The sequence below is a fragment of the Argiope bruennichi genome, chromosome 1 (genome assembly GCF_947563725.1).
Source record: "Argiope bruennichi chromosome 1, qqArgBrue1.1, whole genome shotgun sequence".
Taxonomy (NCBI): Eukaryota; Metazoa; Arthropoda; class Arachnida; order Araneae; family Araneidae; genus Argiope; species Argiope bruennichi.
The window spans coordinates 82,522,330-82,594,418 of NC_079151.1; the positions used below are offsets into that span (position 1 = coordinate 82,522,330).

At 28.6% G+C, this 72,089-nt stretch overlaps 3 protein-coding genes across 3 annotated transcripts in view; 1 reads left to right on the forward strand and 2 right to left on the reverse strand.

Annotated features, from left to right (window-relative positions):
- Window positions 1-9,362: 9,362 nt before the first annotated feature.
- On the reverse strand, window positions 9,363-21,139 carry LOC129973152 (protein ABHD11-like). The gene is made up of 4 exons (XM_056087487.1): window positions 21,035-21,139; window positions 17,683-17,856; window positions 12,647-12,855; window positions 9,363-9,498 (listed from the first exon to the last, which is right to left on the reverse strand). The coding sequence occupies exons 1-4, from the start codon at window positions 21,137-21,139 to the stop codon at window positions 9,363-9,365; spliced, it is 624 nt and encodes a 207-aa protein (XP_055943462.1).
- Window positions 21,140-36,294: 15,155 nt separating this feature from the next.
- Window positions 36,295-49,786, reverse strand: LOC129966492 (protein ABHD11-like). Its single transcript, XM_056080922.1, has 6 exons — window positions 49,660-49,786; window positions 47,109-47,265; window positions 44,802-44,975; window positions 42,342-42,533; window positions 40,613-40,824; window positions 36,295-36,575 (listed from the first exon to the last, which is right to left on the reverse strand). Exons 1-6 carry the CDS (start codon window positions 49,674-49,676, stop codon window positions 36,440-36,442), a joined length of 888 nt encoding a protein of 295 aa, XP_055936897.1. The 5' UTR covers window positions 49,677-49,786; the 3' UTR covers window positions 36,295-36,439.
- Window positions 49,787-67,269: 17,483 nt separating this feature from the next.
- LOC129973198 (uncharacterized) overlaps window positions 67,270-72,089 on the forward strand; it is a 6,670-nt gene continuing 1,850 nt past the window's right edge. The window contains exons 1-5 of the mRNA XM_056087488.1: window positions 67,270-67,371; window positions 67,509-67,565; window positions 70,515-70,601; window positions 70,691-70,709; window positions 70,822-70,943. Of these exons, the coding sequence (XP_055943463.1) occupies window positions 67,270-67,371; window positions 67,509-67,565; window positions 70,515-70,601; window positions 70,691-70,709; window positions 70,822-70,943 (387 nt within the window). The remainder of the gene's footprint in view (window positions 67,372-67,508; window positions 67,566-70,514; window positions 70,602-70,690; window positions 70,710-70,821; window positions 70,944-72,089) is intronic.

Sequence of the window (72,089 nt, forward strand, 5' to 3'; positions counted from 1 at the left end):
AATTATTTTTTTCTCATATTAATGTAGGAAAATATTGGCTAATGAACTTGAGAAAGCTGTTCCCATTGGAATGCCCTTCACTGGTTTATAAAAATTAATTCCATTGAAAACGTAATTTTCAGTAATATTAACTTTGCATAATTAGAAATTACATAATTACCCAGTTATATTTTTGTAATAATATCGCCATTTATATATTCGTCATAAATAAAAGTAAAGACATTTATTAATTTTAGTGTATAAATTGTCAAAATCATATGTATTATGTTTATTACTGTTGTTATCTTTTATAAAATACAAAACTTCTTTGTTATTATTAATTATAAAGTTATCTCCATCTTTAATTTTATTCAGGATAATTTTTAAGTATTTAAAGAAATGGTTTCCCGCATATTAATTATAACAACCAGTGCTACAAATCACTGTTATATATATATATATATATATATATATATATATATATATATATATATATATATATAATATTAGAATTGCTCACTTAAATTTATAAAATTTTTATTTCAAAATAAAAGCAAAAGATAGATTTTTAAAAGCAGATGTTTTCCAAATATACTAATAAAATGAAAAGAAACGCTGTAGTTCAAAAATTTTTCCACTTATGCGAGCTCCCAAAGCGCAGCCTAAAAGTAGTTCCAACGAGAGACAGCATTTACGCTTAAAAAGCTTTTTCGAGATGATTGATGATAGTCATAAAGCGTTATCAATTTAATATGTAGAATGCTTCGATATCTTTGATACAACATACCGCAAAGTGTAAATGGCAACCTATCTTTTGAAGTATGATCGATTGTGGAAGAAATTGTGGTGTAAATTTTCCACTCTAAAAGCAATAAATCAGTCTTTCTATTATTGATTACGTCATTATCTCCTGGAATTGAAGATTTTATAAAAGTTAATCAATAAAAAGTTATTTAACGTAAAGAATTATCATTTAATAAATGGATCGATTTGAAAATGTTTGAGTTTGAATCACCGTATTTTTAAGCAGTTTTAAGAATTAAACATGTTTTTTTAGAAAGGAAGCCGAATCATGCTAGTAATTCTGAAATCCTTTAGCAGTGTGCGCGTAATGATTTTTATAAATGCACATCGATATGGAAAGAAAACCTTATGATATTGGAAAGAAAACAATCGAAAAATTTAATAATTGTCAATGAGAAGCCAGGTATAAAAAAATTTTTTGGATTGAAAGAATCCGATAATTTTTTTTTATAAACAGGTGACTAGAATATTTATTTTAAATATTGTAGTTTATGTAGTACAATATTACCCATCTTTTATACTCCCGTTTTTAATATCTTCCTTTCGTCTACTCTAGTTTAAAACCCATTCAAACTTCTTATGTACATGTTACATTCATGGAAATTCTGTTTCCCAATTCTTACACTTAATTAGGTGATTCAGTGTTAAAGTAAATCTTACTAAAATGCCTTCGCATCCAAACAGAAACATCTCTATTAGTACAAAATTCATAGGATGTTATTAGGGTACCCATTTACAACAGCATACAATAAAACTGCAAAGAAGTCATACAATATTTTGTGCTAATAAGATTTCATGTAGCGCCATCTCTTGACAGAGATGTAAATGAATTTGATAATCTTTATATACATCGACGTTTTGGAGGTTTATTGTAGTACATTGGCCACCAGCCGGAACTTCCAGTTGCATTCTAGGAAGAGTTATGGCTTGTGATGAGTGAATTGAAAGACAAAGGACACGAATAACCAATTAAAAACAGAAATCTGCTTCCGGTTGGTTATTTCGGTAGAACACAGTAATTATATTATTCGTGTGGAATTCATTTTTGTTTATATGAAAAATATATTGCTTCTTATTAAAATTTAAATTGTTCAGGCAGAGAAAAAATTGTTCATGGCATGTGGATTGTATTCATATTTTATACCCATACTATGAAAGACGGCCAAAGTTAAAGAATATAAAACATTTTAACTCTCATTCTAAACAATGAATAAACAAGATTCCAAAGACAGATTAGATTCTATTAGATTGACTGTCCATTTCAAATTTCAGCGCATGATTTTCAAACATCTGAACGTATACTTTTCAATTAGTAAATTTAATGATATTCATTAAATGTATTGAAGAGCTCATGTGGAGACGATTTAAATAATAATGTTGTGTACATTTGTAAATTCAAACGCTTTTATATATAAATATGGTAAATTATTTTTTCCCAATAATATTTTGTTGAAACTCAACAAAATTTATTTTGGATATTCCAAATACAGTATGGTTATAAAATACATGAATTAGAAATTATATATGTTCTATGTATCTATAAATGGTTTTTTTCCGCAGCTATCAAGGCTCAATTCTAATTAATGTTATAAATAACTTTTTTTTTAAATTCTTAATTAATGTTTTGATAACTTTTTTCTTATTTAATTTTCGTTTCTTAATTTTTTTTCTTCAATCTTTTTTTCTTAATTCCGTAGAATACAAGTACTTTTGAGCAAAGACAGCTCAAATATTGATATTTATTCGATTATTCATTGATTAAAAGTGCAAAATTTCGAACATAAATTTAAAATTAAAAAAAAATCCAAAATATTTTTTTCAGTTCTTCATTCTTATTACATTAGCATGTTTCTAATATTGCTTCCCTGGAATATATTCTAAAGGGAGACCAGAAAATATCCCTGGTTTTGGGACAGAATTATCTAATAATTGGAGACTTGGCGGTGAATTCGATGACTTCGGCGATAAAACTTAAGTTCTAGAATAAAAAAGAATTTTTGCGATCTCTATTAGGAGTTAAAATCCGGATCCGTTAAAAGAATTCGATATTTCAACTCGGAGATTAAAATAACCAGAGAGAGACAAACCGTCGAAGCCAGCCTGTCATTCTCTTTTCGAGGATTAATCATGGAGTTATGTTAAAAAATTTGTAGAATGCTATAAAAGGTTCCTATCTAGCGATTTATTTTAAAACGCGTGTTGGAAGTACTGTACTTTATATGAATTTTAATTGCGCTTTTCTTAAATACGTTCCATGTTTTCTAGAATATTTCTTGACTAAAACTTTGTTTCTCCTTATTAGTTTGTTGGATTTTTTACTTTATACCCGTCGAATGGATTTTCCTTAACGATACCCTTAAAAAGTTACCTTAATAATTTATTTTATTTTGATTACTTTTGACAAAAAAAAATGTATAACAATCAATGAGGAATCGTGAATTTAATTTGGTCTTTTAACAATTCATCAAGAATTTTTATCTCTTTACTTTCATATATTTAGAGAATAAAAATAGAAAATTTAATGGATTTGAAGCCAAAATTTTACAGCACATTTTTATTTTAAACCTCCTTATGTCAGAAGAAAAGGATAATCTGTCTGTCTGAGAATACGATATATTCGTGTTGTGAACACAATAATTCAAATAAGGGTGAACCAACCGAATTAAATTGGTATATTTGGTCTGTCAATAAAAGTGTTGATTCGATCAGATTTTACATTCAATGCACTAATTATATACTAACTGCGATACTAAATTTATAAACTACACAAAATTTATAAAAAAAAAATTGCCAAAAAATGCCAAAGATTTGTTGAAATCTGTTTGAATGGGAAGTATGTCGTTCCGCATATATATCCATAGAATAACTCAAAAATGCAAAGAACCATATAAAAGAAATTTGTTATATAGATTTAGCATTAGAATTTAAGTATTGAACTTTGCTCTAAATCTATCTGAGGTGCGAACATTTATTGATCTCAATATGCGGAAATGATAATCAACATTAATAATAAAGGGCAAAATTTATATAAAAAAATTATCGCAATCATATACTTAAATTTATGATTGAACTCTCAGTTTTCTTTTCGTTTATATGTCATCCTTCTTTGCTTTCTACTTTTCATAATGAGCAAATGCAGAGATTGAAGTTAATGCTTCATTTATACTTCTCGTTTTGAGTATTGAAATCTACTTGATTTGATTTTTAATAAAAGGGAAGAAGAAGAAGGCAAAAAATATATATATAATACCTGTTACCTGTTTTATTGTTATTTCATACTCCGTTTCCTTTTTTTTTTTTTTTTTTTTTTTTTACACATTTGAATACAGGAAATCTGAAGAAGAAATAAAAGGAGTACGCTATTTGTATAAACTAGCTGTCATTTCTTTATAAAACTAAGTTATTTATTGTATAAGAAGTTTTAAAAAATTTTGTTTAAAGAATTTTAAATAAAATAAGTTGAGAAAACACCAACATAATAAAAAATTCATTATGTGAGTTTGAATTTTGAAATAAAATGAGTATACTCACCCTTTATACAAACTTCCTATCGATTTTGTCACTCTTTTTCTTAAAGTTATTTGACTTATTGTACGAAAAACTTTAAAAATGTCATTGTAAATTCTTCCTGAATTTTCGAAAAAGATTGGGAAAACATCAACAAAATAAAAAATAAATAAATCAGAATTTGAATCAGAATTTTGAAACATTTAAAGTGTGCTGGATATTTGCATCATTTCCCAATTTGAAAAGAAGGCTGCTATTTACTTAGTTTTGAATTTTTAAAAAAAGTTTGTTGTTGCGCTTTCTGCGTTTACCTTTTCCAGACCGCAATCTACATACCAACTTAACCATAAGGTAAAAAATCTAAAGTTTTTTGAAAATTGGGAAAAGTGAGGTTTTATTTGCTGAAAAGCAGTATAAATTAAAAACCGTCTAATTCAGAAGAAAATTAAATAATTTGTTCAAGATCTTTCAGAATAGAAGAATACTATCTATTTTCTCATCTAACAATAAGTTGTATTCAGTCTTTAAATATTGAGAATATACTAATAAATATCAAGAATTTTTCAAATTTTTTTCACATTACAAAACATTAAAATAACTGCAAAATATTTTAAATAAATCATATTTCTTATACTGTAGTGGAAGTTGAAGAGCAACTGCACGGTCTAAGAAATTATTTCATAATATTTGAACAAAAGAATATCGAATTTTTATTTATAAAATTTTGCATCAGAAAAATTTGGAATTGGAAAAAAAAACTTTCAGTAATGCTAATAGTATTAAAATGTAAATTATGCATATATTTATTTAAAAAATCCATTCATTTGCACAGATTAAACGTTAAAAAAATTCCATCCCTTTTATAAAACCTTTATTCTAAATCATTGAAAATATTGAAAAAAAAGCATTCAATATATTTACTTAAAATGAATTTTTTAACTTAATTTTCTCTTAAACAATCACGATTAGATGATTCTTATACTGTTGATCTAAATGCTTTTCAATAAATTGTTGAAGATGCCAAAATGAACTGCTAAATGGCTGAATTGAGTGTTACTCAGTTGCTAATTAACATTTACAAAGGCGCTACTCTTTGTCGTTTCAGCAATTATAAATTCCAGTATAAAAATGATCAATGAAAAGCAGAAAAACAACTCCCTTTTGTAGCAGAGGCTCTAAATGTATAATGCTGAATATAACATTCAGCACTCATTTTAAAAGTTTGATTCGTATTAACAGTAGCAGGAAAAATGTTTTTAGTATGTCTTCAGGTGCTCCACTTAAGCTAATTTTCTTTTATTCAAATGAAATAAACATCAATTTAAATATCAGGTCTAATAGTCTTTTGACATTGCGCTCATATCTATTACTAATAAAAAAAAGTATGTGGATTTATTTGTTTATGAATTTATTGAAATATACCCCCGATTCACTACGTTATCGAGTGCTTACCGACTCTCCCGTGGCACTTGAGAAAGCCAGAAATAAGTCTCAAGGAAGAATGGTACAGGAGAGTTTCATCAAATATCCTTTCACACGGCAAAATCCACTCCATAGTAAATCATATACATAAATACCAAGACCTCATCAACACCACACAATAGCTAAAAGCAAAATGCCACTTTGTCAAAATCAGCCAAAGTTATTCCCTCAAAAGTGCAAAACTCTACAGTTTCATGTTCTCACGAAGAAAATCAAAATCACGTGACCAGACGGGCGCTACAGATTTCTAACTCTACAATGTTTGTTTATTGGCTTATACATATGTCATATAGATGTTCGCAATGTAATTTATCAATATTTTCATTTTTTCTTTTTCAATTAGTAATCTTATTCCTCTAAATTCAACAAATTTGTCACCATTAATTTTTAGGTATTCTCGTTGCCTCCATTTAGTTATTACTTCGTCAAAATCTTAAATACAGTCGTGTAGGATTTGACATGAATGGGGTTCTCTGTGGAGATGAAATCCCTGAATGGTTTGTTGTTTCTTTGTTTCTTTTTCTTTCCCTTCCATCTTGTTGGTTTATAAATCAACTTGTTAGATAACTTAGTGTTATAGGCACCGGCTGGCACGGGATGGTGTTATGTTACGTAAAATATAACTTTCAGATTACAACACTTGGCACAAACATACTTCGGATGGTAAAAAAGTGCTACACAGAACTAATATTTAATTTTTTTACTATAATTTAATAAGACTTAAATGATATTTTAATGCGTTTTTGGTTATAATTTCAAAAAATATTATTACAAAAAATAATTTTAAAACTAAAAAAAATGTCTTTTGGATAGTATTTGTTTAATTGCATACTATATTTTGACCAATATTGATAATTTTTAAATGTATATTAGTAGACTTAATTAGCATTTAATTAATTTTTAACATATCGTATACTTAGTTAGCATTTAATATTCTATAAATATCCAATATATTTAGACTTTGAGACTTTAATTATTCAATTTAAATGCACCTCGTATTTGTAAATAATGTTAAAAATACATTGAAGGATATGACACTTATTAATGCACACATCTCTACTCAATTCAAAATTGTAGTAATTATTACTACCACTGATTTAGTTTCATTTTTTTATTGGACATTTATAAAAACCCCGTGCACCACAAAGTATCACACGGGGCTTACAGAAGTAAGTATATAACACATAACAAAAAGAAAAAGAAGAAAATTTAACAGTTATGAAGGATTACAGATGTCAACAATAAATTTACAGAAATTTTGAAAAGCACTTCTAGTGGAAATAAGTTGGTGAAACTCTGTTGGCCAATTTATATTCATATGCTTGAGAGCCAGTCTTAGAATCTGCCTTTCTTTGACAAACTTGGAACCTAGAAGGAGCACATGTTCAACATTTTCCTCGCCACCAATATTATACTCCCAGGAAGATGACGGAAACAAATTAAATTTGTACAAATAAGTTTTAAAGTTACCATGACCAGTTAGAAATTGGGTTATTTTGTAATTAGTATAAAAATGATGGCATGATAGTCTCTTATTAATGAATGGAAAAAATCTTAATGGATGGATCTTATTTGTTAAACTCCCTTTATTTGAAAGGAGATAATCTTGATTCCAAGACTCCACCATTTTTTTCTCTCGTAATCTTCTTGTAAAAGGATTTAGGAATATTAACGTCAATGTTGATTTTGCGCTTAGTGGCAGCTTTTGCAAGCCAATCGGCCCGCTCATTTCCATAAATGCCCGTGTGTCCACGAACAAATGCAAAAACTTTTGAGATATTTTTATCTTTCAGGCTTTTAATTTGCTTTTGGATTTCAACGATTATGTTGTTAGACCAAGAAATACACTTCAGAGAATCCAAGGATGATAGAGAATCGGTACAAATAAGATAGTCTGAGATTACACTATTTTGTTCAGCGATCCATTTGATGGCGAAGTTTAAGCATAAGAGTTCAGCTACAATAAATCATAAGGGGGCAAAGTTGTGGAAAATTCTGCGATTTTGTAAGCGTTTATGTCAAGTATTCAGTTCAATATATCTGCATTCATACTCAATAATGATAAAATTCATTGATTCCAAACAAACAAACAAAAAAACTGGCGAAAATCTATTACTCTAAAAATGTAATCACATGATGTTTTTAAAAATAATTTCCCACATTTTGTCATTGAATTACAGTTTATTACTTAAATTTTCTAATCGATGTGTTTATAGTGATTAATTTTTCAAATTCTTTCATCTCTATTTTTAAAAAATGTGAATACAACTTTTTTTAAGGAAATGCTAGAATCTCCCAGAAACATTTTACCCTGAGATTATTACTGAAATATACATACTTTTTGAATATCAATAATATTTATTGACTTTGTACCATCCCAAAGATTAAGTAATGCGTTTTGTTTTAAAAGCAATATTATACGGAAAATTTAAGAAATTATCATTTAAAAATAGAAATTTATTAAATGAGCTATAATATTTTTGTCAATTTCAATTCTAATTAAAGTTTTAACAACAATATGTTAAAACTTTATGTTCAAATATTCTTCTCTATGAAAATTATTAAAAATCCTCATTATAGAGCATTATCTAAAAGCAGACAAGAGAATAGGCAAGAAAAACTTTATTTTAGGATGGAATCATATTCTTCATATGAAAATATAAAATCTTGATTTCCCAACATTACCTGAATTCAAAAACATGCAAACAATATATATTAACATAAAATAATAATGAGCTAACATATTGTATGTAAATAGAAATCATTTTTAAAAAAATTATTCAAAATACTAAATAAATAATACTGTTTCATTTACAGTGACCAAATTTAGCACGTAGTTAATGATGATAACATTCACGTAGTTAATGATCATATTGGCACACGGTTATCTATTCCTTTATCGCGTAGTTAATGATGGCAATAGATGATCGCAAAGACAGGGTTACTTAAAATTTTATTTGGAATAGAAATTTTAAGTTTTTCCTTTATAATTTCGGTATATATCATTTCATTAAAACTATTTCTGTTATACTTAAAATTCAAAAATATGCTCCTTATATAAATTCTATTATCAAATGCCTTTGTTCTACAATTTTAATAATTAAAAAAATATTTTTATGAACATTTTACAACAAGAAAGTTCATTACTTCCGTTTCTGGTTTTATATTCATGCGATTTTCAACGGTATTAAATTTTATTTTTCTGTGCACATTTTTGTTGCTATTTAATTAAACTTTGAAAAAAAAGCAGGTATGAATTAATATTAAACATTATGAAGCTGTGAGGTTTCGATCTTGAGGAACAAATCACTTTAAAGTTTTCTCCAATTATTTTAAAACATATTATAACAAAAAAAAGATTTTTTTTCATAAATATTTTTATTTTGTAACATGAAATGATTGCTATTTAGAGAAATGACTCTTTTTAGGTTTGAAATAAATTATATTTTCTAAGTATGATTCTGGTAAACATTTCTAATTAATATGAAATCTGTAATAGTTTCCATGAATAGTTTAAATGTCATATATAAATTATGCTACATACAGACATATCTATTTTAAACAAATTAGCAAAATAATTATATATATAATTATGGAACTAGGAACTTTGTGATTATATCTACATATTTTTCTGGTTTTTCCAGATGACAACTGTGATAAACACCTTCTGCCAAAACAAACCGGATCTTTGGAATATGCTTCAGAATCACCTCCTTTTGTTTCAACCTAGTCAAAAGGTAAAAACAATTATTTTATTAAATATTTTATATTATTGATATATGGATAATATTCCTTTCACTGTTCCGTCCTAAATTCCACAAATAGATTTCAATATACAAGCAAACTCTTTCAGAATTTGCAAATTATTTTTGATGAAATTAACCTAAATCCATATGAAACCTAGTTTCAGCACTTGATTACTGCAGTCCTTAAATATGATAATTTTAATGCTATTGAGAAAAAATATATACTTTTTTTTTTCAATTCTGAAATTTTTTCTGAACTTGAATTTACTTTTGGATTTTCTCAGGAGACTGTCTCAAGCCATTTATTTTTTCATCAAAGTATCTCCAATGCTTCTCTTGGTTTTAAGTAAACCTTTAGTTAAGGTCATTTGCAATAATATACCTGAATCAATATTTTAACAATGCTACTCTAACAATCATTATTATTCCTATACCTCATTTAAATGATAAGAATACTCTCAGAAAAAACAGAGAACTTATAAATTTTAATTCAAAATCCCTTAATTCGAATCCCTTTTCGTCAATATTATATCTGAAAATACTTTTTTTCAAATTAATAACTAAAACCTTTGAATTTATAAAAGGAAGTGTTTGTATGTTAGTTTAGGGGATTTGGTATGATCTAGGATAGAACCTGGGACCTTGTGGTTCGCTGGTTGTTAACTGGCTTATATGCTATTCACCACAGACTCTCCCTCCAGTGAGTCGGAGGTGAGACGAACGATATGACTGTTGAGTGGTGATGTATCTTAGCTGTTGTCTAATGGGCCTGTACCCAGTTGAGTAGCACCAAGCGTTATGGCGAGCGTGTGTGGTTGCTGATGCTGTTGCTGCGTCAAGTGAGTCTAACGACTTTGGGCTGTTGCGGCCTTTTTGTGTTGCTGCGTCAAGTGAATCTGATGACTTTTGGGTTGCTGCGTCAAGTGAATCTGACGATTTTGGTTGTGGGTAGATGGCGCCACAACAGCTGTTACGAAGGTTGAAGGTTCATCGTCCGAGGTCACCAATTTAGGGGATTTGGTATGAGCGAGGATAGATCCTAGGACCTTGTGGTTCCCAGTCCAGTAATATAACCATTATGCAAAAGCAATTGCCCGTGCATCGTAGTTGTTAACTGGCTTATATGCTATTCACCACATTACGAAGGATTGTTAGTTAGTTATAAATGGTGTTTGAGAGTGAATATTTGCATAGTCCACACAATACTTTCGCACTTAGAACCATGAAATTTAGCACATAGGTAGTTATGATGTTGATTTGATGCACCTCGATGTCTGCATCCATTTTGATAATCTTTTTATTTAAAACATTATTATCACAAAACTAATCATTCTGAACTTTTTACATTAATTGCTTCAATTTTTATATCAACCTGAAATATTCATTACCTTAACAACAGTAAACTAAAATATTATTTTTGAAAAATTATTGGTTATATATATATGACTTGTCGCCGCTCTTTAGCTAAAGCAACCGTAACTCTTGTTGTTTTTTCTCTAAAAATACAATGCATATATCTACATCGTGATTCTGCTTTATAGATTAATAAGCTTTGACAGCAATTAGCTGATATTGATTAAAATTTATAAATAACATAAGAATTAAACTAATATAGTTATATCTTAAATCTCAAAAATAATTCTTAAAAGGCAAATTTACAAATACCAGCATATCTTGCACCAAAAAAGTCAATATGTTTTCAAAATTCGTCAAAAGATAATATGTTGCGAATTAGAATGAATAAAACAGTATCTTTCTCAAGCAAAAATTCCATCCATCAAACAAAGCCAGTATTTTAGCAGATTGGATCAAATTTGAACTGCATAGTAGCTATGCATACTGCATCTTCAAAATAGACAAAATCACTCTCCAGTGGCTCGAAAAATTGAAAAGAAGAACTCCGTTTTACAGGTAGAGTTTCTAACTACTAAAGAATCATAGTTCTTACTAAAGAGTTGCTGACAGATATTACAACAATATTAAGATATGGAGCAACAACGAGTCCGATTTGAAAAATGATAAATCCAAACATGTTACTGAGCGAAATCTCAGCTCAGCCAGGATGGATTGAAATTAACTAGGTCTTCAAAGATTACGAAGATTTTCTTTTAGTCACGCAGCTCACATATACGGATCCTTATTGAAATGTCTATCTCTAAGATACTTCATTATAAATATATTCAAAATATCTAATCTTCAGCGTTTGTGGAAACTATGGAACGATATTCAAATTGCAAGCATCATCTACTAGATTATACCAAAAGTTTCCATTAACTCAGCATCATGGAACAGGAAAAGATTTCATTTTTTCACCCAGTCTGTCATACTTCAAGCAATACCATGTCAAATATTTGAACTTCTGTGGTGAATGAGAAGTGGGTGATTCATTTTAAAACGCCTCCACTTGTCTATTCAATTCACATCAACAAATCCAGTCAAGATCGCGAGTTAATCTAGTGGAAAAGCCTGATGAAACCAAAATATCTAAGATCAATCAGGATATTAGAATAAATTCTACAGGATAATGAAGATTTCTGTATAGGCACAGAATAAGTTCGTTATTTTCGCAAAAATTCAATTCCCCTACATCAGGATTATTGACATCATCATTGTCCAGTCCATTCTCCAATCAAATTAAATTTTGAATCAGAAGCATTAATTCATTGTTCTTTACAAACGCATTACGTGTTGTATAATCTGAATTATGATGTAATATAGAATCTATAATATTTTTAACAAAATATCTCCGTGCATACTCAAACAACTGAGAAGGGGACCAAAAAGTACTTTCTTCTGAAGAATACTGCAGTAAAAACATAAATTATTAAAGATTGATTTCTACCAATATCCAAACTATATCTTAAAAATCTTTGAAAAAACAGACAAATATTTAATTCTTTTCGATAATTTTGATGAGAGACATGGACATTTTTCACATCCTAATTACACTGAATTATTGATTTGATTTCATTATCACTAATATTTTTTAATATGGAGTAGCATGCATCTAAATGATTACTGCTTCAGAATGAGTTCCGAAACTTAACATTGAATTCTGACAACAAGAAATTTGATTAAAAAAAATGCAGATACTTGCATAAAGTATATAATAACAACTAAAAACTTACACTACAAATGAAGAAAATTCTGCTGCAATAAATAATGTCTCTCCAGGATAAATTGTATCTTCCTTTAAAGGTATTTGAAAACTCTGAATATTGGCAGATATTTTAATAACAACATCTACGTTGATTTCCCAGACAAATTTGCCAGATTTATTCTTGTAGAATGGTAAAAGTGGTATCATTGGTCTGGAGAGGGCTTTTTCATTAGGTTTCTAGAAAAAAGTTGAAGAAACAGATCTTATTAAGTTATATTAAAAATCTAAAATTCTAATTAGAAATATTTCCATATATTTTAAAATATTTTTTTAGTTTAAAAATGAAAAACATGTATTTTAATTTGCGCATGAAAGTTTATTTATACTTCAGGAATGTTTTTCATTTAATTTTATTCATTTCAATATAATTCCCTAATATATTTTTCGAAATAGCATATAGTCATTTTTTTAATTGGAGAGCAGGTAATTATAACATAGCCAACAATAACTAACTGATTTCAGGAAGCCACGACTAAAGAATTTGAATCGGGGAAGAAGATAATGGAAATCAGAACTGAGGCAATTGGGAAAAAAATAGATATTATGAAGTCCACTACCACTCCATTTTTTTTTAATCAGCTGAGATTACATATGCCATAAACAGATAGAATTCATCATGTTATTTTCCTCAAATAGTAGAGGAATTTTTTGAAATATTTTATGTCTTTGATGTGTCTGAAAACATTTATTCAATAATTTACTATTGATGTTGAAAATATTTCGGTATCGAAGAGATATCGATAAGAAGTTTTTGCTACGATAATCCTTGATGGAGAAGGTCATTTTCTGAAATCTTCGTTTTCGAGTAATCCATTTTTGGCAATAAAAATATAATTTTTGTTACGAAACTTATTCTTAAAGTTAAATTATTTTATAGTCAAATTTATTTTTAACTACGGCTTAAAGAGTTATGCTCAACTTGTAGTCATGCAAATGAGCTAAAACTACAATGCACTTTTTCCTCGCCATAAATATTTGTTTATAAATTTTTTATCATAATTCTCAATATTTTTCTTGAAGTATACAGCGTTTTCAAATAAAATATTTTCATACAACCTGCTATCAGATTTCGGCATTTTCTCATTTGTTACTTACTCTTGAATACTTATAGAATATAATCTGTTTTGTTCACGATGTCTTACGATGTCTGATAATTTTTTTCGAAATTCCAATGATATATATATGCATCGCAAAAACAAAATCCAGAACCGATTGTATAATTCACAAAAAAAAAGAATAAATACTATTCTAAATATTTATTATTTAAAATATAGACGGGATTAGGATAAGAATGAGTACTATCTCAAGATTTTGTAATAAGCTGAAATAGCGGAACTAATAGAGTAGATGTACTTCTACAGTTGAGGAAAGCAAATAAATGAAGTATTAATACTTTTAAAAAATTAGAATTCTTTAGCATGCAAATTATAAAAAGAAGCAATATCTTTGGGCGACAACATTCCTTCTTCAAATTCATCCCAGTGACTATAAACGACTAATAAAAATGAAAAACTACAACCCCAATAGGCCCCAGCTTTAGGTTTTACTGAATTATCAACTCGAGCTACCACTATTCCGTTAAGTAACACACACAGGACTATAATGAAACCACCTCCTCGGACGGAAACTGGAATTATAATTTAACTCTATTTCCTACAACATCAACCAGTTTCAACTACTAGCCATTCTTAAAGCGGGGAAATTTTCCACCATTAAATGCAAATGAAGATAATAAATAGAAGAACAATAAAGAATAAGCAAAAAAGCATAATTTCACAAGATGGGAACCACAGGAGAAATAATTATTTAAATAAAAAAAATAATATACTGTTTTTTTAAATCTTATTAAAGGGTATAAAATAATTTATTCTAACCTCATACAACTTGCCCTGAAAATTTTGAGAATTCGCAGTCGTATGATTTGGGTTTTGTGTCCATGTGCTTCATTCTGGTCTCCACTTTCATACTACCAAATTCTTATAAAAATCGGTTAATCTTTTCAGAGCTCTTTTGTTATTTCTAACTATTTGATATATCTTATGTTATTGTATTTCTCGTATTTAATATAATTTCATACATATATTAAATTTACCACTGTTAAATTTTAACCATTCAAAATTTACTTTCTTGGTTTCATTCCAGATTTTTTTTTTTTTTCGTTTCAGAAATATTGCGAATTTTATGTATAGAACTTCAATTTTTTTTACTCTTGCGTGCATATTGGCCTCCCTTTTTCCTGAAATGTTCTTCCCTGATTGTCAATTAACGCTCTGAAACTTAGAATTTTAAATAATGGATGAATGAATGAAAATGGATTCTTTATATACCATTTTAGGTTTAATTTAATGAAGATTGGTGTTTAATTATCAGCTCTTCGCCAAAAACATAATTAATAAGAAATCAACTAATGGAGGCTTTATAATTTAACTGACTAAAACTTGAATCATTAAAGCTTTGGAAATTTTATTTGTGCCAGATATTTTTAAAGCGTTTAAATATCAATCACAATTATTTTCATATTTCAAATTTTAGCTAGGAACTCATTATTTCAGCAGTGTAATGTAACTCAAGATTTTTTCTGTTATAAATTATTTTCCTTTATAATATGTACATTATCAAAGTTAGTTCTTTAGTACAATTCAATTTTAGCAATAAAAGGTTTTAAATTACGGTATTAAGATATTAGTAAGATTACATACTTTGCTCCAAGCGTAAGTAAATAAGTGTTGAAGTTTCTTTTGAGCTAAATTTTCAGACAAACTAGATGGAAATTCTTTTAAGCTATTTGCTGCCAATTCTAAGATTGAACTGAATCCTATGAATTCACGTTCATTGTCTTCCGCTACTTGTACCATTTGTTCAATTACTAACTTTTCAACCATCTCTGGTTATAAGGGAAAAAAATGCATTAATATAAATTTTCAAAATTCAATTAAATGTCAGTTTGATTAAAAATAGAAGAAAATATTTTTATGATGTTGTAATACATTTTCAAATCAAATTAATACTTCAATTTTTTTAATAGTAATTGTTTGGATTTAGGAAAATGTATTTATGTATTAGAATTACTGACATTGTTGAAGTTACATGTTCAGTTCAACAGCTCGGATGTCCATTTGAATAATTTTATACCATAACTGAAAAAAAATTCGAAAATAAGCATTATATTCCTTATATTGAACGCAATTCTATACTTATTTATAAAGATCAATGTGTGTGTGTGTTGGCGCTCTACAGAAAAGACCATTTGACCTACAGCTACCAAATTTGGTACATGTATACCTTGGAGGTCGGGAATGTGAACCTGGGGTCCCTTTTTTTAAATTTTTAATTAGAATTTTAATTATTAATTAATAACTAACTTCCCCGCCAAAAAAATCTTTATTTTCCCCACCGCCAAATGAGTAAGGATTCAGTTGTTTTTTTTCCCAACAGTAATGAGGCTAGGCTTAAGATTTTTTGGCTGATCATTTTAAACGATTCTGTTTATTTTCTTAATGTTTGATGCATCTAAAATTAAACATTGTTAATTAATCGATCTTTCAGATTCATTCTGAAGTACTTTTGAATTAAAATAAAACAGAATAAAGGAAATTAAAAATTTCTAATGTGCATAGCGTTACCCCAACTGGCGTAGAAAAATTCATGCATTTGCATTACCGTAACTGGCGTTGAAAATTCACGCATGCGCATTGTGTTCTGATTGTTGACATGACAACCATTATCAACGGATGATTTAAATTATTTTTTATATTAGTTGCATGCTTTTGTAATTAAAGTGTATTTATGTTAGTTATATATATTTTTGTATATGCTTATAGTTTTAAGTCCATCGTTTTTTAAGTAGTTTTTTTAACCTGTTTTTAACCGATTATTTTAATCGATTCGTTTTATTTTCTTAGTGTTTGATGCATTTAAAATTAAACATTGTTAATTAATCGATCTGGTCATGATGAATCTGAGAAAATTTTGTTTTACAAATTCTTGAAATATTATATAAATTAAGAAAGATATTCTTTAGTGCCCATAAAGTTTAAGCGCTCAGTGACTGTTTTCAGTAATCACATTACAAAAAAATACTTTGTTTCAGTAAAAAATATTATTATATTAATTGCAGATTAATCCTTTCCACTTTAATTTAAAGTATAAATTCTACGGGAGCTAACAGAAAATTAGAGAGATACATATTACGTTATGACTGAAGGCGCTTATAATATTATGAGTGAATTATATGACTATCAAAATTTGAAGTTTTAAAATATTTTGGTGAAGAAGCTATTAAAGTAGGAATTGCATAAAATATTTAATTATTAAAATTTTAACGAACATTAAGATTGACGAACCGGCTGGTTGCCAAAGACGGCTAGTAAAAAAATAAAGTAAGGAGCGGTTGTTTATAAGATACACTGAAAGTAAGAAGTTCATTTTACATTTTGTATCGAATTTTAATAAAATGCCTTTAGATCAAAAAAAGTTTTAAATTTCACTAAATATTTCACCTTGCTTTATTGAATAATTTTTATACAATTTTAAATTATTAAATTTGATAATAACTCTTTTATTTCCGAGTTTCTTGCTATTCTCATAAAGCAAGCATCTTATTTAAAATAAGAGTGGGTAGTTTAGAAACTTAGCTTGGAATTGTATTTTCATTTATATTTGAAAAAAATTCCATTAAATTCAAATTGGATCAAAAATGTTCATAATTTTCCAAGTAATTATGATATTTTTAAAGTGAATAATTTTTCAATTAAATTAAAAAGTGCTTCATACAAAATTTATATCGATATATCGATTAAAAGAATAAAAAATAGGTGTTGGATAAGAACGTACTAACTTAATTATTAGCAATGGGAGTATTGCGAAAACTTTAAGTTTTCAAATAATATTCATAGTAACCATTTTTGAAAATTAAATGGTTAGATTATTGTTAAATACCTAGAAAGTAGCAATTTTTTGTTTATACAAATATCAGAAAATTAAAATGGCAGAAACAATACATACATTTGTAAAAGCGATAACTAATGCCGCAAAGCCTGCTATGCCGTGGGCAATCAATATGGCCTTCGAAACGTGTTCCTTCTTCATAAATTCTTTCACATCTTCAGCCATGTCAAACGCACTCATCTCCTCCGACCATTCACTGGATCCATGATTTCGTAAACATACAGCATATCCCTAAAATATAATACCTTCAAATTCATAGAAACTTTATTGTAATTCTGAAATTAGTTAAAATGCTGTGGAGAAATGTGCATGAAATTATTTTATAGAGATCTGTAAAGGAGTTCAATCTTTCCTCCATACTCGACTCAGTTTAAAAGAAGAAAATCGGTAGGATCTAACTTCTGTCTGAAATAATTTTAGGCGACTGACATAAAATAATTAAATGTTTATGTTAGACCAGAAGGCTGAGGGGAAAGACTTATCGAGACAGGGGTATGAAACAAGTGGAAATGTCCCGAATTCTGCAAAGGGCAAATAGAAGAAAATTTGAACTTCTTCAGAAATGTGGATTTAATTTCTTACCTATGTGTATTAGTAAAAACGTACTTGAGACTAAACGAATTTAGATTTAGGTTTATTTATATACTTTATTTAACTTCTCTTGCTAGTGTTTTAGTTAAAGATATCAGTCATTAAAATATGAAATATCTATCTTAGAAAATTGTCTTATGAGAAAATATATTAATTAATGTAGAAGAAATTATTAATGTCATGGACAAATTATTGTGAAAATTTGTCGTTCATATTCTAATAAGCCAACAAACACAATTTTTTAAAATATATTCTTTAGTATAACGATACATATGTCTTGTTTCGATATTGGTTTTACAGCATAGCAGACCTTCTTTTAATTTACTTAATTTGGATTCTATAGTTGGGAAACAAAAATATTATGAATTCATAAATGTAACTCAAAGACTTCAGCTCTCAATGAAATATCATCCTATTGGAGCTTGCAAGTTAAGCATATTTTAATATTTGTGTTTCGTTGGCTCGTTGTATTCCTTCACCTTCATGGGCCATGTTAATTCAAGTACCAAGCCCTCAAGGATCAGTATCCTTGAAGATAAGTATCAGGTTAAACCTCTTAGAGAAGTTAACATGCCAACTAGTTCATTGGAAAGAAATAATTTTTGGAAGAGAAGACAGAAATACCTCATAAGAGGTGATCATGACTCAATAACATAGCATCCCATGTATTCCAACAAGGTAAAATATATATTAACGTTTTATGGTTTATATGCAATCAGTCATTTTCAAAGATAGAATCCATTGCATGTATTAAGTCCTCGGAGGTAATTAACGGCTAGTTATTCCTCTCAAGAAAAGTAATATAAGAGGATTGACCTGCCGATTGCTGAAATGAACAATTTTGCAGAATCTGGGCGGAAGTGTTGACTAAATGTGGATTGTAAATAAATGGAATCCCACCTTCGTCTGTCAAGATTCTTATTTCCCATATATAAGATTATCCGATACTTATAAGAAAAGTTCGTAACAAATAAATCTGGAAAAAACTTTTAAGAAGATCCCTCAATTATCCATACTAAAAGACAAAAAGAAAATCTGAAAACTAACTAAAATTGATAGGCTGTATACCATTTCCACGCCTAAAGAAATGTTCCAAAAGGCGTTTGAAAAGGAAAAAAATAGAGAAAACCACAAAAACTTCTCTCAGGTGAATTCCAAAGTGATGGCATCCTCAATTATCCATACTGGAAGACAAGAAGAAAATCTGTAAAGTAGCTAAAATTTTTCGGCTGTATACCATTTCCACTCCTAAAGAAATGTTCCAAAAGGCGTTTGGAAAGGAAAAAAATAGAGAAAACCACAAAAACTTCTCTCAGGTGAATTCCAAAGTGATGGCATGGATCTCAAATTTTTCAGATAAATATAGATATATAAATGAAAATTACAATCTTGAGCATATAAATTAATATCCGAAATTTATACTAGAAATTAATTGTTATGAAGAGTAACTAAAGATTTTAAAATATACATCGGTCCTTTGTTTTATTGCTGTTCTTTTCGTCAGAAATCATGTTACAAGATTCGATAATCCTTGGATACATGGGAGATTAATAGAGAATTATGCAAAGTTACAATTACTAAAGATTCCAAGAGTGACATAATTGCCTTTATGCTTTTGTATCGAATTGGAATCAAATAACTGTCTTGAGCTCTGAAGGGAAAACAAATAATGCGAGCTTCCAGGCATCATGTGCAAATTATACATGAAAAATTTGGATTTTTTTTTTTTCAAAATACATTCTATTATTGAAATGCAGTACATTCCATTTATTTCACCATAATATTTACTGCGGCTTTCTTTAAGATTTACTATTACTGTCAATAACGAAACGAACTCGCACTGAAATTTTGAGCCTCGTGATTTTAACAGATACAAACTTCTGCTTATGACTTATGATTATTCATTATGACAATAGCTTATGACGTTTCGGCAATAGTTTCCTATACTGGGAGGAGGACACTTATCTATCACACTAAATTATCATTGAAAATTTAAATAATATTTCTTTCATATATAAATTTATGCTATTATAAGGAAACACATGTTTTGATTCTTTTACTTGTTCAATATTTACATGTATTGAAAAAATACATCGATTTTCTTTAATGTGACTATATTTACAAGCAGCCATACTATCAACAAATAATTACATGCAACATGCGTGATAGAAAAACTGTTCAAAAATCATTATAAGCCAGATAGTTAGATCAAGAGCATTTAAATTGTTTTGTAGTTACTTCTTAGATAGAAAGTGATAGGTGTACGAAATATTTTTTCATTTTTTTCAGATTTTTTTTAAATATTAATTTTTTTCTTAATAACTTTGAAGAATAGTATTGCATAAAAACTATTATACAACACTTTAAAATTAAAAAAAAAAATCTCTTGTTGTATCAGTTTTATTTTTTTTAAAAAAATTCCCTAATTTTGAAGAATTATTTCAAAAATATTTTTAGGTATATTTTATAATAATACTCTTCATTGTTCTAAGTATTAGATTTATATTATCTCTCGTAGCATGAATATAAAATAAATTCTTGTGTGCGTATATTCAGTGCCATATAATTAAGAGTAAATTTTAAGGATAAGAAAATTGAGAAACGAACCACCCCTAAAATATTATTATGTCAAATATTTCGGACAAAATATTCTGATTAACTTATTAATTAATTTATTTAATTCTTATTTCTCACTGGTAGGAGGTTCCATAATTTCATGACATCCACATTCAGTATTTGCAATTCTTTAAATACATAAAATCAATCAGATGTTAAATGGCTAATATATAATCGTATGATGTTCGTGGATTTAACTTACCTTTCTCCCAGTCTTGTCACAAATTTTACTCTTAACTTTATTCCAACAATAAGGTGATGACAGGATCCCGTGAATGAAAATTATTGGTGTTTTGTTTCTACACATTTCGGTTCATAACATACAGAAAACAAGTTCACAGGGGTTGACCTGAAATGAAATTATTACATTCTTCCCTAGTTTTTATGAAGGGCGCAATGAAATTCGGAATCAAAATATATATTAAGATGCATGACATCTTAATATTATATAACGCAAATGAAACTTATTCTCCAAGATCGTTAAGATCGAAATTTACATGTAATACAAAATACAGTTATATGTAATCAAATATATAATAAAAATCCATCACTACAAGTTTTATTCTTTACTTTATTTCAGCTATTAGGTGATGACAGGAATTAACGAATGAAAATTATTGATGGTTTGTTTCCTTCACATTCCGATTCATAGTACATAAAAAAAAAGTTCACAAGTTTTATTCTGAAATGAAGTAATTACTCTTAAATTACACTGACTTCCTTAATTTTTATGATGGCTGCAATAAAATTCAGAATCACAACAAATGAAAATTGTATAACTTAAATTAAAATCTCTCACTAAAATCTTTAAAATTAAAATTATCCTTTCATATATATATATATATATATATATATATATATATATATATATATATATATATATATATATATATATATATATATATATATATATATATATATATATATATATATATATATATATATATATATATATATATATATATAAGGTGTTGCCGAATTCAACCGACAGATTCAAAGTAATGATAGTAGGCATCAAGAAGCTAAAAAATCACCATACAACAAAGGGACCCAAAAACGTTTAGTAAAATCGTAAAATCGCAAAAATATAGTGAGCTCGAGAACTGTTGCAAACTGTAAAAAAATTAATAAAAAAAATAAATGATGTTTCAACTATGAATTTTTTTAAGTGAAAGAACATTTTAAAAAATATATATTCATGTAGGTAAAGTGCGGATTTGATTGTCTAGAGGGTCGTAAATTACTGCAAAGTTTTCTTTGCAACAAATTGAAACAAAATGTCATAATTAGCACCTTAAAAGATAACTTTGTATTGCAATATAATTGTCATATTTATGTGAACGTGCATCTTAAAATGTGGTGAGAAACTCGTCGATTTTTTTAAAAATGATTTTTCTACTATATTACTATTCTGAAACAATGCCTAAAAAGAAAATTTCTTTAAGTCTATATTCATATCAAAATTTGGAATAATTAAATGCTTTATATACCATTCAAAAGAGGAAAGGTTTTCTATTACTTTTTTGCAATAGATATTTTGCTTATATATATATATATACAGAGTGTTGCCTAATTCGACCGGCAAATTCAGAGGATTTATAGTAGGCATCAAGAGGATAAGGAATCAGCATACAACAAAGGGTCCAAAACGACGTGAAAATCGCAAAAATATAGTGAGCCCGAGATCTGCTCCAAACTGTAAAAAATTAATTAAAAAAAATAACATGACGTTTCAACTATGAATTATTTTTAAAGGAAAAACATTTCTATTCACGTAGGTAAAATGTGGATTTGATGATCTAGAGGATCGTAAATTACTAAATACGCAAAAGTAATTTGGAACCCGTATTTGCAAAAATATTGAAACATGAAGAAAAATGAAGCTTTAAAATGCAAAGAATTTTACATTGCATAATTTGATATAAGCGTGTAGTGTGTAAAGAGGGGAATTTTAAATATATTCAAGAAAAACTAAAATGGGAACCAGGAAACATCGCTGCAAGATCAGTACCGATGTTCGCAGAGAACGTTGTCAAATTCGAAAGATAAAAAAATTACTAGAAAACATAGGGTCACAGGAAACGTTTATTCAGTGAAAATCGGAAAAACAGACGTCGAAAAGACAATGAACTTGGCGAAAAGAATGGTCCTATGAATGCGAGGATTAGGAACAAGGTAATTGCAAAGAATAATTCTAGTATGTAAATTGTTCATGCGTTTGAGTAAAATAAAAGCAGAGAGCAACTATTCATCACTGAGAATTGCAGAATTGATGGTCGTTAAACTTCATTCGCAAACAACAAGTCAGATTTCACGGATGCAACTAAAATACGCCGGTGCTCCATCATGCATTAACAAAATGTTCTGCCTTACAATTGTCGTTGTACCCTGCAGTAAATCCGGAGAAACGTGCTGGAAGAAAACAAGGTACTTTGTGCCGCTGAGACATTCAGGCAGAAGATACGGCCCCAATAGATGACCCTGCCCGAATATCAATATCAACTTGTGTTGTACGTTCAACGTTATATTGATGTGGAGATTTTCGAATGACCAAATTTTTGCATTGTGTGTGTTGAAGACACCTTCTCTCGTGAAGCAGGCTTCATATGAAGATAAAATTCTAGCAGAAACGTATGCATCTTCCTGTGTGGCATCAAGCATCCAGCGTGCGAACTTCACCCGATTTGCGATTTTCACGGAAAAACGTTACCTGCTATCCTCCATTTTTCATTTACTTAATGCCTATTATCCTTTCTCAAAATTTATCTTTTGAATTTGATAACGCTCTCTGTGAACATCGATACTGATGTTACAGTAATGTTTTCTGGTTCTCATTTTAGTTTGTTTTTTTTAAATATATTTTTAAAATTCCCCAGTTTTCACATTACACGCATATATAAAATTATAGAATATAAAATTCCTTGCATTTTCATTATTCTCCAACTTTTTATATTTTTGCAAATATGGGTTTGAAATTACTTTTACGTATTCATTAATTTACGATCCCCTAGATTATCAAATCTGTTACCTGTGACCCTATGGTTTCTGGTAATTTTTTATCTTTGGAATTTGACAACGCTCTTTGCGAACATCGGTACTGATGTTGCAACGAAGCTTTCTGGTTCCCATTTTAGTTTTTCTTGAATATCTTTAAAATTCCCCACTTTACACACTACACGCTTATATCAAATTATACAATATAAAATTCTTTGCATTTTGTTTTTGCAAGTTTCAATATTTTTGCAAATACGGGTTCCAAATTACTTTTTCGTATTCAGTAATTTACGACCCTCTAGATCATCAAATCCGCACTTTACCTACATGAATATAAATTTTTTTAAATGTCCTTTCGATTAAAAAAATTCATAGTTGAAACGTCATTTGTCATTTTTTTATTAATTTTTTACATTTTACAACAGTTCTCGGGTTCACTATATTTTTGCGATTTTCACGTCGTTTTGGACCCTTTTCATGTATGCTGATCCTTTGCTCTCCTGATACCTACTATAAACCCTCTGAATTTGTAGGTCAAATTCGGCAACACTATGTGTGTGTGTGTGTATATATATATATAAATATATATAATATAATATTGTATAATATCTATGCAAAAAAGTAATAGAACACCTTTTCTCTTTGAATGGTAATGTTATATAATTTATATAAAGCATTTAATTATTCCAAATTTTGTTATGAATATAGACTTAAAGAAAGTTTCTTTGTATGCGTTGTTTCAGAATAGTAATATCGTAAAAAAATCATTTTAAAAAATCGACGAGTTTCTCGCCACATTTTGAGATGTACTTTCACATAAATACGAAAATTCTATTGCTATACAAAGTTATCCTTTAAGGTGCTAGTTAAGACATTTTGTTGCAAAGAAAACTTTGCAGATAATTTATTGTTATATCATTTTTATTATTACCATTTCTATATACTCAATAGTTTTATTAATTTAGTTATAAATAACATTATACATAAAAAAGAACAAAATAATTTTAAAAAGAACGATAATTCTTTGCTAAAATTTATTTCTTCATTTTTCGTTGCATAAATTAAATTGTTATTTTCAATTTATTTGTTATAATCATTTCATTATCCTTAGTTTGCGGCTTTATTGTAACTTTAATTTTGAATCAAATTTCGTATCAGATAAATATATATACAAACGTTTTGTTTTACAAGAAATACAGCCCAAAAAACACTTGCTTAATTTTTTTCGGAATCCATTGGTGCTGATTAGTGGTTAGGAAAGCAGGTGAATATTCTGGGAAGGATATTATGAAAGAAGGTATGAAACAAGGAAGCAAGGAATATGACAATAATAAAGAAGTAATTAAACAAATATTTTGTTGATACACTTTGTCAAGGTCAAGTGAAATGGTACGCCATTTTTGTTAATGTGCTAAATGGAAGCATTTAGAATTTCGCCTCTGCAGATTAATGTATTTTGAAGACATTTGATGTTGCTATAGAGGAAACTGGTTAATAGTCTCCTGAGACAAATTAAACTAATCATTAATGAAAACTAGCTTATAGAAGCATATTAAATTTGCATAATGCCCTCCCAAGTTGTTTTTCTTTTCTATTGCTTTTTCAATGTGTTAAACTAATTATTAATGAAAACTAGCTTATAGAAGCATATTAAATTTGCATAATGCCAAGTTGTTTTTCTTTTCTATTGCTTTTTCAATGTGTAACGTGACTTAATATATAAAGAAAATTCCAAAATAGCTAAAAAAAAATTCATTTTTACACCACTTCAAAATGCAGACAATTAACCTTTCAATGTTGCCAGTTTCATTTTTCTATGATTTTTTAAAATTATTTTTCATTATATTTTTTAACAATATTTTTCCACCATGTTAGTTCCTTATTAATATACACTTATGCTTTGCGAAAATAATATATATATATATATATATATTTGTGTGTATGTTATCTCTGTAGTGTAATTAAAGGAAATCTTTTAAATAAAATAAAAATAGATTAATCAAAACTAAAATTTATCATGCTACGAGTTTTTGGACTAGAAGTTTGAATCTCCTTTAATATTTTTTATCGTTTTTTTTTAACAAAGAACGGAATATAGTTGAGTCATGAATTTAGCTATTCTCTAGACATTTTATTTTAAGATTCCAGATCTCCTTTTGATTTTCCATTTCAAATTGCGGGGCATGACTTTCAATCATCCGAATTTTTAGTCTTCACTTCATAACATTAATTATATTGATAAAATATAAATCATATGCAGACGATTTAAGTAATAATATCTTGCACAATTATGAATGTAATCTATACTTATAATAAAGCTCAATGCGCGCGCGCGCGCGCGTGTGTGTGTGTGTGTGTGTGTGTGTGTGTGTGTGCCGGGAATGTGCACCTGGGGGTTATATTTTCGAATTTCTAATTAGAATTTTATTTATTTAAAAATTAAGCGAAATTTTGGCGTGTTTCTGCTATAACTTCCGAAAGTATTACCGCACAAAAAAGATTTTTACATGAAGTTAAAGATCAAAAATTTATCTTTTAAATGATACCAATGTTTTAACCTTAAAGTTAAATTTTTATTTTTAATTTTTAAATAAATATTTTAACTATATTTTTCAACAATTTTTTTCGTACAAAATAAAAATAAAATTTAAGCTGCACGAGCACGTTTCGCATTCATGGGAAAAAAATTAGCTTTTTTCAAAGTGTTGCCATCACATTGATTAAAGCTCCAATAAAAAAATAAATTCAATCTTTTTGGAAATGAAATCTTCAAAAATATACTTTTCAGCAGGTGTCTGTAGGAAATGAAACAAATATGAAATATTTTTTTTTTCTAAAAAAGAAATTCAAGAAAAATTATTTTATGATCTTTTACACTATCTATATTATTAATCCAATAAATCAGTTTTATTTTAAGGCAAGTTTTGTTTAATATGAACAGGATATCTATTCAAATCAGGGCCTCTCAGCTAATTTGTAAACCTTTAGTAATAGACACAGATCTGCTAAAATGGTCTAAATGGAAAATGATTATATTTTATGTAACTTGATTCAATAAATGCTCTAATAAATAACAAATTTTTGATTTTACATAAAGCTTCTGCTGTGGAAATCACGTTTAACAAAATGTTCTTGAAACACTAATATTTTAAATAAAAAGAATTAATTTCTAATCAACTAAATCAGTCACTTAAATTGACTGATTTATGAAAATTTGAATTTCACTATTCAATAAAAAAAGGATAATTTTAGATTTTCCATCGATCGTTTCAAAGAAAATACGCCAATCAGCGCGCAGATTTCTCAAGATTAATTGGCCTAAGATTATGAAAATGTTGAGTTTTTCTAAATTTTTAACATTCAAAAAATTTTTAACATTCAAATTTTTAACATTCATTTTTAACATAAATCAGTCTTAGTTGATCGTGGAAAATAGAAACATTTATCCATTTATTTAAAATTTGGTGTGTCCAGAATATTTCTCAGAATATGAAACCTTACTGCATTAAATTTAGACTTCATAATTTTTTAAATATATTTATAGGCCGGAACAAAATATTATTGATTTTGTTTCAATCCTTTTGAAAGCAAAGCTAAGAACTGAATTTTATGCTGAATCTGAGAAATTTTTGTTGAATTATTCTTTGAGATATTACATAAATTATGAAAAATATTTTCTAGTTCACACAAGACTTAAATACCGAGCGATTCGGTTTGCAGTACTCATATTCAATAATAATAAATAAATAACAATAAAGATGATAAATAAAATAAAATGCTTGGTTTCATTAAAATATATTAGTTGCAATTTCAGCATTTCCACTTTAAATGAAAGTTGAAGTTTTACCGGAAATGACAACAAATTAGGAAAATATATATAGTAAATTGAACGAAACGATCCAAACAACAGTATAAGTTTGGTATGACTATCAAAATTTGAAGATTAAAAATGTTTTGTTTGAGAATCTATTAAGAGACCAGTTACTTAAAATATTTAATTGAAAATTGTAGCGAGGGGTAATACTGGCGAACCGGCTGGTCGCCAAAGGCGGCTAGTAATACATAAATATGGTGAATTCTTTTTTTCTCATTAATATTTCTCAACAAATAAAACTGCTGTAAGTTTATTTATAATGATATATTCTACTTACTACTCATAATTCCAAATCCAGTACGGTATTACAACATATGAATATGAAATTATATGCTATAATTTCATTGTATCTATCTTTAATTTTTTTCGTAGCTATCAAGACTCGATTCTTATTAATATTATGAATAATCTTTTATTTTTATTTTTTTTAAATTTCTTATTAATGTTATAATAACATTTTTCTTAGTTAACTTTCTTTTCTTAATTTTTTCCTTTGAGGTTTTTTTTTCCTTAATTCCTTAGAATACAAATAATTTCTAAATTGCAGTAAGCAGTGTTATTGAACAAAGATAGCTCAAATATTGATATTTATTTGAATGCCAAATTTCAAAAACGAATTTTTTTTAAAAAGTCCAAAATATTTTGTCAGTTTTTTTTTTCTTGCTATTAGACTAGTATGAGTCTTTTCTCTCTATTTAATGCATCAATTGTACTGTCATTAAGCATGAGAAGTAATTTTGTGCAAAAATTACCAACTGTTCTGTCGAAAACGCTCTTTCGGCATCTACGCTATTTAGTGGTACTGTTAGCAACGCGCGATATACTTTTTCCAAGTATTTACTTTTAAATCCCTCATCTTCAAATAAATCGATTTCTCGTTGAATGGTTTTGGATATAGCTGATTTCTATATTGTATTTTGGTTTGCTGAAATTTAATTATTTATCGCTAATTCTAATTTCTGTTCAAGAGACAATTCCTTTTCACTATAGAGATTATTATCATCATAATCGTCGATAACTGTACCGAATTCTTCTGAATGTGGATAGGTTTATGGGTAAAAAATTTTAAGAAAATTTATTATAAACTTGATCAGATTTGAATTGTTTAGTCTCTTTTCTTCTTTTTCATTTTCATTTTTAAAACCATTATAATTACGTAAATACCATAAGACATTTTCTATTTCGGTATCCTTTCTTCTGTACGATTTTTCAATGTAATATATAATTCTTCAGATAGTGATGTGTGCTGTTCTTTCATTGACTGCAACACGAAATGTATTATTGCATTAGCTATTAATAAATTAGAATCTCTCCGACATAATGCCTCAACAGCCAGTTTTAATTGGAAGTAGAGATGATACAGTTCTGGGAATTAAGTCGAATTCACTATCTGAAAAATTAATTTGCAGGTTTAAGTCGATTATTGCTTTTTGGATTGGATTTAGTTATATAAGTTGGTTAGTTTAGTTATATTAACGTCTCGTTTGAAGCAACACTTTGGCTATTTTGGAACGGACCTCGTAATTTTGAACCGCGGTCAGATGACGAGGACGACATCTGAGTTGGCACCCCCCCCCCCTCTCCACACATCACCACACCAGCGGGAGGACGTTTGGTCAGGACGGATTTAACGTGCAACAGACCCCCTTACACGACGGTTCTTCGGTGGAATTGGGACTCGAACCTGGAACCCTCCGGTTCCGAAGCCGAGACCTTACCACCAGGCTACCGCTGCCCGATGTCTTTCCATGGGAGATTTGTAGTTATGTTATCTTTCAATTTTTTAGTTTGTATTATTATTGGAATTAATATTGGCAATTATATAAAATAGGATGAAGAGTATTTGAATTATCTCATCCAAAAACATTTTAAAAAATTGTCAGTCATTGTCCACAATCTCTTTCTATAAAATCAGACAAGTTTTTGTCTGATTTTATGAATTTGCCAATGTGTTTCAAAAGCAAGAGGATATTGACTGTCATTTTTTTCGAAATCTAAAAGTTGATTAAAAATTCTAAAAAATGTTTGATGTTTTCCTGTTGTTCTATATCATCTGAAATTATTACATGCGAGAATTGATTCCGACATTATCTTAAAACTCATAAATATTTTTTAATGGAGCCAATTTCATTACCATATAACTATTTCTCTAATTTGAATATAATTTTTTAATTTGAATTAATTTATAGTTTTTAATTATGATTTGTTTTTGTGATAAACTTCATTCGATGCTTTTACCAATGTCAAGATTTAAATAAAATTTCTTTGAATTTCTTTGGAATAAAATTAACTCGGAAATAAGATTTTCACTTCTACTTTTATTTCAGAACATGTACATTTTTATTTTTTATACTGATTAACTTGTTGAATATTGATTCCCTTAAATTCATATTTCTCAGGGTTTTTGTAAAATGATAAGATGACATTTTAAATAAAACTAATCCCTATTTATAATTTAAAAGCCAGGAAAACACATATTCTGAGAAGCAAACTGATCGCTAAAGTCGATTAGTATTTTGTACAATTCATTAATTAGTCACTTTTACATGTAAACAAATAATAAATTTTGAATCCACCAGCGTTCTCAACGATATCTGGCATTCGTCGCTCATCCTTTTCTTCATGCGTGTCATTATTTCGTAATCCATCATCAGAGCATCGCTATTCAATTTCCTCAATTGTTTCATTCGATTTTCTCTTACTTCAATGAATTTCATCTTAATTACATATTTGTGATTTCTGCTCTTCTTCCTTGTTTTTCGACAGTATTAATGCATTGTGTATCAAATTAGACATTGTTAAAATTTCACCTGACAATTGCGTTTCTGACGCGCTCTCTATTACGATTCAAACTTTTGATTAAGATCACTTATATAATTATATTACTCCTTTTCTACTTGCTACCATCTAAATTTGGCAGATATGAAGTCGACTTATTAGAAAGTAGGTATGAATGACAAACATTTCACGCTCCAGTCAATGTAGATTAATTATTAATTTCACTTAATTCAAAACGATACAAATAAATGCTGTTCTTAATATCGAATTCAATTCAGAATTTGATACTTAACTATCAATTTGATGCAATGATCCGATGTCAGTTTATCCGTCCAAAGTGTTGCGTTTTGAGTTCAAGAATTTGTAGATACACAAGGACACTTCTATCAAGATTTATAAGGACACTTCGAAATTTTTTAAAAGATGAAAAGTAATAATTAATCAAATATTTTTATCTTTTATTTGTTTTTTTTGGGGGGGAGAGGGGAATCTCCTTTATCCTTGCCTATTGCTGCCACATTTTGTATTAAAAATGCCATTTCAACTTTAAGTTTTTATGTAATAATCCCGTTTCCGTAAAAAAAAAAAAAAAAAAAAAAAAAAGATTTTTCCCATTTAAAAGTTTTGAAATTTTTCGTCAGATATTCGTAAATGTGAAGTCTTTGTTATTGTCTTTCAAATAGTTGTATTGTATTCTTTTTCCTCAAATAGTATACTCAGAAAGATAGTCGTATATTTGCAACCTTTTAATAATTATTCTTTGTAAAAATCCTCATTTTCATTGGTTTAGCTGATTCACCCTGAACTCTTATCTATGGTAACTGCTTCAACTTTATGTAATCTTTTTCAAAACCGTTTAATATTTTTTAACGATTTTTTTTAGGTATATATATCTGATTTCATGATTATTTTTTAATTTACTCACAATTCTGCTTCATCTAAAATCGGCTGCATGTATTCTTTGATTCATTTCATTTGAACTATAGATAAAACATAAATCACAAACATAATCATCACGGCGTTCACAATATCTTTTTTCGATTTCACTTTTTATCATTTTGTTTTCCTTACAGCGAGTTCGCAAATTGTACAGACTAAGTCTATGGCAAAGGATACCGACGTGCTCTGATTGGTTTAAGCCTTGGCATTCTTTTGGCAATGTTTTGCCAAAAAGATGCCATACCGAAATATATTTTTACAAAAATAAATAAAATTTGTGAATTTATCCCCCCCCCCTATTTTTTACGGTTTACATGTAATATTAATCTGGAACACATATACAGCGGAAAAGATCAAATCCTGAAACCTAAATTCAGGAAATATAAAAATTACAATTTATTAAAAATAATTTTTGTATGTGTTTCTTCTTAATATTATTTTGATATAACTAAAAAAAATTAGCTACGAAATCACATATTCCGTTAAAGCATACATATTTATACGTTTTAGGCATTAAGTAATCATCTCCCCATATGTAGTTGATGGGAAAGTAACAAATGTTCAGCAACAAGTTTCAATGACTGCATAAATCTATATCTATACTTATAATAAAGCTGAATGTGTGTGTGTGTGTTGGCGCTCTACAAGCCAGGTCATTTGACATACAGCTATCAAATTTGGTACATGTATACCTTAGAGGTCGGGAATGTGCACCTGGGGTCCCTTTTTTTGAAATTTTAATTATTAATTAAAAACTAACTTTCCCGCCAAAAAAATCTTCCATTTTCCCCACCGCCAATTTTTCCGCCAAAAAAACCTTCCATATTCCCCACCGCCAAATGAGTAAGGCTTTAGTTCTTTTTTTCTCCCAACAGTAATAAGGCTAGGGTTAACATTTTTCGGCGGATTATTTCAAACAATTCTGTTTATTTTCTTAATGTTTTATGCATTTAAAATTAAACATTGTTAATTAATCCATGTTTCAGATTCATTCTGAAGTACTTTTGAATTAAAATAAAACAGAATAAAGGAAATTAAAAATTTCTAATCCGCATAGCGTTACCCCAACTGGCGTAGAAAAATTCACGCATTTGCATTAACGTAACTGGCGAAGAAAATTCACGCATGCGCACTCTGTTCTGATTGTTGGCATGACAACCGACGGATGATTTAAATTATTTTTAGGTTAGTTGCATGCTTTTGTAAGTAAATTGTATTTATGTTAGTTATATATATTTTTTGTATATGCTTATAGTTTTAAGTACATCGTTTTTTAAGTAGTTTTTTTAAACCTGTTTTCGGCCGATTATTTTAAACGATTCATTTTATTTTCTTAGTGTTTGATGCATTTAAAATGAAACATTGTTAATGAATCGATATGTTCATGAGGAATCTGAGAAATTTTTGTTGACAAATTCTTGAGATATTACATAAATTAAGAAAGATATTCTTTAGTGCCCATAAAGTTTAAACGCTCAGTGACTCTATTATCAGTAATCATATTATTAAAAAAAATGCTTTGTTTCAGTAAAAAATATTATTATATTAATTGCAGATTAATCATTTACACTTTAATTTAAAGCATAATTTCGACGAGGGGTAACAGAAAATTAGAGAGATGCATATCACGCTATGACTGAAGGCCTTTATAATATTATGAGTGATTTATATGACTAACAAAATTTGAAGTTTCAAAATATTTTGCTGAAGAATCTATTAAAGTTGGAATTGCGTAAAATATTTAATGGTACGACCGGAGTCTAAACCCCTGCTTGGCAAAATTTTTAAAAATTGCCAACAACGGCCTTGCGAAATGTTCAAAAGCAAAGGAGCAGATGTTGAATTATAGTGCATAATAAAGATTGCCAGCTTTGCCACTTTATCGTAAACTTGGCGAAGAAGGGGGTTATACTCCGGTTAAACCTATTTAATTATTAAAATTTAAACGGACATTAAGATTGGCGAACCGGCTGGTCGCCAAAGGCGGCTAGTTATCTAATAAAGGCACGAAAATCATTGAAAAATAAGAATTATTTAATTGCTGCATCATATGTTTAGTAATTACTTTCATATAGTTTTTATACTTCTGTGCATAAACAACATTAGTTACTTGTATTACTAGTATTATTAGTAATATTTATTATTATTAATAATAATTAGTATTAGTAGTATCACTACTAATATTTAGAGAAAACAATTATAAAAATTAGATCGTGTTGATATTCACTCGTATCTTCCATAAAACTAATAAAAGGTACAAGGTTTGAGCCAAATAAGTGAAAACTAGACTATTATGAGTGCAAAACATTGCCGAAAGGTTGCCAAGGCTTAAACCAATCAGAGCACGTCGGTATCCTTTGCCATAGACTTAGTCTGTACAATTTGCGAACTCGCGTTTGACAAATGCTTCAAGATATTTATATATCCATGAACCAATCAGTAATACCTAATTTTTCATTGCCACTTAGCTAATTGTCAAAATTAAAAAAAAAAAAACTCGTTTTAACTCATTAATTATTTGTTTGATTCCACAATTTTTATTTTACTAATTTTGCATTTTTAACTGCGTTAATATTATTTCTACTTAAATAGCATTTTAACTGTGACTTTAATACAGAGCGTTTTTACTTTCTTCTGCTTTGTTTGCATTTTCATATTCTCAATGCTTTTCGGCATTTGATGAAAATAAATATTTTATTATATTTAAGACGATGGGAGCGCAATTTTCATAAACAAATTTATTCCTCATTATGAACTAGATTTTATGAAACTAACGTCTACGTTTAATATAGCGATCATAAGTACCGAAACTCTGTAGTCAATTATGCCATCTACTTTTGCCCATTCACAATTCACTTTTTTACAAGGATTAATGGCCTTTTAATTTATGGATACCAGTGGACTTTCTGTGAATTAATTAAAATTATTTCTTCATAATATGCATTTATAATTAATCTATACTTATTTTCATAAGACATGATGCCAATAACCATGCCTTAGTTACTATTTAAAATCTGTTGTGTTTCCAAACATATTAGATTTTAATAAATCTATATTTTTATATAAAAATACAGTCAGTCACAAAAGTCTACATACACTGATCAAAATAAAGGTTTCTCAAAAAGCAATTAAATTTCAATTTTAAAAATCATATCACTCCTTCAGTTTTCTCTAAAAAATGTGTTTTCCAAAATAAAAATAATATGAAATAATAATTTCTAGGTAATTTTGTGATTTGTATAGTAACTATCAAGTCGTAAAAATCTGCATACACCTGATTGGCGGACGGAAAAAAATTTGCATACGAAGTTATTTTGGAAGATTGTCTTAGTTTGAGATTACATGTTTCGTTATCTATTCTAATCTTCATTTCCCGAGATTTTTTGACATTGTAACTTCTACAAAATGAGTCAGGGAAAGGAAACATCTTTAGAACTTCGAAATATGATAGTAAGAATGAAATGTGAAAAGAAATCTTAGGCAGAAATTGCAAAAATTGTAAAAAAAAAGTCGGTCAACTGTTCAAACAATTTACAGAAATTATGTTATGCGTGGAAATGTGCTTAACAAATATCGATGTGGTCGTCCAAGGAAACTTAATGATCGTGATGCAAGAACCATAGTAAGAAAAGTGAAGAAAAATCCGAAAATTAGTGCTCCAAAATTAGCGAATCAATTTGCAACAGCTAGTGGAAAGAAAGTGCATCCAGAAACTGTACATAGAATTTTTCGATCAGCCGGCTACAATGGTAGAGTTTCTAGACGAAAGCCGTTCATTTCATCTACTAACAAACAAAATAGACTTGATTTTGCTTCTGCACATATTGACCAAGATTTTAATTTTTGGAAAACAGTTGTTTTTACAGACGAGAGTAAGTTCAACGTGTTTGGGAGTGATGGCCGCGAAAAAATCTGGAGGAAAAAAAAAACACAGAAATGAATCCCGAGAATTTGACTCCAACTGTGGAACACGGTGGAGGCAGTGTTATGGTTTGGGGAGCAATGGTGGCCGCTGGGGTGGGCAATTTAGTGTTTATCGATGGCATAATGAATCGATTTGAATACTTGAAGATTTTGCAATGCAATCTACTTTCATCGGTTCGAAAATTGGGACTTCGGAACAACTTTGTCTTCCAGCAGGGCAACGACCCAAAACATACAGCTAAGATTGTTAAGGAATGGCTACTCTATAAAACGCCTAAACAGCTCCATTCGCCGTCACAGTCCCCAGACCTTAATCCCATCGAGCACCTTTGGGAGGAAGTTGATAGGAGAGTTCAGGAGCAATCGGAAACAAGCAAGGAAACCCTAAAGAAGGCAATAGAGCTTGCATGGTCTCAAATTACACCTGAGACGACAAAAAATCTGGTTATGTCGATGCCAAACCGAATTCAGGCAGTTGTTACTTCAAAGGGAGGTCCTACTAAGTATTAGTGTTACATTTTTTGGCATTTAATTCTAAAAGTTTGTATTGTTCTGTCTCTGTATGTAGACTTTTGTGACTATATAAATTAATATGTTGTTAATTTTAGTTATATTTTAACGAATTTGTTCATAATTTTTTTTACTGGATATGAGATATTACCCAAGATGTTAACGAAAATAAAGTTGTATATTCAAAAATATGAGTAAAGTGCTAGATCTGCAAACATTAGCGGGTGTATGTAGACTTTTGTGACTGACTGTATGTTAAAAACAGGTAAATAATTTATTCAAAAACGCACTATAGAATATATCGACAGAATATACAGAAATATATCGACATTTTAATTTTAATGTCTGATTCATACGGAAAGCAACACAATTTTTGATGTGTGATGAAATGTGCAAGGAAAATAATCAGAATTTTAGTACTGAAAAGAATTTTATTTTATTTCAAAAAATTAATTAAAATCTGCCATTGCGATATTTTCAGTTACAACAATTGTAATTTAAAAAGAATATATATTTACAATTGTTGAATAAATCAGAATATGCTTCAAGCAGCAATAAATTCTGTTGTTGAGTAAATCAGAATATACTTCAAGCACCAATAAATTCTGCTACCTCTTTTATATATTCCTCTGGATTCTCTGCATGATAGACATGGTAAACTCCCTTTGCGACACTAAATTTGGCGTTTGGAAAATGCTTCAAAATAGCCTGTTTCTCTTTGATCCTAAGTGAAATAATAAAACATTCATTTTAACTCTACAAGCAAAAAAAATAAATAAATAAATAAAAAATACTTCGACATTTTCAAATCGTCAAATTTTAGAATGTATAAAATTCTTTAAGCTCATAAATGTATAGAAAAATAAAACTGAACGAAACAAGAAGCCTGAGATAAAGAACAGAAACGTTTTTGTACATGATGGAACAAGATTAATAATAACTCTGTTAATAATAAAGAAAAACACGTATGTGTAAATGTGCTAATTAGTGCGACTGTCTAAACTTCAACTGTCGAATTTGGATTGATTTATTGATTGATTTGGGTTTTTGGCACAAGGGCTCATCGAATTTGGAATGCATGGGCTCTGATGAAATGCACATCTCGGAATAACTTATTTTTTAAATCTTTAAAGTAAACAAGAGTTTGGTGTTTTCCATGATAACATTTAAAATATTACGGCTCAAAAATTATTTTTATGCAATTTAAAAATTTACAAAAGGGCAGTAATCTCTGCAAAACTTTCTAATAAACGTGATCTAATAAGAGTTTTATCACCCTCCCCTTCCCTGTAAAAAATTATGGACCTTGAGTAAGATAGAAAGTATCTCGCACGGCATTACTGTACAATAGTTATGAGCCGGTGTCCTGGCATAGGGGTAGCGCTTCTGTTCGAATATACTTTAACACGCTAACTGCATCATGAGAATAGCTAGATGGATAAAATTCGGAAAATAGATTTAACATTTATAGTATAGACAACAATGGAATTTGAGCCAAATCCGGCAAGTAGTTAAACGTTTGTCGGTCGGTGCTTAAAAAACATGTAATTGCGGAAACTCTAAAACGCAATGACTTAAATATATTAAATCTTGGATGTAGTTTTTATGACTAGAAGTGTAGTCATGTACAAGTATACATGCTATAAGTGTAGTATATATACTTAATACACACTATATAGGTATACCCTATATGAAATACGTATTACACTTGTAGTATTTATCCCAGTTTTGTAGTTTAGTTTCAATCAGTTGGGAAAAGGCCCAGCTCAGGTGTCGTCCCGACACCCGGCTCAGGTGTCGTCCTCGTCATCTGACCGCGGTTCAAAAGTACGAGGTCCGTCCCAAAATAGCCATAATGTTGCTTTAAAACGGGACGTTAATATAACTAAACTAAAAATGCCCTAATTTAATCATCAAAATTACATCAGAATCGCACGATGAATTCAGTAAAAATGCTAAAAACAAGTCAAAAGGTAATATTTCGTAACTATACAAAAATGCCATGTGAGGTAATATCTTAGAGAAATCATTTTCTAGTATATAGTTTTGATTCTCTCTATAAAGTATTTTTAAACATAAAATTGTGATTAACATTCATTGTCTTGTCATTTTTAACCCTTAACTGGGGACGTGCGATTTGTGAGACCGTTAGCGATGGATTTTCTGTCACCCCTATTCTATTTTTAGCTCAATTGAATGGATTGACCCTGTGGCTTCCTGTTTTGTGACCTTCAATATACGCGCACTTTTTCAACCGATTTCAGCAGATGCTTTTTAAAATAATTCAGTTGTCTCTTCGAGCGCGGTCTCTAAGACCGCATCTCCCTGTTAGTGTCCCAGTGATAAACAAGGCTTAGCAGATGGCGCTAAAACTTGGGCCCCGAAATATCATCCAGTTTACTGATCCTATTATGAAGAAGTTCTCCAAACACTTTTAAATGATGCATAAAGGGATTTTAGTGATAAGAATAATCATACAGAAGAGTTTTTCGATGACAGTTCGCATTCAACTGATTTTGATATGTATGTTCAAACATAATTTTTCTAGGATAATGTATTTTGAAAAAATTATAAAATATATTAATATACCAAGAGATACATATACAGAATTAATAGGTTGATTTTTATACTAGTTGTATGTTTGAAGTGCCCTAGGAAACGTGCTATGAAAGTCACACAAGCCGATAAAAAAAGGGTCAATTTTACCCATTGTCATTTTTTTTCTTCATACAAATGTTGAATTTTACATTATATTATCTTCTATATACCTTCATATACTGTAAAAATAAATATGATTTAAAAAGTAAAAAGTAATATGCCTTTTCAAGGATATTATTTATTGTAACATGTAATTTGAGAAGAAAATGTATGTTCCAACGCATTTGCTTTTTTCAATGATAATATATTTTGAAAAATTTCTAAAACATATCTATATATCAAGAAAAATATCAATGCAAAATATATTGGTAGTTTTTCATACTAATACATTCATTAGAAAATTTGAGTGTAAATGAAATGTGGTCTCGTAGACCGCACCTCCCCAGTTAAGTCCAAAAATTTCACCTCCCCAGTTAAGGATTAAAGATTTATATTTATTCCGTTTATTGAGTACCTGAACAATGAATCATGGCCCCATAATATAAGAAACATCTTTTAAAAAGCAATTGCAAGAATAATCTATCTTACAATAATTTCATTTTCTGATTCTTCATACAAATTGTGGACTTAATTAGTAATGTGATTTCTTGTGGTAATATAACTTCTGCCTTTGCTTCCATTAATGGAAGGAGTGGAATCAAGCAATTAAATCTTGATGTAAAAAAGATAAGTCTTAATTTCATTACAAAAAGGAAAACTCTCATTGGAAATTGCAGAAAATATTGCCAAAATTAAGGCACAACTAAATCAATATTATTAAAAATACTTGTTTTTAATAAATGTAAAAATCAGATAATAATATTTTGAAATGTTCTCCTAATTTCTATAAAACAAAATTTTAAAAAAATACTCACTCTTAAATGCGCCTTCCCACTCTTTGAAGTACATTGAGTCATACTTGGTTGCCGTAAGTCAAACAGTCTAGATTTTTAAGTGCAAATACACAAGCAAATTCTCATTTAATATTAAATAGTCGCATTTGGAAACTATCTGACTCTGCTCGGATATAGATTGCATTTAATTTCAGCTAATTAATTTGGATATAATAACTTGATTCCAATAATCAGTCATTAAAGTCGGCATCAGTCAATATCAGTCATTAAAGTCGATTTATTTTAATTGTCAAGCATATGTTTTGTTTATTGAGCATACGAATTTTCTAATGGCGATCTGTCTCATTGCATCATAGAGCCATTGAAAATTTAAAAGAACGGTTTATTATGCTCTAAATATTGCAGAATTAAAACTTCATTATTTTTTTTATTTATTTACACTAATATTTTATTTTTATTTTTCAACAAAAGGAAGAAAGAAAGAAATCATTTTATTAAATATTTGATAAAACAATGCAAACGGTTTGAATTGTAAATTGAATTGTTGGTAAAATTCTGTTGTTGGAATTTAAGCTCAAATGATATTTTTAAAAAATTGCAAAAATTTCGGAAAATGTTTATTTGTATTAAATTGGTATCATTAAAAAGATTTTTTTTTAATTTTTGGAACTGTAAAGAATTTATTTTTGTGAAACAATATTTTTGAAAGTTATCACGTAAAAACGCTAAATTAGATTTAATTTTTTATTAATTAAAATTTCAAAAAAATTGCTCTGAGCTGTCCCTTTTATTATCCAAATTGTGCGCGTGGCAAATTCGATATCTGTAGCTCAAACGATCTTGCCCGCTATCTGGCCAATGGGAAGTGCGTCTTCCCCTTGATCTGGGCGTCCCAGGTTCGAGTCCTGATTGTTCTCTACCATGTGATCTATTTGTGAGATGTGTGAAAGAACCCTTTTTAAAATGGAGTTGTGCGAGCGAATGTGTATGTCATCTTCATATGAGCTAGAAATTAGATTTCTGCCCTCGGATGCTCAGAGGCCTTGGCCCTCAGCAGCTACTGCACACTCGGCTTAAACCGCTGGCAGTTCGTCAGCTGGCTTGTAAAATGTCATAAGTAACACCAACAACATCAAACGAGCTTTTTTGTAAAGGGCCAACACACATACACACACATTTATTTTCATTATAAGTGGAAATAGAAATATATAGATACAGGCAATATTTTTGTATATAAAATTCAATCTAATATATTCTGCAATAAACTTACACATCAAACTTGGAATACTCTCCTGAAACGAAAATGGCTTCACTGGGATATACTAATTCATCGGACAAGCGTATTTTAAGCGTATTAGAGTGATCTTCTAAAGCTTCTGTTAGAGAATCTATATTAACATCCCAAACAAATTCACCTGATTTCTCCTTGTGAAATAGCAAAAGGGGTGCTAATGGCCTGGAACTGGTTTTTTCATTGGACTTCTAATAAAGAAAGGTAATAATAAAATAAAGTCACATTTTTAAAGAATTTTGCAATGAAGTATTGTTTTGTTAATTTTGATTAAAACAAAATTGCTTTTTTTGAACTATTATCAAAAACATTAATCATAAATTAACTCAATTTGTACTTTTATGAGATGGGAAATTTTCATATATTCGAAATATTAATTTTATCGGTAAATGTTCTCCATTTATTGCCTAATTATTTCTTCGGTATATTTTTAGTTAATCATTATAATTTTATTTCCTATCCTTAAATGTTAAAATAAGAAGTAATTTCTAAATTAAAATACTGGAATTGAAAGTAAATATAATTTAAATACAAAACATTTTTGCGTTTGCATGTAACACTATAAATGAAAATGCAATGATCAATAATAAAAGTTCAACATATTTGCAAAAAATATTAAATACTTTTTTTTATTATGTCATTTATTTATAGGAGACGTAAATTGGTTTTCATAATAAACTATTTCATGTTTATGACATATCTTACTGTGCGCTCTTTACTCTGATTTGAGTTATAATTGCATGAAAACCAATAGTATGAATGTTATATATCATCTGAATATGCATTGCTTTCTCCAGTAACGTCCCTTCACTCCTGTAAAATGGGCAATGGGTTCAAAGCTTTTATTAGTGAACTGTGGGCGAATACTTTTTTTTTTCGATGTTTAAATTATTTCTCAACTCAGGACAGAATATAGTTATGTTAAAATTCAATATTTACGAAGTTTTTATGATAATCTGAGAAATTTATTCACAGCAACTTCCTTGCCCATTAGAGCATTCAAACTGTTTACAGCTTGAGTTGTTGTTGAAATTGTTTAGAGCTTTAAACTGACTCCTACGGATCTACTTATTGATTTTCGTTGATTTGCAACAAAAAAAAAACTTTAAAACTCATTAAATATTAGTTTCTCTACAATAATGTCTTTAAAACAACTTTTAACAAGCATAAATTGATATACTCGTATGTGCAATTTAATAATTGAGCAATCATTAATGCACACTGACAGAAAAAAAGCTAACAATAGAAAGAAATTACATCAAGTCGGTGAAAATAATTAAAAAAATGGAATGAATTTTGATAATAATAAAAATTTGAAATATGTAAATATGGTTTCAGAAATTAGTGGACGCCACATTAAATATGTTCTGTAACATGTTTCAGAAACGATTAAACACATTTTAAAACGATGTCTCCATGTCCTATTTTGCTTAGCAATATTACATATCCTGCATTTCCCCCTGGTGGTGAGTTTTTGAACCCTTTCTCTCTCTCTCTTTTTTTTTTTTTTTTTTGGCGCGAAAGAAATTTGCATGACTTCCTTTTAAGCTATTATCAAGTTTGATAACATTTGGTCCAGCAGTTTTCCTTTTATGACCATTTCACAGTGGAGCTTTAATTATAACCACCCTGTATATTGTGCGAAATTATGTATGAATACGCGTATCATGTTTTAATTTATAATAAAACTAATAATGAATTCACATACATTGATCCAAGGCAAGCAAAATAGTAGCTGAAGCTTTTTCTGAACTACAGCTTCAGGCATAGAAGGTGGATACTGCTTCAAACTACTTGCTGCCATTTTTAAAGTTGACAAGAATCGTGTTACAGCTTCACTTTGGTCGTCATCGAAAGTTAAAGTCATATCTTCGACTACTAGTTTTTCCACCATTTCTGGCTTCAAAAAAGAAACAAAATTATGAATATGAGCAAAAGATTAGAAAAAAACTCATTGGTTTCATTAAATCATCAATTAAATTGACAAAAATAATATGGCATTGAAATTATTGTTATTTCTTTCAGTGGATTGATATTAAGATTAAAATATGTTTTTGTTGCTAAAAGGAAATTACACCAGTTTTCTTTCTTTTTTTTTTAAATCTCAAAGTTACTTTCAAGATAGAATTTTTTAAACCCTTTAAAAATTTATTCATCAGTTCCTATTTCAACAGCTATTTAATTACGAATTGTCTAATGTAATTTAACACATTAAAAAGTAAACTATAAAGCACTAAAATCAGTATATATTACATTAAAAATATTTTATGAAAATATATACTTAATGTTTACAAACTCGATGCTAGTTGGGTTTTCACTCTCAGAATAACTTAATTTAGAATCCACACTTAAAACTGATGTGCCCCTGGGAAAAATCAAATTTGAGTTACCTTCTATCAAAAAACAAATAGAAAAATCATGATAATTTTCGAAGTAAAATCGAAATAATATAAAGGAATATATTATTCAATCAAAAAATGGGTATGAAACGCAACACGATAATCTTAATCTATAATAAATATTTTTTATCTAACTTTCTCAATTATTTTTTTCTCAAGACTCTTCGTTTTCCAAATATAATTTAATTCAAGATAACAGAAAGAATTACAAAAGGGAACTAGTTCCCTGTAAAAACCTAAAAAAACATTTTGTTTTTCTTTACAAAATTGAAACACAAATTTAATTTAATAAATAAATGGAAAAGCAAAAACATAAAAGGAAAGTAATGAAAATTTAAGGAATGGAAGAAAATAAAAATAACAAACTGAAATGCAGGTTATATCGTTCATTAAGATTTTTGCAAAAGCTGATATGCAGAATATTAATACTTGAAATATGCAAAATAATACGAACACTCAGGAAAAAGGCATGGTCCATTTCAAAGAAGTAGAGAGCGCATATAATTTTGCACTCAATTTCGACACCTAGGGGTTATGAAAGGTAAGGTATTAGTCGCTCAACATCAATTATAGGTGTTATTTTCGTCTGCCGTACTTTTTGATAATCTCAATAATTAATGGCTTCTTAGAGTTCCAAAAAGTCACGGTTGTTTGAATGTGATGGGCTAAATGCTCAGCCAATTATTTGGGACTTTCAAAGAGTGTTGTATCAGTTGTTATGACAGCTTATACAAAATGCGGCAGGTAAGGCGGCATCTGTGAAATAGATAGCTCCGGGTCCCTTTTCAGCAAAATCTATCCAAAGGGAATTTCTATTTTAAATGTTTGTGGAAGAGTTGTAATTCGTAAATCATGGGAAACATCACTCCATTCTTTGTAAGAACGCGAATGGTGTAAAACACACAGAAACTGGACCCTATAGCAGTGGCAATAAGTCATCTTATCTCATCAATCAACTTTCGCCACATTTTAGACAACTGGAAGAGTTTTAGTTCGGAAAAGACTTAAGGAAACATTTTCTCCTGATAACCGTTTGCCCATTGAGAAGCATGGTGTCCATATTCCATTGCGGTATGAGGTGCGATATCTTGGTTTGTCTTGGGTTGTTTATTAGTCTGTATGAGGAGGTTATAGCTGCTCACTATGTTGTTATTTAGCAGGATAGTGTTCATTCTTTTCTCCATACTTGATTTCCTGGAGAGTGCCTACTTTATTCAGGGGACAACGCTCCTATCCACACTACTAAAATCGTCCAAAAATGATTTGAAAAACAGGCGAAAGAAGTAGGATATCTTACTTGACCCCTCAACTCCCGACTTAAACATTATTGAACATTTGTGGGGATACTTGGTGTCAAAACTCCGTGTTGTATTTCCTCCACTACCTACGATTTTGGAGTTAGAGACTCACTGTTCTCCAGGAAAAATGATTTCATATTACTTTAAATGCTCTTCACGATCTCTATAAAAAATGTCGCACTCATTCTGTAATTAAGTCAAAGGAAGAAATACAATTTTTCTCTTATTCTATAGATGTTTGTATTATTTTATCAACCATCTGTTTATCAAGTGCGTAAAAACATGTAAATTTTTTTAAAGTTAAAAAAGATGAAAAATAACAGAATTTGTATATTTTCTTGCTATGAGCTGTAGTAAAAAATATTATTGAGTAGAAATTTATTTTATATTTTTAAAAAATGGCTTTGAATTAGTTTTTTTGCAAAAAATATTGTGATCACATTCATAGAAATATTTTTAAGACATACATACGTTTTCCAATGCAAGTGTTATTGCTGGTCTTGCACCCAAACTATGAGTAACCAAAATAGCCTTCGAAATATTTTCTTTCAACATGAAGTGCTTCAGATCTGCTACGAGGTGATTTACGCTGAATTCCTTAGACCAGCCACTCGATCCATGGTTTCTCAAACATAATGCATAAGCCTGAAAGATATTATTTTCAATTCTTCTAAAATTCTGTTAGCAAATAAAATGTTTCGAATTAAAATATGTAGATAGTTTCAGATGGCATAAATAAAAAATTTTGGACTCTTCAATTAGTACATTTTAGCAAGGTGGCGCTTTTGTGGACTTTCCAATTAGCGAAGGAAAAGATAAGTAACAAAACACAACTAGGCGAACATTATTTGCTATAGAAGTTCGAGTCATAGTTTTAATATAATCCCAGTCCTGTTGGGCCACTTTAGATATGGGCTTGAGAAGTTTTTGGTGTGGTAATTGGTTCCCCCCTCACATACAGAAGAAATGTGTAGGGTCTGCTACCTGCAAATGACAGGACAAGTTGTACTTTGGCCAATGATGATTTTTAGGATTCAACAATAATTTCAAAAATAAAATGCAGAAAGTATATCAGATTTTGAAATAAATTTGAACCTCCTAGCAATATCCATATTTTTTTCAATAAATGAAAGTATTCTGATAAAAATTATCAGATTTAATGATAACATCGCAGGCTAATTATTGTAATAGTGTGATTTATTGTAGTATGCTTTATAACGTTATCATATTTAGCATGCTAATTACTATAATCCCTGACATTATATGTCATACAAAATGATCATATATAACATGCGATTTCGATGGAAATGTCTTTATATTTGATCTACCTTAGCTTTCATATTCACCTCTCCTATGTATTTCTTCTATCGAGAAAGAATGAAAATGTTGTTGCTCAAAACATTTGTATATTCCGTTGAATTATTCTCTTGTTGAGGACGGCAGCAAAACCCATCAGTGTTTTAATGTTTTCAATTTTCAACAATATTAACAAATGCCACTTTCAGCTCATTTTTTAAAGCTATTTCTATTGTGTGAATATCTTGGTGCTTGCTGTACATGAACTATTTCTGTCATTTCCCCTGATTTTTCTGTTTAATATAGGATCAAGGTGGGTCCTTTGATCCTATATAGAGCTTTGTTTTTTTTTATGTATAACAGAGCATAATCATACATTATGTTATAAATTTATTTGCTGTACATAATCATATCTCATGTTTTTGCTGACATTGTAAATACAAAAAATTAGCTTGTATCAGTCAAAAATATAATGAATGTATTATTTTATAAAAAAAATTTTTTAAATCTATTCTTGATTCACGAAACACACCTTAATTGACATGATATATCTACCCTATTTTTACAAGAGAAAAAATTATGACGAGAGGTGAAGTGTGTAGTGGAAAGTTGTTCCAAGAAACTTTTGTTATCTCTCAACTATTTTATAAACAATATATTGGTTTTAAGATGAATATACTATTTATTCAAACTCAAAACGAATTCAAATGGCATTCAAAGTTGTTATTATACGGCAATAGTTAAAAAATGATCCGCCATCTCTCATCTAAAATGAAAGATATATGATATCATGTTCCAAGAAACACATGATATCACAGGTGATACACTAAATTTAAAAATATCTTCCAATAATTGGTCGCAATCTGTTTCAAGGGGAAAGGTGTCGTTCTGCGCGCATGTTTATATGATAACTCAAAAATACAAAGAACTATTTAAAAGAAATTTGTTATATGGATTTAGCATTAGAATTTAAGATAAGTATTTTACTGCTCTAAATCTCTCATAAATGTGAATATTATAATTACTATTAAAAATAAAAGAAAATATTTATATAAAAAAAATTTGGTATGTGATCTTGTGGATAAAATTATATACCTCTATCAAATTTTAGATCCAAATATAGGAAAGGAAAATGACACAGACACATAAACTTTTCTTAATTATATTACGAAATGCAAAAAGCGTCATACTGCGTTACTACATGCTGAAGTTGGGAAGGTGAAGTCACACACTTTTCAGAGTAGCAGTGTTCTTCTTTTTATCTTATAATTACCCTCTCCTATAGGTTCAAGGACGTAGAGGACCATAGATGGAAAATCGAAACATTAAATTATCTAAATGCACCAGAAAATCCAAGAAGGATCATTATCGTTGGTTTTGAAAAGTGGACAAAAAATTTTGGACAAGATAAAATTGATAGTCCAACGACTGCAGTTGAATGGAAAGAATATATAATGTTTCTGATAAAATGTAATTCTTTACCTTTCGCCCTGTTTTTTCACATATTTCATTTCTCACTTTGTTCCAACAGTAAGGTGTCGACATAAGCCCATGAATGAAAATTATTGGTGGTTTATTCACTGCAATGTTCGATTGAGGGGGTTCATAAAACATGAAAAATAAATCCACCGGTGTGATTCTGTAAAAAATTTCAAAAGAAGCTAAACATTTTATATTTAGTTAGATGATAATGCGGACAAAACATAGTAAAATATAATGAACATGTTTTTAATTTAAAATCATTAAAATAAATTTTCAAAACATGTCATTTCAAATCATGCAAAATCTCTTTAATTATGCAAGGCGTCTCACAAACATTTAAGAGAAACAATCTTTATGAGCAAGAGCTTCAGTACATGGTAGCAGAGATTCTATTTTTTGTTAAATTTCTGAAGTAAAATACATCATAACCACTTATGCACCACGTTTGAAAAGAGAGCCACCACGCTTCTTAAAACTGCGTTTATTTACCCCTTTGCAAACATGGCATCATGTAAACACCTGCTAGTATGAAATATTAAGGAAGAATGCTTATTTACTTGCCAATTTACGGTCTTGCATTCTGTTTCTTAAATGGCATTTACTTATCTTTGTACTCAAAATTTTACCCGACAACAAAACGCGTTATCAAAGAAAATAATTTAAATTGTTTTTAATTCATAATGCTTTTGTTTGAAAAATATAATAATGCGTAATTAGGGAATTCGGAAAACTTCTTTGCACAATTTAATAGATTTCTTTACAGCAGCTACGAAAAATCATTTTTAATTTTTCTATATCCTAACATTTTGGTTTGACAGAATAATCAAGTATATTTAAGATTAATTGATTTCAATTGACGAAATCATATTTAGATTAATTTATATCTTTTTAAAATTCATTTCCGAAATAGTTAAGCTTTTGTTTACAAATTATAAAATTTCAGGATTTTTTCACCAATATTTTCTAGAAGTGAATTCAAATTGTGTAAGTAATTATAAAATATCTGAAAAGAATATAAATATTCATATAAATGCGCTGCTCTCTTGAGTTATTATGAATCTTACAATTAACCAGATTATTGAATATTATTTGAATAATATATTAAATAATATATTTGAATTATTGAATATTTGAATAATATATAAATTTGAATAATATATTATTAAATATTTGAATAATATATAAAAATAAAAATATTTTTTTAAAATCTAAGTCATGCTTTATTTTTTCTGCTAAGTAGATTAATCTCTTTTAATTACTTCGCTGCACATTTGTATTTTTATGAAATTAATTTAATTGTTAATTGTATTAATTCTTGTATTTGTATTAAAGAAATTACGCAGCTCTTTTACGTGATCTTCTAATATCATCTAAACCAAATTAATTTATTTTTCAAATAAAAAGAAAAAACACACAAATGTGCCGATGGGATTGATGTTTGCTTATTAAGAACAGTTCATCTGACAGCATTATTAAATTATCTCAATCAATTAGAGTAATACTTCATGTATGGAAAATTAAATTTTTTCGATCGATGGAGAATTCAAGTAATTCAATCTATATTTTTGATTCAACCTATTCTTAAATAAACATTACGAATCTGAAGTACCTTATGGAACTGCACTGAAGTTTTTATTTGTATAATTATTCGAGCGATTCTAAAAGTTACATTGAAAATTAAACGAACTTTGAAATGAAAATATATATATACATCTTTAAAACAATGCTACTGAGAAAAAGCGCTGATCATTTTTCTGAAATAAACGAACATTTCAATAATAATAATTCGTTTTCTAGAAGATTTTATATATTCATCTGAATAATATATATAATTATAAATATTCATCTGAATGGTTTAAAATCAAAATTCAATTGCAAAATTTTATTATTTTTAAAATTACACTGTGAAATCCGGAACAGACTAAAAATCCTTTCCTGTGACTTATGATTTTAAATTTTAAATATTTGATATTCAGCTTTTTTGTAGTTATTAAGTAAAATTATAATAACTTATAAGCAATTATACTTCTTTTAGTCAGTCTTTATCAAAATTAAATTATAAATCTGTTCAAAAACATGGATAATCAAATAGTATGAATTAATATGTATCGGTAAATTTCACACGCCTTCAGAATAGCTATCATTTCTCATTTTATTTAGAATAATGAATCTCTATGTTATTTATTAACTAGATAGTTATTCTGTGCTTCAAAGATTAATTTTTTTAAAGAGGAACTATTGTAGTTCATAAAACAGTTCCATATCATTCTATTTTCAATATAGTTTGCAATACAGTTCTAGTTTAAGACATGTGCTGTAACTTATTATTTCACTTCGAAGTATAATCTCAAGTAAACTTTGAATGAACTTGAAGACTCTAAAATTGTAAATTAATGTTATATGTAAATATCTATAAAATTAGCGCTTTACGTACGTTTATTTAATCAATTATAAATGTCGTTTCTCTGAAAAAAAATGTAAAGATTTATAAAGGAAATATGTTCAAATAAGTACAAGTATTTAAATATCAAATCAACAAAATTTTACGTACTTATTCTTGAAATCCATTCCAATTTACAAAATGTATGTGTTATTTGAAAGTCTTAGTACCTTTTTAATTTAATTTTACTTTAGAAAGAATTATAAGAGAGAACTTCATACTGTTTTCGAAGAAACAGAATAAGTTTAATTGATTCAGGAAAAAGCAACAACTAATTTATAGCAGCGATTTTATTATCGATGACTTCCTTGTTTTTAGTTTTATCGCTTTAAGAATCTAGAAAACAGTTTCCGGTTGTTTACATTTTAAGATTTACAATTTTTTCCTAATATATAAGTACTGGTCTTAACGCTCGTAAAATTAATATGTCATTTGGCCAATAAGGAAAATTTATTATTGAAATCTCAGTTTCCTCTTCGTTTACATTTACTCCTTTTGTGCTTTTGATTTTCTATAAAGAGAAAATACAGAATTTGAAGTTAGTTGTTTATTTATGCTTCTCATTTTGAGTGCTGAAAAGTAGTTGGTTTGATTTTAAAAAAGAAGAGAAGAAGATAGCAAAAAACAGAATACCTGTTTTATTACTATTTCATAAAAAAAGTTTTATTTTTTCTTCTTTTCGAATTTTAGCAAAAAATAGGTTAGGGAAAGACCAATAAAATAAAAAAAAATTCAGTATGTGAGTCTGAATTTTGAAATAAAATGAGTATACAGTACACTCCCGATTATCCGCGGAATTGGGTGGCGCGACCGCCGCGGATAGCAAAAATCGCGGATAATCCGAAAAAAGCTAAAAACGGGTATAGCAAAAGAGAAAACAGTCATTCCAACTTTGAAAAATCGTTTAATGCACAATAAAACGTAAAATAAACAGCGGGGAATCTTTAACTAACGCTTAATATTTTAGTATATCACTCAAAACTTACCTAAAATGCATTTTGTTAATGAAAACAGAAAAGTGCTTTGCACTTACGAGATGCGTCAAGGATACACAGAAAAATTAATACATATGTACTGTTTTAATACTGTATGTATTATGTAATTACAAAAGCATAACTGTAAAACTACACCTTTTTGAAGAAATCAGTCATTTGTGTTTGCTTCTTGCTTTGGCAGCATTTTCTCTTTGCTTAGAAGCAAAAAAAAAAAAAAAACTTACTGCGGCAAGCGCGGATGATTCGCCCGCGGATAATCGGGAGTCTACTGTACTCACCATTTATACAAACTTGCCATTAATTTTTTACTCTTTTTTTAAAGCTATTGACTTCTTATACGAAAAGCTTTAAAAAAAGGTTATATTTCTTTTTCTTTTTGGATTTTTGAAAAAAGAAATGCGAAAATAAGAAAAAAAATTCAGAATTTTAATGTAAATTTGAAGCACTTAAAGTATGTTGGACACTTACATCGTTTCTCAATTTTAAAAGTAGGTTGTTATTTACTTCATTTTGAATTTTTAAAAAGTTTTTTGTTTAAATGCTTTCTGCATTTAGCTTTTCCAGTCTTCAGTCTACATAACAACTTAACTATAAGGTAAATAACCTAAACGTGTTTTGAAAATTGAAAGAAATATCGTTTCTTTGACTGAAAAGCAATATAAATCAAATGTCGTTTAATTCAATGAAAAGTAAATCATTTATTCAAGATCTTGAAGATGAAAAAAATATCTAGTTTTTCAACCAAAAATAAGCTATATTTATATTTATTCTATAAATATTGAGTATAGATTGAAAAATATCACGAAATGTTCGTTTTTTTCATATTACGAAACATTAAAATAAATAAAAAAAATCTTTTTAATAAATCATTTAATTTAATACACTTTGGATGGTAAGAAAGTGCTACTCCTAAAATTTTTTTAATTTAAAAATTTTATTATTTAATTAAAATTAAACAATATTTTAATGTTTTTATCTATAATTGCCGAAAAAATTTGCAAAAATTAATTTTTACATAATTTTAAAACTAAAAAAAAAAATCTTTTGCATAAATCTATTTAACTGTCTACTTTATTTTCTTTAATATTGGGAATTTTTGAAACTCGTAATTTCTTTCATGACTTGCAACAATATTTTTCATTGTTTTAATAAAATTCAAGCTGAATTTATTGTTCCAGCAAATATTTAATCACGTGTTTTTCTTGTTAAGAGAAAGGGAATAAAGATCATGTCTACATTTTCATATTTTTGGATATTGTTACTGTAAAAGTTTGCTTTCTGATTTGGTTTCCTTTATTTTTCTTATAGATTATTCTATCATCAAAATCCAGTAATATAATAAAAATGCAAGGAATAAACTCTGGTGTACTGATATAAATTATATATACAACTTTTATCAGGGTATTTCAATCCTACTAGAATGCTGTTTGATGGGCCGCACGGCCTTGTGATAAGGTTTCGGCCTTGGAGCCGGAAAGTTCCAGGTTAGAGTCCCGCTTCCACAGAAAAGCCGTCGTGTAAGTGTGTGAGGACAATCTGTCAAAACCAAATATTCTCCGGATGCCGATGGTGCAGAAGTCTGTAGAGAAGGTACCAGCTCAGGTGTCGTCTTTGTAATCTGACCGTGGTTCAAAATTACAAGGTCCATCCCAAAATAGCTCTAGTGTTGTTTTAAATCGGGACGTTAATATAAATAAACTAAAAACTAAACTACTGTTAGCTGTGCTCATAAAATATGTGTGAACTGCATCAAACCAGTTTAATGTTAGAATCGATAAAAATGAAAAATAATTGAGTTAAATTGCAAAACTTTACGACAATTTGAAACTATTTATCCGATAATACAAAGTTTTAGGATTATCTTGAAATTTTTGCATGGAATTTTATTTCATTAAAAAGATTCGTACACAAAAAGAGCATATGTATTTCTGTTTCAATTTATTAAATGCTTTGCTGAAAAAATCACAAATATCAAGCTATAGTTAAGAAATTTAATTGAAATCAAATATTTCAGGCAAATGGTTTGGTGACTGAAAGCGACTAGCTTTTATATAATTTCATATAATATGATATTTATTTTAGCACTTTTATTAAATATATTAATTGTGCAATGTCTCAAATGCATATGTGGAAACATGTTTCTTTAGTATACACTTCTAAATAAATTATTTAGTTAAACATTTTAACATTCAAATCTTTTGACAAGTACTTTAAAGTATTATTTCTCGTACATTTTTGAATGTTAATTAACAACACAAGGAGTGCTGCATAGCTCTAAATATTTACAAAATTGTTGAAAGCTTCATAAAGTTATACGCAACAAAATGTAGGCAAATGAATAAGAAAAAAAAATGTCTTCAGGATATTAAGATTATTGAGTCGAGAATGGCACTTGTGAAAAAGCAAACCTAGAGGAAAGTCTTGTAATAAATAAAGCATTACTGCGATAAATTGCTCATCTTTCCTTAACACATTAAAAGATTTTATTACTAGTTATCACCTAAAGAAAATGGATTGTTTCTTTTTGATCGATTGTCTATAAGAAAAAATATGTTTTAATAATATGCAAAATATTTTAAATACAACTCCCAATTTTTGACATTTCTTTTATTTTATAAAGATATTCGGAAGAAATGATGCATTCTTCCAAATTTCATATTCATTTTTTAAATAAAATGCAAAATTACATGGTTATTTTATTTATATTTATTCAATATAATTGACTTGGAGTTTTTAAAAATAGAATTTCTTAAAACTTTTTGCGCTCTTAACTTCATCTAGATAAGCTCTATTTAATAAAAATTACTTGATGTCATTTTCGAACAAAAATTTTGAATTACAATCATCCAATTAAAAAAAACTAAAAACTCTTGAAAACTTTTATCAAACGAGTTAACAGTTAAGTAGTAAATATGAGAAAGTAAATGGATAAATGTCTATTACTAAATACACTTCATATTCCTTTCATTATGATTTTTAACTTGAATTATAATTTGATGAAATTTTTTCTCGTACTTAAGCTAAGCGATTAAAATATTTTAAAAGTTATATGCTTACAAAAAGTGTTTTTTAAATTAAGTCCAGGCTTACCCTGTTTAATCACTATAATTACATTATAATGATTAAATTATCATTATTCATCACTTATAATTACAATGTTTTGAAATTTCTTCTTAATATTGCAATAAGGAATATTTCCTGCCTTATAATAAACAAATAAAACAATGTCTAAAAAATTGTTATTTATTTATTTACTTTACTTTTCTATTTTAATATATTTTATATTCATAACTTTGTTAGATCTAAAAGTTAATAATTCTCACCTTAATTTCAGCAATGCAATCTCAGTGAAATTAATTTCTAACTAAATTAATACATTTAGAATCCAAAACACATTAAAATATTCTATATATAAATATCTATTACCATAGAATTTTCTGAACTATAGCATTTGAGGAAGTGTTTGAAAAATCGATTAAAAAGTCCCTTCTTTAAATGCATTAAACAAGCAAATTTAAATAAAAAGCGCAGAAAAATTAATTTTAAATATAGCAAACAGCGGAATAAAGTTATCTTTAAAATTCAGTTCGCTCGTCACGGCATTTGAAAATTTACCCCGGATGGAATTTTGAGAAGTTAACAAAATTTGTCGCCTTTCTGATAAACGGTCTATTTTAGAATTTGGAACAAGGATGGAAACTATTTATTTCTAAAATATAAATTCTAAAACATAAATTCATATCTAAATTAATTTAAAAAGTTGGCTGGATTCCACCATTTTTTTAATTTTTTTTCTTTGAAATTTTTACTTATGAATATGAATTTTGAACTTTGATCATTTTGAAGCCTTTTAATAAAACTGACAAAAATTTACTAATTTGATTGAATTTTTTCAAAGTAATGTTGTTTCCTATTTGTTTAATTCATGTTAACAAGGAGGAAAGGAAAGTTGAGGAAAGTAAGAGAATTTAGAAAGATTTTAAAGTGAAACATATTCGCTAAATTCAATAACTAGAATATGATTTTATTTTAACAAAATTTTTATTTTAAAAAGTATACAGTTTCATAACATTACTAAAAGAGAGGTATGGATATACGAGAGGATTAACAAAATAATAAATAACATAGATATATTTTATTTTCACGTGCGCTTTCTCTGCACGCAGTTTCCATGAATGTATTTCAACGAACTGTATTTTAATTTCGCTCATTTTTTTATCATAATATTTGTCTTTTTTAAGATGGCAACAGAAAATGTTTTATATGGAATATAACGGCATTTTCAAACTGTTTTTATTCGTATAGTTAAGCATCGTTTTTATTTTTAACTTTGTTTAATATCACGTCAAAATAATAATTTTTAACAATGCCTCCAAGAATTTTTAAGCGGAAATCAAATGGGAAATCTAACCGAAATGTAAGCAACTATTTTTGTACATTTGCTATTTATTTGTTTGTTAAACTATACACGCCTCTGTTAGTTACATTGTCTTTCTTTAGAGCATATATGCAAATTTATATTTCTGTTCGCATGGATAAAGAAATTTAATTAGCTTAAAATTATTCTATAACCGCTAAAGTTTAATTTGGTAAGACTTCAGATTAATGTATGATTTATCGCCAAGACATCAAAATGTGTCAATCGTCCAAAAACTCGCCAAAAATCCGCCGTTTTGGATGGATACCAGAAATGAAGAAATGGCTTTTAGACTTGCAATAAAAATGTCATGATTACATTTAATGAGAAATTGTCTGAAATAATTTAACTTTAGCGTTCGTTTCCTAAGTTTAACCCTTTAATTTTTTCAATCGATAACTCACCTAATTTCAAGTTAGATCTAATACATTTTTATCATAATGATTTTTAAAAAAATCGAATTGTTTTTAAAAGAATAATTATAGTTTTTTCTAAATCATAGCAAAGTTTTTCAATATAGAGATTCGTTTCGTTTCAGTTTGAATCGAATTCCGAAGAATCCCGTATTGAAGATACGGAATCAAGTAGAAACCCGGATGCAAATCTCCCTACATCAAAAAGAGAGAATGCAATGCAGGAAGGATTCACCATTCCTAATAGAGTATTCGTGGGAGGTATTCCTGCTTGTGTAAGTTAAGTTTTATTTTTATTTTCATTTTCACATCTGCAATTGCTTTTTCACATTTACCTTTTTTTACAATGAATGCATTACTTTTTTCAATGAAATTCAATCAATATTCATATTACATTAAATAATTGTATGAGTAGTGAGATATGCATGGAATCATGATTGGAGAGAAATTTGATTTTATTTCAGAGAGAATGACCTGGACTTTCGAATGTATATATTATTGTAAAGAATATTTTTTTAAAAATTTAATTTCAGCCATAAAATAATTGAGAATGTAACAAAATCCATTGCTTACTCAATAGTATTTTGATAGAAGACGTAGTTTATTATTTAAGGAAATATTAATCAATACATATTAATACTTCAAAAATGTTTTACCTGCAATCAATAAATAAAACAAAATTCATGTGATTCAAAACTAAATTAATGTGGCTTCGTTATTACAAAGGTTGCCATATCGCCAATTCAAAAAACAAGATGGTTCTTGTTTTCTATGGGAAACAAGATGATTCTAAGGGAAACAATATCGTGAAGCATTCACAGCTTACAAGGCACTTTCTAATTCTATGAGAGAATTTATATATACATAATATTTTGGAGTTTTTAACCTTTATTAATTGATATTGATGTAAAATCCTGCTTTTGAACTCATATAATCAACAATTGCTCTGGAGCATTTAAATTCCTCCGACTCGACTGTGTCGGTTTTTGCAAAGAAACATTATAATAGAGCTCTTGATGCCTGCGGCATCCTAACTAAGGACCATGAAGAATTTTTTTAACATAAAAAAAAAGATCTTGCATCTTCATTAGTCGCAGAGGTGAACATCTAAAATCTTCGTTGTAATATTGAACTTAACAGAAAAAGAACTAGGTTAATATGTGTTAACTATACAGTTGACATGTACAGGAGGCCATCGGCAGAATTTTTATTATTATTATTATTTGAAAGAATATACTACAGTTCTGCTAGTCGTGGTAATGGGAACCTAACAGCTTTGCAGACCTCTGAAAGTAGATTCTTATGAAATTAGCAACAAGTACAGGAACAAGTACGAAAAGGAAGAAGATAAAAAAATATCTTTACTAGTAGCTGATTCTTTCCACTTTTTCCATCATAACTAACATTATGAGTTCCTTAAAAAGTTAAACTAACCTTGCTTTTTTTCTCAGAAATCAATGATACATCAAAATATAAAATTAATTACGTTAAATAAGATCAAAAAAGATCTCACAAGTTTAAAAAAATTCCTTTAAATGAAAGAGATTACATATTAAAATTAGACTTTACGAAATATTCATTTTCAAAAAGATCGAGAGCAGACGATTTTTAATAAAATAATAAATTGAAAATGTCTTTCATTAGCATGCTTAAAAGAAAAAAGATCGGAATTCATTTTAAATGTTTTATTAATAATCAAAACAATCTTCTATAAAAGAAATAAGATTGGTATTTTAGTTTAATTCTTAAATCAGTAATCATGTATTAATTATTTTTTACTCTCAGTAATTTTAAAATCCGTGTAGCACATATATAAAAAAAGATATTAACGAGCGGTTGCTAGCTGAATTATTTTAATTGGTCGTTTAATATATCGACGATACATTTAAAAGGCACTCTGAAATAAATTTCAATTTATTTTATGATATTAACCAATATTTGCAATATTGAGAAATATTATTGAATATTGAATAATATTATATAATATCTCACAATATTATGCAACGTTCTGTACCCCTGGGACATCAAACGCTTTCAGCAACGTAATAAAATGTGTTTTGTACAGTAAACTCCTCGAAGTAAAATCAACGAAATTTCAGAAGCTAGTACTAAATCACATTTTTTTGCGTAATATAACTTTGAAATGAAGATGCATCACCATAACAAAATAAAACTCTCAGAATTCTGGAAGTTCTCACAAGGCTCATTACTTAACTTTTACATTACGGATCTGAATGTCATGGTATTAATACAAGATACTGTATGATATCACCCCGATATTTGTCAGTATTCTGAATCCCGGAAATTATCGTAAAAACATCGTAACGAATATTGTTGAGAATTTTATCTAAACTTATCAATTAAGTAAGAAAAATCTTTTCACAAATGGAATGTTTCTATTTTAGGTAAATGAAGGGGATTTACGATCAAGATTCGTAAATTACGGGAATGTAAAAGCTGTGAAAATTATACGAGATCATATGGGTATTTCAAAAGGGTAAGCGAGTATTTGATTAGCATGCTATTTTAAGGTTGAAACTTTACAAAGCCATTCTTCTTGGAAGCATCTTACCAGACAAATATAGATACAATAAATAATATCCTACAAATATAAATAATCTAATTTACAAACGACACTTTCATGACGAAATAAAAATGCAAAGTTTTCTTCGTATAATGCATCAAAAGATTGTCTATGGATGATTGCCCTCATATTCAATTCAACAACGGCGTAAAAAACAACATTTTTATTAAAAAAACATTAAGAAAAAAGTTTTTGTTTGGTAGTTAATGGAATATATGCCGAGTGTTTACACTCGGCCAGTTATAAGACGGCCAATAGGCAACTCATGCGTAGAAAGGGACTTATTTATGTTTGCCAAAATTACATAAGATAGATTCAGGCACTTCATTCTTGACTATAAAATTCTGTTTGGCGTCCTTGAAATTTTCTTTTCACTGCATATAATATTAAAATGATGGATTACACAAAAAACATCGTAAAATAAAAAAAAAAGGTCCACATACCTAAATTTGGAAAACTATAGAAAAAATGGCAAATAAAACGAAAAAATAAAACACACACACATGTACGCATACACAAACTCGCATCAGAAAGACCAAAGAGCAAAATATGTTGGAATTAATCTATAAGTGATCAATTTTTTCACGCCAAATTATACAAACGCATGCGCAGTAAGAAAAAAAATACAATATAGCGGCATGTTGTTGTTCCATCTGGACAATTACTTGCCATGAACCGAACAGCATTTTTCAGCCTTTCTGAGCATGCGCTGCCTTCTGACCGTCTTATAACTGGCCGAGTATAAATCTGCAATATCTATACTACTATTATAAATGTGAAAGTTTCGATGGATACGTGAATGGTTGTTTGTTAGACAATCACGTCAGAACGGCTGAACGGAATTGGATGAAATTTAGCACAGAGGTAGATTATAGTCTGGAATAGGACATAGGCTACTATTTATTCCGTTTAATTGAGTGGATAATTGTTTATTATTTAAAAACTAACTCTCCCGCCAAAAATCGCCAAATGAGTGAAGCTTCAGTTTTTTCCCACGCCAGTGAGATTAGGCTTAACATGATTTTGACTATTATTTCAAACGATTCTGTTTATTTTCTTAATGTTCGATACATTTAAAATTAAACATTTTTAATTAATTGATCTTTCGGATTCATTCTGAAGTACTTTTGAATTAAAATAAAACAGAATAAAGGAAATTAAAAATTTATAATCTATATTGCGTTACCCCAACTGACGTAGAAAATTCATACATTAGTGATGCTCCAATTGGCGTTGAAAATTCACGCATGCGCAGGAGTAACAAAGATAAAGCCATTGATGCTATAAATTCCAATCTCCTACTACTTTCAAGTTCAACGGACTGGATTTTGAATAATTGGTGTCCTGTTTTGTTTTATTTCAGGTACACACTTTAAATAAACTGTTTTTAGTCTAGTTTTGTGGGCTAAGCTCTGATATACAACCATTTGGGGCTTTGCGAGGTTGGTAATTTTTTGGTAGCGCTTTGTTTGGGTTTACATTGCCTTCATTTTTTTATGTTACGTAATTTGAACTTCCCTGCTCATTTCCGTTAATGTTTTTTTTCTTGCTGTACATATTCCATTTGCCTACATTCATTATTTTCGATTAAATTTTTTTGCGTGCATTTCATTTTTTGCATTTATTGATTTTTTTTCTATATTTCAGTTAATTTGCTGCAGCGTTAATCGAAACCTTACGATTGGCTGCTGCGGTTCGCGTCACATTCGGCCATTTCGCTAAAATTTGGCGAAAAACTTTTTTTTGGTGAAAATGACTGCATATCAAAGCTGCTCAAAATTTCCACACATACGAAGTCGCGTGTAAAAGCTAATAGCAAATATATATTGCCACCACGACGTCTTGCTCAAAGCAGGAAAACCATGATACCCCCTTCCCCCGGTAGTGCAGTTGGCACTGGAATTATAGGTAACGAGGGAATCATAGGTAAAGTGCACTCGAGAGCCAGATCTGGTCACATAAAGTGGTAAAAGTAACTCAAGATTGGACGAAGAAGGTTCAGTTACTGACTGCTTTAAAGATGGAATTGCAGCTGATGAGTGCCTATGGTGTGTGATCCTACATTCATCGTGATGACGTTGTGGTTTAAGCTGCGTGCTCGTGCCAGGGAATTAATCATGCGACGCACGAACCGACTGTATTCTTTCTGTGTTCACGATATATATATATTCCATTAACTAGCAAGCAAAAGCTTTTTTTTACTTAATGTTTTTTTAAATAAAAATGTTATTTTTTACACCATTGTTGAATTGAATATATGGACAATCATCCATCCTGGTGCCCCGGATGTGATCTTGGTGAAATCAAGATGGTACGACCGGAGTTTAACCCCCTGCTTGTCGCAATTTTCAAAAATCGCCAACAACAGTCTAGCGCCCTGTTTTGCGAAATGTTCAAAAGCGAGGAAGCAGATGTCCAATCATGTGTGTTGGCGCTCTACAGGCCAGACCGTTTGACCTACAGCTACCAAATTTGGTACATGTATACCTTGGAGGTTGGAAATGTGCACCTGGGGTTCCTTTTTTCGAATTTTTAATTAGTTTTTAATTAATAATTAAAATTCTAACTTTCCTGCCAAAAAATCTTCCATTTTCCCCATCGCCAAATGAGTAAGGCTTCAGTTTTTTTTTTCTCCCAACAGTAATGAGGCTAGGGTTAATATTTTTCGGCGGATTATTTCAAACGATTCTGTTTATTTTCTTAATGTTTGATGCATTTAAAATTAAACATTGTTAATTAATCGATCTTTCAGATTCATTCTGAAGTACTTTTGAATTAAAATAAAACAGAATAAAGGAAATTAAAAATTTCTAATCCGCATAGCGGTACCCCAACTGGCGTAGAAAAAATCACGTATTGACGTTACGTAACTGTCGTTGAAAATTCACGCATGCGCATTGTGTTCTGAATTCCGTACTGTGTTGACAATTATTATCAACAGATGCGGACTGGATTTAAATTATTTTTAGGTTCGTTGTAGGCTTTTGTAATTAAAATGTATTTATGTTAGTTATATATTTTTTGTATATGCTTATAGTTTTAAGTACATCGGTTTTTAAGTAGTTTTTTTAAAACCAGTTTCCAACGGTTTATTTTAAACGATACGTTTTATTTTCTTAGTGTTTGATGCATTTAAAATTAAACATTGTTAATTAATCGATCTGTTCACGATGAATCTAAGAAAATTTTGTTGACAAATTCTTGAGAAAATACGTAAATTAAAAAAGATATTCTTTAGTGCCCATAAAGTTTAAACGCTCAGTGACTCTATTTTCAGTAATCAGATTATAAAAAAAATGCTTTGTTTCAGTAAAAAATATTATTATATTAATTGAAGATTAATTCTTTCCACTTTAATTTAAAGCGTAAATTCTACGGGTGCTAACAGAAAATTATAGAGATACATATTACGTAATAACTGAAGGCCTTTAATATTATGAATGAATTATATGACAATCAAAATTTGAAGTTTTAAAATATTTTGATGAAGAAGGTATTAAAGTAGGAATTGCATAAAATATTTAATTATTAAAATTTTAACGAACATTAAGATTGGCGAACCGGCTGGTCGCCAAAGGCGACCAGTACTTATAATAAAGCTCAATGTGTGTGTGTGTGTGTTGGCGCTCTACAAGCCAGGTCATTTGACATACAGCTACCAAATTTGGTACATGTATACCTTAGAAGTCGGGAATGTGCACCTGCGGTCCCTTTTTTTAAATTTTAATTAGAATTTTAATTATTAATTAAAAACTAACTTTCCCGCCAAAAAATCTTCCATTTTCCCCACCGCCAAATGAGTAAGGCTTCCTTTTTTTTCCCAACAGTAATGAGGCTAGGGTTAACATTTTTCAGCCGATTATTTCAAACAATTCTGTTTATTTTCTTAATGTTTGATGCATTTAAAATTAAACATCGTTAATCAATCGATCTTTCAGATTCATTCTGAAGTACTTTTGAATTAAAATAACACAGACTAAAGGAAATTAAAAACGTCTAATCTGCATAGCGTTACCCCAACTGGCGTAGAAAAATTCACGCATTTGCGTTACCGTACCTGGCGTTGAAAATTCATGCATGCGCATTGTGTTCTGATTGTTGACATGACAACCATTATCAACGGATGATTTAAATTATTTTTAGGTTAGTTGCATGCTTTTGTAAGTAAATTGTATTTAAATTAGTTATATATTTTTTGTATATGCTTATAGTTTTAAGTACATCGTTTTTTAAGTAGTTTTTTTTAAACTGTTTTCAAGGATTTAAATTATTTTTAGGTTAGTTGCATGCTTTTGTAATTAAATTATATTTATGTTAGTTAAATATTTTTTGGTATATGCTTATAGTTTTAAATACATCGTATTTTAAGTAGTTTATTTAAACCTGTTTTCGACCGATTATTTTAAACGATTCATTTTATTTTCTTAGTGTTTGATGCATTTAAACATTGTTAATTAATCGATCTGTTCATGATGAATCTGAGAAAATTTTGTTGACAAATTCTTGAGATATTACATAAATTGAGAAAGATATTCTTTAGTGCCCATAAAGTTTAAACACTCAGTGACTCTCTTATCAGTAATCATATTATTAAAAAAATGCTTTGTTTCAGAAAAAAATATTATTATATTAATTGCAGATTAATCATTTACACTTTAATTTAAAGCATAAATTCTACGAGGGGTAACAGAAATTTAGAGAGATGCATATCATGTTATGACTGAAGGCCTTTATAATATTATGAGTGAATTATATGACTATCAAAATTTGAAGTTTTAAAATATTTTGCTGAAGAATCTATTAAAGTTGGAATTGCGTAAAATTATTAAAATTTAAACGAACATTAAAATTGGCGAACCGGCTGGTCGCCAAGGCAGCTAGTTCATAATAAAGGCGAAGGCTAATAAGTTTGCCAATCTAGAAAAAACGGTTGCCAGCTTTGGCGCGTTATCGCATCTTGTCGAAGAAGGAGGTTAAACTCCGGTTCAACCATGAAGATTATTACAAATCTATAATTAAAAATAATTAGCATAAATTCGCCATTATGCACGAATGCATAAAATAATAGTCAATAACTGCAGTTTTGAGAATGATTCTACTGTTGATTGAAACTTTTTGTAATAGAATGCAGCCTTAAAAAAAAAAAAAAAAAAATGTGCCATAATATTCCATTTTTATTCTCAAACTATAAAATGCGGAAATATTAGAAAATATTAAGTGTAGATAATAAGAAGGTTTGTATTTTAAAACTCAGAAAAATATGAAAAATCACTTTTTATTTTCTTAGGTAAAACTTGAAAAATTTTCTGTATTTTAATTATTACTGAAAATTGCAAAATATATACTACACGAAATTATTATACGATAAACGATTTATATTTTTTCCCATTTCATTTTTAAAGTCACAATCTTAATAAGGTCATTATTTTCACTCGCTCAACGCTCACAACACACTATTTATTAAACACTCTCTCTGCCGATAGCTACAAAAAACTCACAAGGTGGCGTTGGCGTCGCAACAGTCATAATAAAAAATAAACAATATTAACTAAAAAAAACTACTACTGATCTAATCTCTACTGATTTCCTTTCTCCTATCCTCAAGACTAGTTAACCTATTTTCTTAGATGCTACGCAATCTAATAGATAAAATGTGGCACTAATGAGTTTTCGCAATCTTTCGTAACAAAAATATTTTGCTCGTTTTATGGTTATATTATTAAGGAATCAATTTCAAATAGTGAAATTTTGAAACATGGAATACGATTCATTAGCAGCTACTGTTTACTTTTTCCTTCGCCTATTCTTCCTGATCTTTCAGTTTCCAATCAAAATAGCAGGTGAAACTATGGCATTATCTCATTTGATCTACAATTCAAATATTTTTTGATTAAATTGAATTTTTTGATACTGATACTTATTTTCTGAGAGCACTGCTTTCTTAAATTTAAAAAAAAGAAAAGTTGAGCGAATTAATATTTACCTCTTGTGAGTATTTTTTGTTAATAAAAAAAAAAAAATTCTTCAAAGTGTTTCCATAGCAATTTTTTTTTTAATTTGAGAACCACAGCACTCAAAGGATGCATAATTTCAATACTTCTAGATTTTTTATTTGTTGCATCCCTATTTTTTTTTTCTTTTTTTTTGCATTTATGCACATTTTTTGCATTTATGCACATCATTTAATTTGTTTAATAGAAATAATTTAATTATTAGATCAAATGAAATAATTTAATTTGTTTAATATCACTGCGAGGAATATTTTGTAAATGAACTCATTATACACAGTGATCAGATGACAAAGGCAGCATCAAAGCAGACACTCGGATTCACAACAAGAATTAGGAAGAATTTAATACGTATAAGGCCCTCATACGATTCATAGATAGAAGTAGGTCTTGAATCCATGATTCTTTGATCCCAAAGCTGGGACCTTTTTACCCGGTTACCTAAACTTTAATTGAATTCCTATCATATTAATGACCAAACGTTTAATTTAATACGTTTTCAGGGATTAAATATATTTAGTAAGATACCAGCCTTAGCCATTCAAAACTATAAGATTTTAGAATGTGTAAGATACGCTATATTGTTTATTTATATAGAGAGCTTTTATTTCATAAAACAAACATTACTAAGCAATACTTAATATTTCATTTTCTTTGTATTAAAAAACAGATATGGATTTGTGACTTTTAATACAGAAGATGAAGCTAAAAGAGCTCTCGAAAAAGTAAGCAAGTTAATTTTCTTAAGTATCAGTACAAAATCACAGCTTACATCAGACAGAAAAAAAGATTATTTACATTCTTTTTTTTATCGAAAGAAAATGTAAAAATAAAAAACTGGGCTAGCACTTGAGTATACCAGACATACAAATTTAAACAAATGGATATTCCAATTTAACGAGAGATAAATGAATTCTAATATAACTTAATCGCCTATTGCGCGATATCTAGACCAAAATTAATTGAAATAACTAATCATAAGAAGTATTTAGTCTGTTTTGGTAAGAAGTATGATAGCTAATTTAATTTTTAATTAAAATATTTTATTTCCTAAATTACATACTATTTTACAGCTTTTATTCAAAAAATTCTTAGTAAAATAATCTTAAAATTAAGAATAATCTTTATTATTATAATAACCATTATTCAATTTGAGTTTTCTTAATTTAAATTCTTTAATCTTTCTTTCACAATTTTTAAAATTATAGTAAAATTTATTCTTTTGTGCATTAGGCTCAAGCTATGAAAAAAAAGGGGGGGGGGATTTAACAAGTACATTATATTTTAGCAATTTTTGTTATTCCTTCATTAAATATCTGACGAATTAATACTTTCATAGGTTTCACAAAATTATTACTTTTAAATCCCACATTTCTCCCTGAAAAAGACCATATGTCATAGAAAATTATTGATTTACAGTGGTGGACAAAATTGTGGATACTTTTGAAAATTGTTAAGTTTTCTAACTTTGTATGCTTATATAAAATGTAACGCTTCACAAAATGCAAACTCATATACATATATATATATATATAAATTTAAAGAGAATTTAATGTTGATTTCAACACAAAAAGCAAAATTCAAATATTTACAATACAAAAAAAGTTCAGTGGCAATAATTACCGAGATACATTACATGTTGATGACTGTAGTGAGTTATCAATACTTAGCAGGGTAGCCATTATTTTTTATTACAGCTTCACATTGATGTTTTATTGAGCTGACAAGAGGTTTAAGCTCTTCCTTCGTTATTGCATGATGCTAGGAAACCATTATAGACTCAATTATTTCTCTTTTATTTGATGAACGCTTCATATGTGTAAGAGTTTTCAAACGGTGCCATAATTTCTCAATAATTTTGAGATCAGGACGGTTTCCTGTCCATGATAATAATTCAATGCTATCTGTACTAAACCACGCTTTCGATATTTTTGATGTGCGGCAAGGAGTTGAATCCTGCTGAAAAATAAATGATGTGTTGTTGGGAAAGAGATCACTGACGGAAGGTGTAAGTTTTGGCTCTAGAATAGTGTCAATGTATTTTCTAGCATTTAATGTCCAACAGATAACATGAAGGAGACCAATACCGTCTGCTGACATGCATGACCAAGTCATAACACTAATTGAATTCTTCATAGTTACCTGAATACAGTCAGGATATAGCTCTTCGCCTATTCTATGTCCTACATATTTTCATAATATCACTACCGAATAACAATATCTTTGTTTCATCACTCCATATAACTTGAGATTACTGATCTTCGGTCCAATTAATGCGTTCCTTTGCCCACTGTAATCTTTTTATACGCTGCTGTAAAGGATTTTTTTTCATTGAATTCTACCTCTTAGTCCAACATCTAATAATTTTCTCATGATTGTTCTTGAACTGACATAAATGCCAGCATCATTCAATTGACTTCTGATGGCTGCTGATGGCATTCTTCTATCTTGGAGACATAGTCGTTTTATTCTTCTATCATCAGCAGATGCGGTGCACCTTTTTTCAGCCATTTCCTGCTTTGTTTTTTTATTGAATTTTTATCCTGATATCGTAAACAAAACTTACGGACTCCAGATGTAGTCACTGATCCACGCACCTGTCTTGCAATTTCAGCTTAGGAAAGATCACTTTCTTGTAACACAATAATCTTAGTTCTCTTTCTAGGTGTCCAATATATTCTTTTATTTAATGTCATTGCTTCTTATCTAAATATTAGAAATATTTACAAAAATTCAAACTATATATTAAAAAGTTTAACAAAATTTCTAACTTGCAATTTGATTACATAAAAAAAACCCTTCCATCTACAGAAAAAAGCACAATAATGACTTGTTCCAACTTTAAACATGATGTCAGCTACTGTTAGCAGTTATTAACATTTGACTGGTTCCCGGAACAAGAACAGTGATTTGTCAGGAAAGTTAGAAATTACATCACTATGTTTGTTATTCAGATTAAAGTAAGAATAACTTTTTTTGTCTTGCAAATATTTGAATTCTGAAATATTTGAATTTGAATTAAATTATCTTTAAAATGATATGTAAGAGTTGGCATTTTGTGAAATTTAACATTTTCTATAAGCATACAAAGTTAAAAAACATAACGATTTTCAAAAGTGTCCATAATTTTGGCCGCCACTGTATGCAAGACAAATCAATTAATCAATTTCGGGTATTATTGAGAAAAATACCTTCATAGTTTTAACGGCACTTTGGGATTACCCCGTCGACCATTTTCGCCAAACCCGATATTATCGCCAAACGGTAGCTTTGCACCAATAACCACAAATTACTTTTCATTATGATGGCGCCAAAGAAGTGGCGCATTTTCTTCAATCCTTTGGCACATTTTACGAGGATTGGCGCATTTCCGCGAGTGCTGACAGGTCGACGGGATAATCCCAAAGTACTGTTTTAACTTTAGGATACCATCTTGTAATTTCATTCTTTTTAACTCTTACTTTTTGTAGCTTTAACTGTAGGCAACCAAAGTTTCAATACTTTAAATATTTCAAAATTTTATTTTATAAATTTTCGTTACAGGCTGAAGTGATTTTTAAAGGCAAAAAACTGAACATCGCACCAGCTGTGAAGAAACAGGTATTATTAAAATTCTAAACACGTTTGTTAGGCGAAAAATTTAAATACAAGTTTAATGCAAAATACATACATCTATTTTAATTTTTATGTTTAAATTTTTGAAATAGATTTTCAAGAAAATATTTGATAACTATAACGGTTAATAGATGTTTGAGGAATAAAAATCTAGAAAACTAGTTATAAATGGTTTTATAAGAATTATTTATCTCCTTTCATATATTTATATTTTAACTTCTGCAGCACTTTTTAAGAAAATAAATATGAATGCTCGTACAATGAAACTAAAAATGTATTCTATAAATGATACTTTATATTTAGATAGTAAATGTACCGTGTCATATATAGATCTCATAAATAGTATTTTATGTTTATATCTAGTCAATTTTTAGAAGATTAAATCAGTAAAGCAATATTAAATTAAAAAATATAATAAACAAAACAGTTTCTTTAAATATTTTACAGCACATTAATTTAAATTCTATAAGGCAAGAGCAAGAAATTTTAATTGTAGAGCGAATCATTTGTATAGATTAGTTTAGTTTTATTAACATCTCATTTCGAAACTACATTAGATGGAAGCGCTGCTTACCCTATAATTGTGAGTCATGTTCAGATAAAGAAGATGGTGCCTGAACCGTAAAACGAATTTCCTCCATGTTTTCATGTAAAACTCGTCAAAAGAAGTTCGATACATGAATAACTAAACGCATAATGGAATTAAATCCATTTAATCTTGACCTTTCTGTCTCTAAGCCGAAAATCTACCATTGGACTAGAACAGTTCCTAAAAGATTATAGTCATTCTTTAAAGTTAAATATAATTTCTGGAAGACTTCTCATGTAAATAAATTAACATTTTTGTTATTCGGAATATTTATGAAAATTTCGCAATGCAGCAAAAATCAAGTGAATTTTTCAAGAATCAAGCGGTATTACGTTTAATTAACATATTGCAAAATTTGCATTTAAGTTTTAAAAAATATTTATCTTTTATAATTTTAAATAAGTATTGGAGGACTTTTGAAGGAAAAAAAATATTTACATATTTGACAGTCGTGAAATGAAACGAAGAACATTTCTTCCAAATGATCTAATTTCAATCATTGTTGCTATTCTATCCTAATGCTGTTTTTAGTATTAATCTTGTCAGTCATTTCGTGTATATATGACTTAATAATTTTTAATCAATTGTGGTTGTCTTTTGTTTATTTGCAAGTAGGAACTCCATTCTGTTATCCCGGTTGGATGACTCAAAACTATGACTGTAGCGAATTTTGTGACAGTTTTAAAATTATATTCTTTCCTAAGCATTAAACTCTCCTATAACATTTGTACTTTCTCATATACGAAGTATAGAGAAAAATTTACAATCGCCAAAATAATAATAATAATAAATAATAATAATAATCTCGAGATTTTGACGAATTTCCACGTTTTAGATCCCCCTCAATTCGAAAAATACATTATTTTTTTTAAGTTTTCTGTTTGTCCGTCTGTGACAAATATAAATGAAAAACTCTTGAAATTTTATTTTTGGACTTTACACTAAGGCTTTAGATTTTTATCAAATTTTATGCAAAATTATTCTTGGTTCGAATATAAATTAACACGATAACTACAAAACGAAGGGAGGTGCATGAATAAAATTTTGAATTCAGATTTAACATCTAAAGTACATATCCTATTAAATTTGGAATAAAAGCTGTCCAAGTGTTTACTTTCCGTCAGTCTGTATTTTCACAAACATGTAAATGAGATAAATAAGGACGGAAAGAATTATGTGAAATTTTGTATGCGACTTTGTAACTACAATTCTAGTTCTATATCAAATTTCAATTTCAGTCGGTAAGAAATAACGCGTCTGAGACACAAATTCGATCTTTGGTTGTCTATTGTTAAATATCAGAGATTAATTGAAAAAAAAAAATCGCAAAGGATCATGCGTGATTTAGTAAAAATATTAAATTAATGCCATTACTGAATATTTCGTAACTATTGCCGGCCAATGCCATGCAATACATTCGAGGCTTTACCTGCGGTCTACAATTTTATATGTTGGACGAGAGAAAATATGTTTGTTAGGAGTGGTCTCATACTCTCATATGGAAGGAAGTTCTATGAGACTACTCCTGCTACTTTTAAATAAATATAACTTTTTAAGAAAGAAAACACCTTTAGTTTGGGATCAATTATAATTAGTTTGTATGTAAAAATTTACATAAAATATACTAATCCCAGAATAAGTATTTTTATTGCTATATCAACTGATGTATATAGCGTTGCTTGAAGGAAAATATTTTTGTCTTTTATTCACTAAAAATTGTTTAATGCATAGCCAGGGAACATTAATTTAACTTGAGCTCCTATGCTTTGTATTATGCTTTTTAATACTATATCATTTATAAATACAAATATTTAAAATTATTTATTAAAAAAAATTCCATTTATAACAATATGAAATCAGTTATGTGGTATGAACGTCAACTACACACACACACACACACACACACACACACACACACTATTAGCATTCTACAATGTGCCCACAAGTAAACACCTTTTTTAAAAATATATTTTATAAGTTATTGAAGAGTTAATAAATCTAGCTATGTTGAAGATGACATTAATTAAAAATGTTACTATTTCAATTAGTTATAATATTTCTTACTTAAAAATTGGTTATATAGAAATTAAAATCACAATTTTTTTTTCTTGTTTTGGAAGTTGAAATGACCCAAATTTGCCCATTGCCTAAGGGCACCTACAAGTCTTGTACAACTATGTGTTATCAAGATGTCTAATTCTATCATTGAAACAGAAGGAAGAACAATTGATTAACAGTATATTATTATTTTGCTCCATCATAATTAATGTATTTGCTATATCAGATTCTTAAGAAAATTATTATACTTAGAACATAACATAATATTCTTATTTATTCTCTTACAGAATTATCGTTCAGAAACATCTGAAATTTTTTGGAATTCACCAGATTCATCAATTGTTGAACAAGAAACAACCAGAAAAAATTATATGGTTTGAAACCTTTATTTAATCATAATTCTAAATTTGGTTATATATTCTGTCATAAAAATCATAACATTCCTTTATTTTTTATTTTTCAGATTTATTCAGAGATTTCAGGTAAATAGATAGTTCAAAAAGCTGATAAAATATTAAAAATGAAATTTCTGATATATTCTTCGATAAGAGAGATTTATTTGTAATTTTTTTTTTTTTTTTTTTTTTTTTGTAGATTATCCAGGAATTACTAGATATGAAATACCAGCAAATACTTATGAAAGTCCTAATGCATATATTCAAGGTGGATTGAATTTCAGTGTAACTGATTTACAATATGCCTATGGCTCACCACAGGTAAATAAATCTCAAAATAATCTTTGTTGATATCTTATAACTTTAAACATGCAATTTTTGTATATATACACAATTTATTTATTTTGTATATCTCGGAAACTGCTCAAAAGATTCGGATCAAGTTTTATATTTAGATAAAGTTCACTTTTTAAAATTATTTATTATATAAGTGTCTTTCCTAAGAAAAAGTAGAGTTTGCACAAAAAACACACAACTGTTTTTATAACTGTTAGAGTCTTGTTCTATCTGCTCTCATGTTAATTATGTCATATAGCGCCATCTCGTAAATTGTTGTGGTATTTTCATTATTGAAATAAGATGACAACCTACTGGTATCCCAAAATTTCATGAGATGGCGCTGAAGGATGTAAAATGAGGTAAGATTGAAAAATATTCATATGTAATCAGTATGTGATTCGCATCTAAATATTTTTTCAAAAAAAAAAAAAAACCCTGCCGAGTGAAGTTTGGTATCATTCAAGTTTGTAATCATTCAAAAGTTTTTGCTTAGTTCTTATAAGTAAAAATGAATATAATTTGCGGTAAAACAAATGAAATGAAATGATCATATGAATGAAATCAAAAGATCGTACATGAAATAATAGTGAAAATACAAAGAATATATTTATATATAATATGAGAAAACTGTAATATGACTTTGTGTAAATATATGACGACTTAATTTTGTGAAGTTAACTAAAATAAAATTTTCCACAAAAAATAAGGGGTGCATTTTAAAAATGGAGTATTTTGCTCTAGATTAATAAGAATTTTAACGATGCACCAATATAATAAAAGAAATTGTTCGAAGTTTTATTATTTTTAAAAAATGTGTGAAAAGTATCGAAAATTAAGAATCAATTAGTATGCTCAAGAGATATGAGAAAAAAAGTGTGCAACATTTAGTACTTTCAATGCATTTTATTTAATCATTTGCTTTCAAAGCATTCATAGTAATCGAATAACTCAAAAATTAGTTTATTCAGATTTAGTAATCTTCTTCAAATGTATTAAATACACTTTTCTGGCAATGCTTCAATTCACAGCTTAGTTTTTAGAAATACTAAATCAAGATAGGAATTTGAAAATTATTTAAATAAGGAATATGAACCATGTTATTAAAAAGAAAATAACTATGTTACTAAC

Coding starts and splice junctions, on each gene's coding strand:
- LOC129973152 (XM_056087487.1), bottom strand. CDS start 21,139: ATGTGTAGAAACAAAACACCAATAATTTTCATTCACGGGATCCTGTCA. Junction 17,857..21,034: donor GTGACAAGACTGGGAGAAAG/GTAAGTTAAATC, acceptor ATTATATTTTAG/GGATATGCTGTATGTTTACG. Junction 9,499..12,646: donor GAATTTTCTTCATTTGTAGT/GTAAGTTTTTAG, acceptor CCTTTTGACTAG/GTTGAAACAAAAGGAGGTGA.
- LOC129966492 (XM_056080922.1), bottom strand. Junction 40,825..42,341: donor TTTGCTTGCCTTGGATCAAT/GTATGTGAATTC, acceptor TTTCTTTATTAG/AAGTCCAATGAAAAAACCAG. Junction 36,576..40,612: donor GAGTATTCCAAGTTTGATGT/GTAAGTTTATTG, acceptor TATTTCACTTAG/GATCAAAGAGAAACAGGCTA.